This window comes from Ictidomys tridecemlineatus, chromosome 4 (assembly GCF_052094955.1).
Source record: "Ictidomys tridecemlineatus isolate mIctTri1 chromosome 4, mIctTri1.hap1, whole genome shotgun sequence".
NCBI lineage: Eukaryota > Metazoa > Chordata > Mammalia > Rodentia > Sciuridae > Ictidomys > Ictidomys tridecemlineatus.
In genome coordinates this window covers 166,333,834-166,405,922 of record NC_135480.1, presented here as the reverse complement: position 1 = coordinate 166,405,922, position 72,089 = coordinate 166,333,834, and the positions used below count along the sequence as shown (strand labels likewise).

At 33.8% G+C, this 72,089-nt stretch overlaps 1 protein-coding gene and 1 long non-coding RNA gene across 2 annotated transcripts; both read left to right on the top strand.

Annotated features, from left to right (window-relative positions):
- The first annotated feature begins 38,924 nt into the window (after nucleotides 1-38,924).
- Tusc1 (tumor suppressor candidate 1) lies at nucleotides 38,925-40,837 on the top strand. The gene has a single exon (XM_005334192.5). It carries the CDS (start codon nucleotides 39,196-39,198, stop codon nucleotides 39,796-39,798), a length of 603 nt encoding a protein of 200 aa, XP_005334249.1. The 5' UTR covers nucleotides 38,925-39,195; the 3' UTR covers nucleotides 39,799-40,837.
- A 14,400-nt stretch (nucleotides 40,838-55,237) lies between these two features.
- On the top strand, nucleotides 55,238-62,057 carry LOC144376903 (uncharacterized). The gene is made up of 3 exons (XR_013437258.1): nucleotides 55,238-55,331; nucleotides 57,078-57,146; nucleotides 60,138-62,057. It is a non-coding gene; the product is annotated as an uncharacterized LOC144376903 (long non-coding RNA).
- The last annotated feature ends 10,032 nt before the right edge of the window (nucleotides 62,058-72,089 follow it).

Sequence of the window (72,089 nt, the reverse complement as noted above, 5' to 3'; positions counted from 1 at the left end):
CTTGTATAGATGCTCATTTCAGGTTACCTGAAGTTTGAACTTGTATCATCTGCCTTCTGAGAACTAGGCCACTAGAGCTACTCACCCTGGAAAAGGAAAAAGAGAACTTGGAGAACCACATCCCAGCTCTTACCGCTTCTGTCTGAAGGGACATATGTGATATGTAATCACACTTCCCTGCCACAGATCCTCACATGATGTCAAGGAAGAAGAATATAAAATTGTCCTCCAGGGAGAAGTAGCAAATAAAAAATCAGCACCCTCTACAGTGTATTGTGATGGAGATCTTCCTACAAGGCCCTATAGGAACAGGTCCTTCCTTCCTTGTCTTGGACCACTTCCTGTTACTTTCCTTGTTTGTGCTGCTCCTGACACTTGGATTTTTTCATTCTTCCTCTTCCACCATATGTTTTGGTATATACGGCTCTTCCAAAATATATGTTCCCCAAATAGGTACATGGCTCACAATTTTACTTCCTTCAGGTCTTTGCTTCAATGTCATCTTCTCTATGAGAACTTTTCTACCAACCCCAATAGAGAATTCCAACCACACCAATATATTTTATCTTTCTTCCTTGTTTTTTTAAAATTTTTCTATATTCTCTAACATACTATAGATACTATTTATATTACTTATTATTTGTTTCCTTTGCTAGATAATGTTGACTGCCTGAACAGGATGTTTTTATTCCCTTCTGAGCCACCGTTACCTAAAATCCTTTTTGGAATGAGTTAGATGCACAATAATAGTTTCATGAATGAATGAATTCATAAATGAACAGGCTTTCAGCTTTACTGTTCCCTTTGCCACCTTAGCTCTCTCTTGCCATAAACTGTGGCCTGAAGGTCCTTCCCCCTCCCAACCTAGGTTTCTTCTTTGTCACTTGACCTCCCCTCATCTACCAGAGATGTTTTTGAAGCAGAATGACCTAGAGAAAAAATGCAAAAATGAATATTTTGAGATAAGTGGGGTATTTTGTTTGTGTGTTTTGTTTTGTTTTAGTTTTTTGCCATTGTAGTAAGTATGTAGGTGAGATATTTCAATTCTGTGGGTCCAGATAATGGTGTATAATAAAAATGCAAATCACTTATAATCAAAATATCTGAAAACAAGTTCTAGCCACTTACCAGCTGTTATCTTAGCAAGATATTTTGTTTATGTTTACTAGGTACTTTATTTTATCACATCTTTTGTAATATAAGGCCAAGAAATCTTCTCATCTGGTTACTTAGTTCTTGGCCTTAACCTTCAAACTCTCCTGTGTGCACTTGGCTTTGATATCCTGGAGCTGGGATCTATACAGCACATTTTTGCATTGCTCTCTGGCTGTCTATCAGATTCAGCCAACAGCAAACATTAAAGGGAGACCTCAAGCCTGGATGGACTGAGAGAACTGACTTCTTCCTTATTGTTTTCTGTGGACTTCCTGTGGTATTTCCTACATGCCATACTTTTAGGGCTTCTTTACCTGACAGCAGCCTTTGGGTCCCCATTTATATTATTCAACACCTGTAAACCAGCTTTGTTCCATCTTTCCTGGCTGTAGAAGCCAGCACCAGTTGCAGATTACATCTTTGAGGTCTGTTTATCCCAGCCCAACAGGATCCCTCTGTGCTCAGACACCAACACTACTGCTTCAAAGGGCTGACTCAATGGCCCTTCGTCCAATTTTAATAAGTACGACCTATTCCCTTTGTCTCTGAGCCCTAAGGGTTAGTAAGTAGTTCTTGTATGCAGTAGATACCTCTGTGAAGCCTTAGAGTTCTCTTTTTACGCCTTTCAATGGTTAACGCTAGAATTCTCTGTGCTATCCTCTGACATAATGCTTATTGATATAATACCTGTTCTGTTAAAGTCATAGGGTTATTATGAGGATAAGATGAGATCATGTCTAAGAAAAACACTGTGTGCAACTTAGGATTGTCTGAAAACTGAAGTGATTGTAGGCAAAATTTTTTAAGCTAGAATATGAGATTGGAATCAGTTATTCAGTATGAACTTCATTCACATCTAATAGCTTTCCCCAAACCACTTAACTAAATATCACCTTCAAGAGTTAAAAATGTTAGGTCAGAATATACTAAGTCCACTCCCAGGTGCGCCAGAGGAAACAAGCAACCAACCAAACTAACCGGAGCCTGCTGCCGCCACTGCTACCATAGAGTGGATTAGGGGGATGGCACAGGTTATATCCATGACAGGAAGAGTGGGTGAGGTCCAAAGTGAAGGGCACCATGTTTAACAGAACACATTAATCAGTGTCTGGATTTTAAAAAGGTAAAAGTAGGCCTGAAACTAGGTTTTGGCTTGGAGCAATGGGGAGCTGAACTTTGGAATTGTTGGGGGTAGAAGGAGAAATCGGGTTAAGTAACATGGCAGGAAAGACAAAGTCAGAGATGGTGGAATTGTTCTGAGTCAGAAAAAAATCATTACCAAACCACAAGGAAATCTCAGATCTTAGTTTAAATAATGTGTGTTGCTGCTGCAGCCCTTCTGATTGCCACCTTTAGTGAAGTCTACTGTGGGCATGTGCCTGTGCAAATGGTTCTGGGTGTTATGTTTGTTTGTAAATCAAGGAAAAGTAGCTAAAGGTCAGATGCAACCATCCCTAAGAGGTGAGAATGAGAATCCCATGGGAACAGGAGCTCTGGTTCCAAAAGTACCAATTAGAATTTGAGGTCCATGAAATGATAATAGAAACTGCTTCTGCTTCAGGACTGAGGCATGCACAGAAGCTGCCTTCAGGGAGGAGGCATTTAGAGCCAAACATTTCTCTCATGTTGCACAACAGACATCCACAAATGGGAAGTTTACATGGAAGCAGAAAATATGTAGTAGCCATGGCAAAGTTTAATCTCTTCTGCCCTCCCACTCTTGCTTCTAATCACCTCTTTTGGTGATTAAAATCAATAAAAATTCTCCCTCTTAATAATTGTTTGGAAGTGAAAGGTGAATTCTCACATTATTTTTCATCCTCCTCCTACCCCTGGCTCTTGATGACTACCCAGACAAACTTGCTATTTTCTGCAGCATCCCCACTGCCATCCTACAACCCATGCCCAGTGTCCACATGCCATTATGACATGCCACTATGTCTACCCTCTTCCTGCTTCTTTAGGACTTGTGTTTTCTAAGAATGCTGACTGTGGTGTCTTCATTAATTAGCTGAATGCTGACACTTATCATTAGTTCCTGTATGTCCCTCCCCAATCTGCCTCTAATACTTTCTCTCTCTTTCTCTTTCACACACACACACACACACACACACACACACACACACACACACACACACACCAGAAAACATAGGTCTCTCATTAGTTGATTACATATTAGTTTTGTGAATTTTACATTTTCCTTTCCCCCAGAGAAAAGGAAATTCTTCAGTACTGGGAGAAGACCTACCACAACTGTAGATGTTGCCTTGTCTGAATTAAAGTTGCCATCAAAGGGTCAACTGGGGCTCTAGTCTACTGGGAGCTTGACTGGGCTGGAAGATTCACTTCAAAACTCCTTCATGAGTCTGTTGACCGAAAGCATCAATTCCTCACCACCTGGTTTTTCCACTGGGCTTTTGTGACATAAGCAGCTAGATTTCCCCAGAGTAAGGGATGTGAGTGAGTGAGAGAGAACGAGAATGAACCTAGGATGGAAGTGCAGTGTATTTTACAATCTAATCTTGCAAATAAGAAGCAGGGAATTTTTGGAGATTGCTACTACAGAAGGTATCATACTTTAAATAAAATGTTCTGATTAATGAGTTTTTTGGTTAAATGCAGAGTCTTCTAAATTGAGTCTTTTTAAAGTAAACTGTTCGGGACTTCGCAAGAGGCAAAAATCTGTTAGAAAAGAGAAAAATCCATATTCAGTTCTAGATCCTTTCAGGGAAATTCCAGAACATATAAATAGCAACCAGAAACAGAGTCATAAAGTGTTAGGATTATCTTCCATGACCCTAAATCAGACTTGGTGACATGAAATATGAAGTTGGCTTAACATGAAAAATAATTTACATATATATTTTAAACTTATGCTAAGTTCACAATTAGTGTTGTATATGAAAAACAGAGAAGGTAATAACTTCTCTGGTCTGTAGTGAAAATATAGGAAGCATGAAATTGTAGTAGTTGTTACCTGTATTAACAATACCTGAAAGATTATATCCAGAGTAAATATGGGCATGTATGTGAAGTGACTTGTGTCATGTCTCATGGTCATTTGTTAAATATCAGTGAATTATACTTCTGAGAATATTTGGAATATTAGTAGTTATTCTTTTATGGGAGATAGTTCATTAGCATTTCACTTCTTGTGAGAAATATTTCAAATTATGCTATATTTTGTTCTCTGAGGGTACTTAGGAAAAGTATAAGGAAAATTACATTGTACTTGACATCGGGAGATCAAGACCACTGTTCAAAGCCAGTTTTGTCCTTTTCTTTGCCGCTGTGGCCAAGAATAAGTCAAAGCATTCCTCTGTACTTGTTAAGGGGCTCTCAAGTCAATACAGCTTTGTGGGATCTCAGACTCCTTATTTTTCATGACCAAATACCAATTTGTTATTTATTTCAGCTACCATATATTATCTAATATAGTAATTAAGACATGGAGGATATAACTTTAACCACTATAAAATGATCTTTTTATAATGGATAGATGCTAATAAAAAAATAGATGCTAATAAAAAAATGTTGAAAAGTAAATTTATGTTTGGAAGTTAGGATTATAGTTTGAAAGGATTCCTTATTTGTTTTTGCACATATGGCCTAGTCCACCAGTGGCCAGACACACTTGATGAGATCCATGAGGAGTCCTGCTTAGAACCTCAGGACAGATGGAGCTTTGCCCTTCTCTACAGATAGCCTTTGGACAGAGGACATGCACTCCAGTTGCTGCTGTTGTGTAACATCTGCTGAGATCTATAGAGATTCTGCAGCTGCCTACCAGACTGGAAGAGAGAGGGATCTCACTGATAGTAAGCCTGAGCTGCAAGGCAATACCCAGGCTGAGACTGCGAAGACCTATAATATGCTGCCTTCCTTTGGGCTGGTGCTCTTGCTTTCTGCCCAATTTAGGGTAAGTCACTCAGTCACTAGAAGGATGCAAGAAGCTTATGTTATTTTTCTCAGAGGTGCCATATCTTTTTTTTCTTTTCTAATAGCTCTCTTAGTTAAAGGGAAATCAATCTTGTGTTAATACCCCTTGGATTAGCATCAATAATTTAATGTTCTCATCTCAGAACTTTAAAAGAAAAAGTTTGCATCTTAAACACCTGTTCCCTCAATCCTGCCCTAGAGCAATATATATCTTCAACAATTACCATAACGATAAAATAAATTATATATGCTAGGAATGGTCAGAGTTTTGTTATTTCTTTTCTTTGTGAAATGAAAGAAAAGGAGGAAGGGAGTAATTATTTATGTTTCTAAACATAAATATGGATTTATATATTTTTAAATAAAACTTTAAAAAGTTGGAAAAAGTAATTATAATACATTTGCATTTTGCTCATTTGCTTGTTTCTATACTTACAAGGAGGGGTGACTCTAGAAGGTATGTGAAAGAAGCACCTTGCATTTTCCTGTTAGAACTTGGAAATGAGAGCATGTACACAGAGTACTCCTTCTGTCACTTCTTTGACATACACCCAAGGAGCGTCTGCCTTATCAGAATCCAAAATACTTACCATGGAGAGCAATGTGAATTTTTTATCCTTTTTCTCACATAAAGAACATAAAAGCTCTACTGAGGTAAAAGCTCTGTAAATAGTCACAAATGACAAAGCAGTAGGTGGTTGAGGATGCTTCCCCTGGCTTTGGATTTTCCAGGGCTTAGATTGCTGGCCCTTGACCTCCAGGGCTTGTACTAGTAACGTACCAGTTCAGGACTTCAAATGTAGTTGTTCTGTTTACTTTTAATTAAACCATAAGTACCTCATGCCTTTCATAGTACTCTTTTTGCACTTAGTTAACAAGTATTTATGACTGTTTAGAAAATTTCTCCTTATTTGCCCTTATCATTAGCCAAGAATACTAGGAAATCACAAAAACACTCAATAGTGCAATACTTGAATCTGGATTTAAAAGAAGGCAAGAGAAACAGAAAAATTTTGGAATTTCCTGTAATTTGAGACATTTCAGAGTTCTTTGTGAAGCTTAAAAAAAAGATTTCCATTAAATAATAATAAAATTACTATTATTATTAAGTATTGATCTCTGACTTAATAGTATCAAATCATGGATTACTTATGCTCATAGACATTTTATAAAACATCATGAATAATTACCAAACAATTTTGAAGTCACTTTGTGCTATTTTTTAAGTACAGTATTTTAAATGATCCCACTACTATGTAGTATTTCATAATTTTTTTATATTCTATATACTGAGTTAAGTATTTCGCAATAATCTTTGCAAGTGAAGAGGAAATAAAACATAATGAATTCTGAAAGATTTTCCCCTCTCCTTCTCCAAATTTTCTAATTTCACTACCATCCATATTTATATATGAGCAAACTGAGGCTTGGGGTGTTATCCATGGTAACAACTATACAACTAATAAAGGAACTGGTCTTTAACCAAGGGTCAGTCTGTGCCAAAGTGCTGGCTCTAAATTATTCCCACAGAGGAGATGCTGTGTGCTTGGAGAAAGAGGCTTTGCTTTCCGCTAGAAGTTGAACTGACTTTGTATGGTTCATGCACTTCCTAGGCTCTCGTGTTAATACCCCTTGGATAAGCATGAAAAATTTAAAGTTCATTTTCATAATATATATCCCTACACCCCTATTATCTCCTTGCAGCTGGTTAATAAACATTTATTGAAATAATAATGGTGGAATTGTTGTTACATGTAGACACTGCATGAGCAGCTAAAGTCAAAGAAAAGCAAAAGAAAGGAGAGGTTTTAGTAAGACAAAGAAGTAAAGATACAAAAGCAGATTTGAGTTTTGTGGATGCCAGAATAGTACACAACTTGGGGGGCAGTTAATTAAAAAAAATAAAAAGGTACAATCTGAAAATATAAAAAAGGTACAAAATGCATAATGATAGTGAGATAACAAAATTTAAAATTACAGCAACAAAAACTTAGTAAATACCAGATATATCACAAAATTCAGGAAACAAACATACATGTTTTTATTGCCAATCTTCCTTTTTCCCTACATTTTTTGCCTCCATTCTCTTCATGTCTTCAACAATAATCTTATAATGTCATTTTCCATAGAAGGAATAGAGAGAGAATTCAGTCTTTTGGCACCGTGGTTGATCAGAATCTGTTTTTATTATTGACAGTCCAGGTGCATAAACCTAGAGTGTGGCACAGAGACATACTCACTGTTTTTAGAACTGCTGAAAATTTATTCTTTACAAACACAGGAATGCTGATAAATTCTACTTTAATACCCATAAAAGTATGTTTGTTGCCTAATAACACTTTCTGCCTTAAAAAGTATATTTCTGGCAGGAGAGAACTTCCACTTTGAGTAGACAGGAAAGAAACAAATCATTCACTTAAAATTTTACAAACTGAGTGATTGGAAGAATTTTCCATAGAATAGTTTTTGATTGGGGCAGTCAATCTGTGTTTCTCTTCTGCAATAGATTTCCAGTGCTGAGGATAACAGACATTTTCTTTTCTCCTTGGCATCTTTGGCCTGATGCTTTATCTCACAATACCTGTAGGTCCTTGGTGCATTCCTGGAAGCCATTTTTATGAAAAGATAGTAACCAATCATGTAGCTGTCCCTGGACATGACTGCAAATCACCTAACTCTACCCTGCTGGTAACAAACTGAATTTATTGACCTCAACTTCCTTTTAGTTGGATCTTCAAAATGCCTTCAGCCATGCTAATGACAGAGAAAGGAGGGAAGTCAAAGTCAAAAGACAGTGGAATTCAGCTAAAAGATCTTACTTGCTATGGTTTAAATGTGTGCTTCCAAAATTTATGTGTTGTCAATGTGCTAGTACAGAAAGATGGTGCCTTTAAGGGACATGGACCACAAGGGCTCTTCCCTGTTGAATGAGATTCAGATCCTTATAAAAGAGACTACAGACAATATTGGGCTAACTTGCTCCTGGCTCCCTTATGCCTCCTGCCCAGGGAGGACACATTATGGCTCCCTCTTCAGGATGCAGCTCTCACTGGAAAATTAAGGCTGCAGGAACTTTGATTTTAGACTTCCAGCCTTCAGAACAGTGAAAAATATGTTTCTGTTCTTTATGAATTACCTAGTCTGTGGGATTCTGTCATACATAGCAACATAAGATGTTCATATAAGTTCTTCCAAAATATAATTCTGTCTACACAGATTCTGAGGTTTCTCCCAGGTGTAAATCCACCTTTGGGCACTTTTATTTTTAGTGAAGATACTTTTTATTCTCCCCAAATCATAAGTGTATGACTTTATAAATGTTTATGTGAACACACCCATATTATTAATTTTCAGATAAAATCAACATAATCAGTACAAACTCTGGCAGGGTTAATCTTTATTCTGACTTTTTAAAAACATAGATTTCATGTATATTTGTCTTTTAAATTTATATAAATTCATAAAAGATGCACTATTTGAGTTAGATTTTCTTATCCTGAAGTCTTATTTGTGAGGTTCACTAATATTGTTGCATATTGGGCTACCTCTGTTTTCATAGCTGTTTATCCTTTTGTAGTATTGATAATCCAAAATTTACAGACTCATTTTATCTTTGATAGACATTTTGACAATTTCCAATTGAAGTTATTGCTATTGATGTCATTGTGAACATGCTTTTATATGTTTTGGGGTGTAGAATTAAATTTCAATATGTATATATGTAGAGTTATAACTACTGTATTCTATAGTTGTTCGGTTTTAATTTATTACCAGTTTTCCAAAATGTTGTACTATTTTACACATAGTTTTGTAGAAACTTAGTAATATCTTTCTTTTTCATTTTAGACATTCCGTCAATTTATTAAATTTTTGTTGTAAGTGCCGTTTTCATGATGACCAGTGAAGTTTATCATGTTTTCACATGGCTATTGGCCATGAAGATGCCCTGTTTTCTGAGGTATGTGTTAAGTCTTTTGGCCATTTCCATATTTTATTTTCCTATCTTTTTCTTACATTGCTTTATTTTTATGTATTTTTAGGTTGGTAGTATTTTTTTGAAGTATCTGAATGAAATAAATAAAGTTAAATGCATTTGTAAACTAGGGAAATGTTATGACTTTGTTGAAAATAAAAGGCAATACTTAGTTACAGAAACTGGAAAAGTATTTGCATTCAAATATCTTTTGAGAACTAACTTTTAAAATTTTTGTTTGCAGTCATTTAAAAATGTGAAGGTCATGAAAAGTTGCACACAAAAATGTTATATAAGGATCTTACTCTGATTAGAATATTGGGAGTAATATGTTTCCATTTTCTAAGTCCCCAAATACTTTGAAAGGAGTTTGTTGTGAACATGTTGTTCTTAAAAAAATACATGGAAAGATTTGAATTAAAAAATAATTACAGTTTTCTCATTCTGCCCACATTTTTCTTAATTGGCTTAATTTATGTGGTCACATCCAAAATAAATTTCAATGTGATTTTGCCAAAACTAATATGTTCACAAATTCAATAAAATTCCAAAACTAAAACACAGTCCAGGTTTCCTGACAATATTTTCTTCATACATTTTATAGGACTTCCAGGAGTTGCCCATCATATTAAGATAAAATTTTTAGGACAGTGCTAACAAAACAAATATTTCCAGATTGTTAATATTCCTTGTTTTCCTCTTATGCTTCTTTTTCTTTCTAAATGCTTACTTTGCACACTTCAAAATATTCCCTCTATCAATTATCTCACTAGATAGAGTCAAAAGTGAAAATTAATATGCTAAGCATACTTCTCTTAGGGTAGAGTAATCCAAACCAGCCCTTCTCAGAAGCAGGGTCTGGTGAGAACAGTATGGAAGAAGGTTCACTTGTTTATGTCCTAACCTTCCTAAAAGTTTGAAGAGAAAAATTATCAAAATTTTGTTGTAAATGATGAACCATGAACCATATCGTTGTTTGGTTTCAGAAATTTAAAATTCACACACATTTGTCATATCCAAAGATCTCAAAGAATTTCCAGCTGAATATAATGGAACCCATGCTGAGATCATTAATCAAATTAAACCCGTGATTCTGGGAATCACTATTTTTATGAAGGAAGTTGCACAGCTGCTTTTTTAAGTCTTGTAACTTTACACAGAACAGGAATAAAAAGAATCAGAACAAAAGCTACAGAAGATGTAAAGATATGATGATTGCCATTATTTTTTGTCTCACATAGAAGCACTGGGGCAAAAACACCTTTTAGAACTGTAAATTGTTAAAGTTTAGATTCCATATTCCTTCTTTTTAAGCACATCTCTGAGAAGGTCAAAGTATAAGACTTTTGTTAACTGTATGTGTTGGATTGTCCTAGAATTCAAAAATGTGTTTTAAATAGAGAATGAATCATTATGGATGAGCATATTGGATTTGCAAGCATTTGACTGTTTTGGTACTTTATGTCTGAATGTTTTCCAACTCTCTGCACCCGTGGATGCTTCCCACTCATTGAAATGTCTTACAGTTGTATTCATAGTAATGGAAACCAGGCAAGAACGTCTATCTTGCTGAGAGAGTCCCTCTATATATAACATTCATTTGGCTGTCACAACAGAAAAAGGCTGTCTGACAAATGTCTAAATATCACAATGTTCCTCTGGGCTCATTGTCTGTGGTTTGTGTTTTACATTTACATTTAAACATGTTTATTTTATTTATTGCCCATATATAGATTTCTCATTTTAATTTTAAATGATGGGTTACACTATTTTTGCAGTTATGAAAAGTCACATTTTATGTGGTAAAGATAAATTCATTGTCATTAGTGAACTGAAGTTTTATGTATTTAGGAGAGAAAGAATACATTTAAAAAAGTTTTATACTCTTTGACTTGTAACCTTTAGTGAGACTTGATAAAAAATATAACCACTATAAAATACTGTTTCTGTTTTTCAGATCATTATCACAAATAGAGCCATTAAAGGTCTTTCTCTGTTCCAAATATCATTAAATATTGTGCTTTTAATCTGCAAACCTTGCTTGGAATAGATTGGAGCTTAACAAATATGCTAGAATCTTCTAAAGGCTCCAAAGTACATTCAAATTTTTCCCATACACAAACTCAGGGGAAAATGTATAAGATAAGCGGTAATTCTGAATTCATCCTCTCTTTTTGTGCACTTCTTGTTCCTATTTTAAGATCTTTACTTTCCACAAGCCCAGTAACCTGTTCCTATATTAGTTCCTTTCCTTCTTCAAGGAAAACTATAATTGGCAAGTTCTTTGGAATAATGAGACAATGGTCTTGAGGATTCCTTATGTTATTTTGATCTAAATAGAAAATTCTGGGTGATTGTGGTGCTTCATTCAAATAAATAAGCATTGATTTTCTAAAGTCTTTCCTCCCTCCCTCTTCCTTCCCTGCCTTCCATTCTTCCTCCTCTCTTTTTTCCTTCCCAACTCTTCTCCATCCCTCCCTTTTTCCTTTCTAAAATAAGAGAATTCTGCCTTCTTCTGGGGCTAGGAGAATAATGTACACAGAAGAGTTTTAGGGAAGAATGAATTGAAAGCATTGAACATGAAGGAGGTTTTACCTTGATTTTGAGGTGATAGCACAGGCTCTGAACAGTAAGAAATACTCTAAGGAGGCCAGAGTTTGAGTCAAAATACAGTTTTTAAGGTGATCTCACAGCTGGAGTAAAAAAATATATATATATATATTTGGGGCTGGGGATGTGGCTCAAGGTAACCCGCTTGCCTGGCATGCACAGGGCGCTGGGTTCAATCCTCAGCACCACATTAAAAAAAAATAAAGATGTTGTGTCCACCGAAAACTAAAAAATAAATATTAAAAAATTCTCTCTCTTTAATATATATATATATATAATGAATATATTTAATATATATATATAAATGAAACATACACATGCACACACACACACACACACATATATATATATATATATATATATACATACATATATATAAATGAACAATGTAGAGAAGTTCTGGCTAGTAGTACCCAGAAATAATCTACTGTATTCTTTAGAGACTGACAGAATTAAAACAATACTGTAGTTCCAGTTTCAGCCCTAGATATGGCCAAATTCTACTTTTACCTTTAAAGGATGTGGATTATATTTTGGTTCGTCTAGAAATGACACCTATTCTAGGCACAGGAGTGCTTTGAGGCAATTCTATTTTTTTTTTTAATTTTTATTTTGGCGGACACAACATCTTTATTTGTGTGTGGTGCTGAGGATCAAACTCAGGCTACATGCATGCCAGGCGAGCGCACTACCACTTGAACCACATCCCCAGCCCCTTGAGGCAATTCTAAAGAAAAAAAACAAAACAGAACAAAATGCCAGTGCTGATCAGGAATTTAACCAAAGACTCTTAAAAATCTCAAGTGCCTTTCTTTTTGAATAGAAGGGTTTTCCTGGTATGTATTGTACAATTATTTGTTTACTTCTTAGCTTGTTTATTCATCCATACATCAATATAATATTTATTTGTTTGTATCAGAGCTATTAAGATAAATCATCAAATGAAACCTGTAAGGTTCTTGTTCTCATAAACAGGTCTGAATAATAAACAAATAAGGATAGTTATCATACTGAATCCTAACTTTGAATGACAAACTCTTATTATTTTAACAGTTTTGCTCTTTGATTATTCAAGGTCTAAGTTTTGTTAGGGGACAAATTCTAGAATAATTTATTCACAAATATTTAATAACATTCAAATGAACAATACTGGATACATAAAAGTTATAGAGACAGCTCATTAAATGTTATAGTTTTATAAAGGATCAAAGGAAATTAAATTACCCATCCCCTGTTTAATGCAATCAGATGTAATTATTATAAATTTACATCTGCATTTAGTCCCTGAGACAGGAATTCAATATTAAAGAACATAATTTTGACCTCTTAAAACTTTTGCATTTTGAAAAAGACAGACAATATATGGACATTTTAACTTTTTGTTTGTTTATATATACAAAAGCAAGAATTTCAAAATTCTTGCTTTTGTATATACATAAATTAATGGACATATATCAAAATAACTTTTTAAAAAATACCTAGTTACTTGTAAACTGAGATGAATCTTTTCATTAGACTCGTGACAGCATAACAATATTGAATTTTTTTTGGGGGGGAGGTACTAGAGATTGAACTCAAGGGCATTCAATCACTATGCCACATCTCCAACCCTATTTTGTATTTTTACTTAAAGATGGGTTTCACTAAATTACTTAGTACCTCACTTTTGCTGAGGCTGGGTTTGAATATTTGATCTTTCTGTCTCAGCCTCCAGAGCTGCTGGGATTGTAGGCATGTGCAACTTCACCCAGCACAATATTGAATTTTTAATATAGGCTACTTTCCTATCTTATTAAAAGATGGGATTATTTAGGAAAAATAAAGCTATTCAAAATATCAGCCCATGGCATAATTATACACTTCAGGCTTACTTAGATCTTGATTTCTGAATCTGTTTTGCAAGTCTGTTACATAGAATGTTTTTTCTATCCTGTTCATCTAAGTAACTTTCAATATCTAGCTCAAATATCCACAGTAGTTTGAACAATGTGAGTTCTTTGAAAAAGATTGAATACTTAACCTTTCAGCCCCTAGATAGAACTGTGATAATTTCCTAATAACTTTAGAAATATGTCAATTCATCTTTTTATCTCTTTTTCTATGTATATTGCTATGGTTTGAATGTGTGTCTCCCTCAAAAAAAAAAAAATATGTTGGAACTTAAACCCCAAAGTGATGGTATTAGGAGATGGGTTCTTTTCGGAAGTGAGTGAGTCATAAGGGGCTCTTGCCCTCATGAATGGGATTGACACCATATTAAAGAGGACTCGGAAAGCTGCTTGATCTTTTATTTCCCTTCTGCCATGAGGCCACAGATTTGTTCCCTCTGGCAGGTGCAGCAAAAAGGCACCAAGTTGAAAGCAGAGTGATTGCTCACTGGTTACCAACATTATTGAAAACTTGATGGACCTTTAAACTCCAGAACTGTGAGAAGTAAATTTTTGCTATTTAGAAATTACTTAGGGTTAGGTATTTTGTTAGAGCAGTGCAAGTGCACTAAGACAAATGTGATAAAGCCATGCTGATGAGCATGCACAGATTCATGAGTGTTAAAGTTTCTTAGTGAGTTTTCATGGTCAGTTCATCATCAATTAGCAGTAGTGGGTATATGTGTGTGTGTGTGTGTTTGTGGGTGTTTGTGTTTACATCAAGTCTATTTCAAATGACAGTAACATGATTTAGGGGTGTTCTTCATGTACATGTGTGCATATTCACAAGTGCTAATAGATTTAATCTCTTTGTTTTAACTTTTCTTTACTAACAGATGTATTTTGTTAAAACCTTTTATGATACGAAAGTATTACCTGGGTTTTATTTTAGAATCTTTCTTTTTAAAGACAAAATAACCAATGTTCATGTATTGTGATTACTGATATATGCTTATCTATTACCTTCTTTTAAAATGTTTTCTAGTTTTAATTCATTTGTTTATTTCTCACGGTTTCTTATTTATAAATTTGATCAAGTGTATGTCATTCCTTATTTTTCCTCCTTTACAGCTTTGGAATATATGGGATATAACATACAAATTCTGCTTTTATATTTTTACAATACGTATCACGAATAGTACACACTGTTTGCCCACAAGAAACAGGTTTCAAGACTCTAAGTAAATGCCTGAAATTACAGATTATACTGAATCCTGTAGAGACTATATTTTTCATGAATACAAATAAAGTTTAATATCTAAATTAAGCATAGTAAGAGACGAACAATAATAAATAACAAAACAGAATAATTATAACAATGCTATATTAAAAGTTAAACTTATGAACTATTTATTTCTGGAATTTTCCATGTAATATTTTTAAAATATATTTTAGATACTTTTTGTATATTGCAGTTATCTGTAAGTAACAGAAATTATGGAAAGGGACCCTGCAGATAAGGGGAACTATTGCATACATCGGTTAACACAATCTAAATCTACTTTGTCTCTTAATTCCTCCATACAATAAAAATCATTATAATAGTTTCCACTTCAGTTTACCACTTTCCATCTCCTATATTATTGTAATTTGGATCTGGACTGTCCCCAGAGGCCCATGGGTTAAAGGCTTGGTTCCCCATCCTGTGGTACTATTGGGAAATAATGAATAATTAAGTGGTGCAGCACAGTGGGGGGTCACTGAGGGTATACCCACAAAGGGGATATTGTGACCCAGCCCCTTCTTCGTCTTCCTCCTTTGCTCCTGGTCATAGTTTTGTTCTGCTTTGCACTTCTTCCATGTTGTGCTACCTGACCACTGGTCCAAAGCAGGGTCAAACAATCATAGATTGAAACCTCTAAAACCATGAACCAGTATAAATCTTTTCTCTTTTTAAGTCAATTATCTTGTTATAGTAATGAAAAGCTGACTAACACACAAATTAACATTATCTAGTGCTTTTCAGTTTACATTTCTTAGTGTTTGCAGAAGTAGAAGCTCCTGTGAGTATTTATTTCTTCTGCCATGTAGCCAGAATGTCCAAAGTTTCTTTCAAACTAGTTAATCATTTATGAGTTGGCAATATTATTAATTTTCCTGTATATAGGATTTAAAAAATAGGTCCTAAGTAATTCAGGGTAAAGATATTTATTGAGTACACACTATGGTAGTATGTGGCAGTAAAGTGCAAAGCTGGGTAAGATATGAACCATATACTGAAGAAAATTTAAAAAAATATATACGTTGGCCTTTTTTCTACCAGATAAATTGGCAAAAAACATTTCTGCCTTTTCTAATACCCGTCATAGTGCCTTGTTTGTATGACCTGCTCAGCCACTGTTTTTGATTGAGTGGGAGGTAGGTGGAAAAATGGATGACACAGTCATAACTTAATGGGCTTGTTCTTTCTTAGAAGGGAGATATTTATACATGCTCTTTGAGACAGATGGAGATGATAGACTATACCCTAAAGCATCTAAAACTCCAGCCAAGTTTTTATCTCTGAAGGAAGTATTCCAGGATAAGCATAACATCCTGAAACATCTCATTGCAGGTTGCTGGAGAAAGTACTTGAGCCATCTCTTCAAAGTGGCTCTAATGAATTTCCTGCTTCACTGCCTCACTGCCAGTTGCAAACTTTACTAGTGACTTTTCCAGATTGAGCCAGGCCAAGTTTCCTCTGAGGCCTATAGAATTTAGGCTAGTTGGTTAATTAACAAGCATTTAATAAACACCTACTGTGTGTGGAGTACTCTATATGTAGGTCTGTTGTCTAGTATACAAAAGATACTTATACATTAAAGCTTAGCTCCAATTTCCCCGTTTTGCTTCCACTATTGATTCTACATCACGTCAATTTTTTCCTGGAGAGATGATTGTCTGAATCATTTGATTTGGCATCTTAATATACTGCTATTATTTGATCTCCTATTGATGTCTAAGATTAAACCTTACTTCCTCAGCACAAATATAAACACAAAGACTTTTCTGTATCTTATACTTAAAGATTACTTGGTGATTGATTTGCTGTTACTTAATATACATTTCTCAGAATATGTTCCAGAAGATACTAGTCCTTAAGATATTCTGAGGAAAAAGAGAATTATTAGTAATTTATATGACCAAATCTACTTTATAACATGCTATCTCCTTTTTTCTTCTCTTGAAACATAATCAGGATTTGAAGATAATCAGGATTTTGATTATCCTGAGGGAATTTTGAGGCTTCACGTCATGAAGAAAACCTTTATGTTTTTCTAAATTTAACCAATTCTTTGTTTAATGAAGTCAGGATATAACCTTCAGGAATAGATCTAAATTTAGGTATACCAAAGGTGAACATTTAAATTTTACATCATTTTCATTTTTATAAGAACAGAAAAATACCTGGCTATGTTATCTTTTCTTACAACTACATTTACAAATGAAAGCTCTTTTCCTCTACATCTAGTAAACATGATTTAAATCCCTTAACAATCATCATTCTACAGAATAATTTTCAGGGAATGCATTTCTGCATTATATCAATGATCAATGTCATTAATGAAATCAAAGTAGTTGCTCATATGGAAAAATGGTGTCTGGCTCATGGCTGTTGTATCTATAACATTCTGGAAGATTGCCAGCATCTTTGTATAGATAGTGGGTTAAGTTTGCTTATGTAGCCTTGGAAGCTATAATCGGAGACATACAAGAAAAATAGGTGTAACACCTGTCACCCTGATGATAGTTAGGGCCCACTTAGTTGATCAGATTATCTCTGTCAATCTTCTTCCTTAATAGAGAGGGACTGTCATTTGGTCAAACTGTCAAACATTTCCTATGGTACAATCTTGCAATAAACTCAGAAGGCATCTAGCCAGTCAGTGTCCTTGTCACTGGGTAGAAACTACAAGCAAATTCACATTATTTAGTCCCCCAGATACATTCTGTGGAATATCGTGCCTAAAAAGTCTAAAGATGAAAATTACTCCAATGGAAGTTTTGTTTCTATGTTGATAAAATTGCCAGATAAATGGTTATAGAATTCAGGAAAACATTGAATAAACTAAGGACTTGGCCAAATTAGGGAATGATATATAATCAAGCCCCTGCTATGATGATGAATGATTGATGATTGGAAAAGTTTGATTTAATATTACATTTAATGCAAATAGTTCTCTGTTATACTTTTCAAGTGCTATTTTTTAATACACATCCTTTTTTTCTTCATATTTTAGAATAATTTTAGATGTTAAAATATTGCAACATTAAGGCTGAGTGCTTGGGTACTTTTCATGAAATTTCCCTTAACAAAAATATTTTACATAAATATAATTATATAAAACAAGAAACTAATAGTGAGATAATGTTGTAACTAATGTTGTACCTTTTATTGAAATTTTTTGAATATTTGCATTTGCATCTTTTTTTCAGACCCAGGATCCAACTCCGGGCCACACCTTACTTTTAGTAGTAAGGTATTTTCATTATCTTACAACCTGGGATGGATTTCTCAGCTCTTCTTTGTCTTGCATGACCATGACACATTCAAAGAATGCTCCTTATTTAGCTTGCAAAGTGTCCTAAATTTGAGGATATTTTCTCCTATTAGATTAAGGTTATTCATGTGTTAAAAAAAAATGTTCAGAAATGAGTCCATGCCCTTTGAAAGTGTCATCAGCAGGTACATGATGGCGATAACGTCTTATTACTATGATACTGGTGATTTTTCTAGATGTCCTCATTCTAAAACTATTTTGTGGGCAGTTCCTTTAAATCAACTTTTGTGACTCTCTGTTTTCACATTTTTCTTCACTTCCTAACGTTTTAGCAATCTAAAATATTCTGGACTTGTCTTGTATCTGCCCATAAATTTCCCGGCCCTGGAATCATCCATTTGTTCCAGGAACCTGTTTGTTTTTATTCAGAATTGCAACTATGATCTAAGGATGAGGTGTCTTCATCGGTGCTTAGATCTTATGACTGTTAAGCCATCTCAGTGAATAGAACTGGAAAGTACTTGTTGTATAGTTGCATACATACCCATGTCTAAATCTATTTTTTGTCTATTCATATATTTATTTTTTAAAAAAAACCATGAGGTTCAATGAAAATGTGTAATTCCAGTCCAACATCCCAGAGTTCATTCCAGCCTTCCATTGGCTTGTTTGTAACTCCTTTTGCTGACAAAAGAAACTTGTGTCTCATGATCTATGATTTATTTCTTTAAGGTACATTCATATAAGATAGCTTCAGAATTGCTAATGCATATGGCAGTGAAACTAACATTTACTGACTGTAGTGTACCACTGTGTATAATTCTATTCTTTGTTTCCTTCTTTTTTTTTCTTCTTTCTTTTTTTTTTTCCTGTATCTTTCCAGTATTTGGGAAATTACTCTTTTGGGAAGTTGTTTAATCTACTTCTTTTTTCCTGATGCCTTAATTAAGGCTATGTTACTCATTTGTTATTGTTTATGTTGCAATTTGCTAGTTTGGGTTTGATTATTTACTGTTCTGTGTGTGAAATCTTGCTGAAATTCTAGTATTCAACTCTCTATATAAAAGATATACCCAGGAAAGTATCTCTCCCTCCTTTATTTCTTCCAACCCACTTCCTTTTCCTCATTCTTTCTACTCCATTCTTATCTTCTCTCTATGTTACTCATTTCTTTCATTTATGAATTTTTCTATTTGAACTTTTTTTTGCACAAATGAGCATATATATTCATATTTTCTTCTTTGGAGGCAAACATACTGTAAGTATTCCATTTCACTGCTTTCTACACTTGGAAATACATCCTGAAAATTAATACATATCAATATTTTCTATATTCATTTTTATAGCTTCATGGAATATAAATTCTAAATGTCTATATGTATACAAACTGACTATTTTTATTTATTTATTGTAATGACAACTACATTCAGATCCAAGTAAAACACCATGTGACTTGCTGGCTGGGTTTTATCTCCTTCCTGGCTTCAAGAATTGGGTGAATATACTTGTCTTTGGCTTAGATTTATGCAAATGTTCTGGCAGGTGCTTATCATCCCTTTCCTGTTACTTCTTGCTTGAGTTGGCTTCTACTTCATCTTCTGATCTCATGTTTGAGTCTGAATCATGAGTTTCTGATTCTTCCATTCTGTCTTGCTCTGGGCACTTTTGATCAGATTTAGTACCACCTTGGCAGCCACATGATATCCAGTCTGTGTAGCACTTTCATGGTAGTCTACCTTTGTTGTGCTGGTGTTACTTTTACACTAGACCTATTCTTCCTGGGTCTCTTCTGGCTGATTTTAACTCAGACGCTATTTTTGTCTCTAACTGTTCTGTAGCACTCCCATATGCTCGCTAAACAAGATGACTAGAATATTGTCCAGTTTGAAGAGTAAAATTGGACTTTAAAATTTAGTATACTTAAAAGAATATTTGACTATAATTTTGCAAAGTTTTACTCTGATTATTCATTTAGGACACTGTCAAAGGAGTTCCCTCATGAAATTTATCTATTTATAGTAAATGTTTTACTTCATGCAAACCTGCTGAAATGGAAAATTATTTTGAAAATAAATGAAACATAGACTATTTTTTAAAGATTATGCATGGCCGGATTCAGCAGATGTTGGTAAGTTAGAAATCTCTGATATTTTAAAGAGAAGAAAGAAAATATTATTGTTTAATATAGAAAATCCTTAGTTTTCTATATCCTACCTCATTTTTCCAATGCAGTAATTAAGACTCTGAAAAGTTATACCAGGAAACTTGTTTATCTAAAACAGACAAACAAAGAAAAAACTTTCCAGTTATCCAAATAAGCCTGAACACCACAATTCAAAATTCATGAATGATATTTTTACTTTTAATTCTTTTTTTCAAAAAATATTATGGGTACTCTTCATTTTATTTTTCTGTTAATTCACACGACAGTATGGACATCAAAATTTGAGCTATATGTAAAGCCGAGGACAGCCATTAGAAGAAATAAGTGGAAAAAATACCCAGCAAATATTTGTGATACAACAAGCAATTTCTTTATCCGCATACTGTTTGAGCTTTCTTATTACATTCTCATCTTTAACAGAAATTAATCTGACTCTTTTGGAACAATAGAACATCTCCTAGATGAGCCCATGAGGTAGATGTACCAAGGGTATCTGTTTTTTTTTTTTTATCAATGCAAAACTATTAAAGCCATAAATAGGAATTAATAGCATTCAACAGTCATTGCAGAGGAACTTCTCTAGCAAACAGTGTACAGGATAAAGGACAATTTTCCATTAAGTTTGGCATTTGAAGGTGGGAAGTAATCTGAAATTTAAAGCATGGAAATGTAGGTTCTAAAGATGAAACTAGTACAGGAGTGGTCAGGACTAAAGAATTCATTTTTTTTTCAGCTCAGGTTTAATTTTGTTTGTACTATAAATGCATACACACATATTTGCTACTCTAAAAATATACTGTATATATTTACTTGCCACAGATGTCCAATGAGTCACTGCACAATATGTTTGGGATAGGTGAAAATTATTTGAACATCTAATGGAATTGCAAGTAAAATAAATATAGTATTTTAAAATAAACTACAGAGGTTAAACATACTGAGACATTTTAAGGTTAGCTTTGCCCAGTTGATAGACAGGGTATTTTATTTATGATCATCTGATTCTTTTCCTCTGTATTTCTCATCTGAAATGTTGGGTTGTTCTAACAAGTATTTTCTGAGACACGCCATCTCCTTTCCAGTGTCAACTATCAAATGGCTGAAATTCATCCATTACTAGTAGACGATTCTTTAGATGATAACTTGGACATCATAAATTTGCTGTCAAAAGTGAGGTTCTGAATTGGGAGGAAAAGAATGTCAATTGTGGACTTCAGTTATAAGGAAAATGTGAGCATTTATCCAACTCAAAAGCATTCAACTCAGAGCAGAAATCTATGTGCAACATCCTTGATGGATGGATAATCAGCTTGTATTTTAGCACTTTTATCCTCTTACAAGGCAATTTATTCTACAATTTAATTGCTGAACTTTCTGAGCTATGAGAAAATTTGTTAATTTTTGTTAGTATGTCTCTTTCTGATTTCATATGCTAATCTTATATTTGCCCTCTAGAACCACTACACCAAATCCATCACATTTTTTCTTTTAGCATAGACTGGAGCTATTTTTTAAATATCCAACCCTTAACCACTCCTCTTATAATGTTATTGTAAGACTTCTTCCTTTTCCAAGGTCTTATGGCTATAGGAATACAAAGTAGCTTTACAGCCTGTTTAACATCTTTAACAACTCCCATTTAGAAAATTGGTCCTGCCCATGCTTTTTGTCCAAGAAATCCTCTATATTCTGCATTTTGAAGACTCTCCTGTTGCACATACTGACTCTTTACTACTATCCAATTCCTAAATACTTTGTTTTTAAATTTGATGTACTTTCCAACGCCACCTTCCCCAGAGCATAGGTTCACTTTATCTCACAAAGCCCAGCTTTGACAAATCCTATACAAAATCCAGCCCCCAAGAAGGACAGCTTTGGCCAGAATCCTAATCGCAGGAATGGTGACTAAGTAGAGCCTAACTTAGTGATGAGTTTTTATGACTCCATAAGGCATGCCTAAGTAAATCGATTAGGTTGAATTTTCTTTGGCTCAGAACATAAAGTATCCAATATCCAAATTTGCCTCAGAAGAAAATATGAATCAAGAAAAGCAACAATATTTCCTGTTAGCCGTTATCATCACTATCCTCTGCAAAAACAGTACAATTTTGAGACCTAGGATTCTAAAGCCTAGGAATCCAACTAAAATTTCAAAACCTCAAATTGGAACATAATCCTTCATTTGCTTCCATTTTATTGGGGGCTAAGAAAATTTTCAAATTTGATATCTCAATGAATTCATTAATGTAATGGAAGGAATAGAATGACAATTACAGTACAGTTTGATCAACACTTTGAAAAGCATAAGTGTTCCATGCTATAAAATAAGTAAAAAAAAGAGGTCCAACCAGGGGCAGTGCGGACTTTATCTAAAGAGAATGTGAAATATGAGCCAAGCTGTGAATCAGGGATGGGAGTTAGCTAGCCAAAGGTGAAAGGAAAGATGAGCAATAAGTGAACCTTGTTGCAGAGCTAAGAAAGGCACTGCTGTTGCCCAGGAGCAGTTTGGATTGTGAAATATGTATCAGGAACCTGATGAGAGAGATGCCTGGAAAGGGTGTTGCACCACACAACACAAACACCAGACAGATAGCACAAAATGGCTGCCTTGCACTCTAAGGGAAGGGAAAATCACTCAAATCATAAGGCAGAGGAGAGGACTTCTAACTTAGGAGAGTAATATGAGGAGTAGACTTGAAAGTTATAAAACTAATGATGGGGAGACCAATGAATGTCTGTGACATAAGGGACTGACAGAGTAATCTCAGTAAGAAACAGAACTTTAAAAAGCGGGAGAAACAGAGGGTAAGTTCCTTAAAGGCAAGGCTTCTGTCTCTTGGTCATTGCTTAGCCCAAAGTGCCTAGAAGTATGCCTAGCACACAGGTAGCACTTTATACACATTTGAAGAAAAAAAAAAAAAAGAAAGGAAGGAACGTGGGGAGGGAGGTAAACAGACTGGAAGAAAATAACATTGAAAATTTATTAAAGGAATCCATTGATAGATCTAATAGATTTTTTCATTAGAGAACCAATACACAGTTCTGTTTTGGATACTTGGTTGATCAGTGGTTCTTTTCACTAAGAGAAATAGTACAGAAAAATTAATAGGCTACTATGAGAAGTTTATGTCCAGCTTGAACAGAGTGACTATTAGGAGACAGATGTTATGTTAAGTACTAGAAATATAAAGGTAAACACAGCATGGCCCTTGCTCTCACAGAACTTATATAGTCTTGTGCAGCCCACGTAAATAAGTATGCACATGAAATAAATATAGATTGTTAAATGGGGACACCAGTACAGTGCTCAAATGAAAATTAGTGGAGGAAGTAGTCAACTATTGCTCATTGGTAGTCATGAAAAACGTCTGAGTTTTCAAAACTGAAACTAAGACCTAACATTTGAAGAAGCCATATGAAACTAGTAGAAGAATGGTCAAGGTATAAAAGACAGCTTCCAAGATCAAGAATATGAGCACAGACCAATAGGTCTAGATTATAATACAAGTATGTTCAGGCAAAAAAAAAAAAAATTAAAGTGGGAGTTGGGAAATCAGAGTTTTCAGGGAATAATATATATGCAAAAAGCAGATGGCATCTGGAGGGATGGGCATTAGTACTCAAGAGACAGAGCAGACATGTTACAATTCCAGATGATTGCAACTTTCCAGATGTAACCAAGGGAATGAAGAAGAGACATTGTAAAAGTTATCAAATCAAAGAGGGAAAACTGTATTAAAGTCTTTTCAATGAATTGTCCTTACAGTCTTAGAATCAATCGAAAAGAATGGGAAACAAAACTGTGTTCTATGATTAGAACATTATTGCTAATTTCTAAGTGGGCAAAACAAATGTCTTATTTAAGAGATGGAAGATTTGTTTTTACATACACAAGGAATTGTGAGAAATTGTTGCACTTCACCTGTTTACCTTTAATGACAAATGTTCTGTATTATACCAGAAACCAATAATCCAGTTTATAAATTTATTAAAAGCATAGACTTTTATGCTTTTATATCCTAAACTTGTCTGGTTGTAAAAATCAAGCATGATACTTGTTAAAAATGGGCACTCTTGGGTCTTATCTGAGATCTAATGAATCACAATCTCCAGGAGAAGTGTTTAGAAAATTTTCATTTTTAATAAGTCTCCTAAATAATTGTGAAGATCAGAGAAGACTGGGGAATGCTGGTGTAATAGAAACAAAACACGCCATGGGTCAGGACACATGGATTCCAGGCCCCATTCTCTGCTAACCAGCTTTAGGCTTTTAATCCAATTACTTAATCTTCCTTGAGTCTGTTTGATCTTCTTACAAAATGCTTTTTGAGGCCTTTCCATACAATGGTTTCCTCTCACTTGGGATTTCTGTGGATGGTCTGTGTAGGAATTTTCCATATACTCTGCACAGTTAAAATCTGTGATTTCAGGCAACATAAAAAACAAGCAGCAAGTTACAAAAGAAATTTGCTGAAAATTCCTTAAAATTGTAAGACATCACTATTGTTTTATTCTGATATTTTCAAGTGATGGCCTCTTTATCATACTTTTTAATTTACAAGATTTTTAAATCACCATCTTTTGAATCTCTTTAAAAATTTCAAATAAAACAATCAAAAGAAAAAAGAATGCAAAAAAATGAGCATTTTCTACCCAAAATGTTTTTATTAAAATAATTATTCCTATAGTCAATGGAAACTACAAGCAGAAAAATAAATAATTTTTAACAATACAATTTTTATTAAAATGTTTTGTGTTTAAGATCATGAAACCATGTTTGCCTCTAGTTATAGCTTTGTGTAACTATTAGAATATCTTTGTAACTATAGATTGCAATGTATTAGTAGATAATAACTGAAAATATTTTCTTGATTAAATAGGACATATAAATAAAGACATCATATATAAAAGGCTAAATATTATCTTGTGAAAATGTTGTTTAAATTACATTATCTATATATGTTTCTGTATATATTGTGCGATTTTATATATAATGAATTTCTTAGTGCTCAGACTATATAATATGTACTTCTGCTGCCATACTGTAAATAATATTAATTAGTTTGGGATGTTAAATGAGACCAGTAGGTACCTGCATGAAACATGAGAAAGAAAGAGTTTACCTGAGGCTTGTGAAACACAAGCACTCAGTGAGCTCTGATTAGACCATACATTAGTAGGCATTCTATGTAGTTTGCATTCTTCTTCCAGATACCCAGAGATTGGAAGATCTGCTAGCATTGATGCCTGAGACCAAAATCTAAACAAAACACATGCATCATTGTGACAATGCTCAAGTAACCCTTCCTGTGCTCAAAGTCATACTCAGGGCTATCTATGTTTACTACCTACATCACAGCCTTATTTGAAATGTCCTTTCCCCTGCATTCTGTGAACATCTTGTGGACAGACTATGAGTTTGTGTTCAAGACGAAGTCAGTTTGAAGAAGTAAAAAAGGAATGGATAATATGAGCATTTTTGTATTTAAAGAAAAACTAAATGAATTTAGTTGAAAAGAGTTGGCTTCTTTGGCATGTCTTTTCCGTGAATGGGACACACAGAGCCATATGTCAGAGCCAGAACATAGGACAAAAATGCAAGTTGATGGCTCACTAGTGACAGCATGAGTTTGAAGTTCTAAAAACTAGATGTTAACTAGATGTTCATTGAAAAGCTGAACTGCAACTTGCCAAGGTCAGAGAGTGACATTTTCATAAATTAATGCTATCAGAGGCAGCTGGTATTTTCACAATTGTCTTATTTGAAACCAGCAGAAATTCCATGAGAGGTCATGCTGATTATGCTGGGAGCAACTCTCAAGATTTTCAATACAAGTAAGAATTTTATTTGAATAAACAGTGATAAAACTCTGCATTTTCTTATATATGCTACCAGAAAATATGAATGTATGTTTAATATCTCTTCACTTGCTCCAAAATAATGTTTTTCTTTTGGGGTACTTAAGCTTATGTGTAATTTGTTTCTGTAGTTGTTAATCTAGAAATAACAAAACTCTTAAAGTAGAAATCTCAATTTGATAGGATTTCATTTGAAACTAGGCAACAGAATAAGAACTGAACAAAAACAACAACAACAACAAAAAAGAGAGTGAGGAAGTGATAGAGGCTAAAGGAAAGAGAAGAAATAATGTTCCACTGGCTTTGAATAATTTCTGAGGAGTTCATGCCTAGGTGAGCTGTAAATATAGAATTTGATTGGAAATTATTAAATATTTATTTGGTTTTTATCATTCACCATTAGGACTTACATAATCCCTAATAAAAATTATGGTTTCAGATGTTCATTAAAATATTTCATTTTGTTTAAAAATGGAGGGAGATGGGAATGGGAAGAAGGCAACTCCCAGGACACAGGAGGCAGATAGTTGGGAAACAAGAACAGGGAATTTTAATTTGCTGTAATCCTGTCTTAATCTGGTAGAATTCTTATCATCTCACTTTATTTACTTTCTTCTCCCTTGAATCTCTGCAAAAAGGGGTTTTAAAGGAAATGTTCAGTCTGTGCTGATTACAGAGCTTCACCAACAATAAGGATCTAGGCCAGGAATCCACAGCCTTATTAGTTGAAAATCAGTGGCCCATCCCCATGAAATCCAAAACAATACTAGGAACAAGAACCTGGGATTGGATTTAGGGACAAAAATTCAAATCCAGCATGAGCAGGGACCAGAACCTTCTGATCAGGCAGAGTAAATGTTGTCTGGGGGTATCTGTCAGCCCCAGCTCACCCAGAGCCAGGCAGAGGTAGCTTTAGTGGTTGCTGGGAGGACCCTCAGTCCTGCTGGAGACATGGACATGCCTTCCACTTTCTTGGGCAGTAGCACTCCCTGTACGTGAAAATAGAAAAGAGCACACTGAAATGATAATCACTGAGCTGTCACAAAATAAATTAAATTTAAAAATAAGCAAACAAACCAGCAGCACATTCCTTATAAAAGGAATGTGAAACACATTTGCACTTGCAAATATGCCCATTGAGTCCCTTATTCCTGTTAGCATATAGAATGTTTGTCCCCAGTCTTCATTCTACAGACTTCAATTATTTTATTTTTCTCAGTATGAATAGTCTTTTCCCCTAAGTCATATTCTGATAGATAGCTCTGTTCTGACACCTCTTCGTCTCATCCCCAGACAGATGCCTCTTGCTTGTGAGGTGACTGAGAAAAAATAATTTTTTTCAAGTCAAAGCTGTTAAAGTAGACAGTGTTCCTTCTCTTGGATTCTCCCCTGAAACCTCTAAATCTCTAAGCAACAATAGGCTCAGTTGACAGTCCTAATCTGAGACATTTAAGAGGATTTTAGAAAAGATTTGGCTTTTGTTTGTTGTTGGTTGATATCTGGAATAAGGAAAGAGTATTTATTTCTAGCCTTTCAAACAAAAGGTTTCAGAGCTTGCTTTGAGAATAGGGCTGGTGATTGGGATGCTTCCATCTCATCCCTCTCATTGGAACATCACTGATGTTACACTACAGAGCTTGCCAAATTGTGTTATCTCTCTCAGGAACAAGTAAATAAAGGAAATCCAATGACCAATAATCTATCCTGTACTTGTTATAACTAATTCAAATTACCTTGAGCAAACAAATGTATTTCTAGTATTCCCACATGCCATATAAGATAAACATATATGGGACTGATAATTTTTAAATGCACATGTAAATATCATTATATATTTCATCCATTGAAAAACAGTAACCAATCCTAGAACTTAAACAAAAGTCTCCTGTGAATCATGGGCTAGTTCACCAGATTATGAATTGGGGGGAGTATTTTCAATGATTTCTTTCAAAGTTGGTTGGAATTCACATTCCTTGCAAAGGAGAGTATTGTTTCTTTCCTCTGGTTGTAGCTGACATATTGGGAGATAACATTCAAGTACCATAGTTCAGGAATATGCAAGCTGAAGGACCCTGATCAGATGTCAACTCTTTGTTTTCTGGATTGCTCCTGGATGAAACTAAATTTAAAATTCCATGTAATAGTACAGGTAGTAGGGGGTACTTAAAACACTGTATGAAGAAGGTCTAAACTTAATAGGAAGAAAGTGAAAGATTAGTTTTATTCGCATAGGTACTGGAGAGAGGACTTGTGCCACATATTTGCCATCCCTGGTACACCCATTGCCTGTTCATTTTATCATTCAGCCTTTTATCCATCTACTTTAACATGGTTAGTTACACTTTAAAAATATGATCTTCTGAATATATCTTGGGGAATCATAATCTATATGTCTAGCCAAAATGTACTTAGAGAAAAATTTAAACCTAATATGTAGCTGCAGCCTCTGATTCCTTTTTCCCCCTGTCTGGCTCCCATTTCAGATATCCTTTTTCTATTCCATTATTCTCTTTTGAGGAATATGCTTATCTACCGTTACTTACTCTGCTGCTTCTACACAATGCATGCGAAAACCTTTCTCCTAATGTATAAATTATCATTGGTGAACTTTTTCATATGGTTTTTCTTTAACTGTAGGGTGGGCACTAGGCCATTGCATCTGCCCAGTGTCCTCAGATAAACTTAATTAACTTCACCTTCTACATTAGACAGTGTTGATCTCCAAAAATGGCACCCTCAAGCCTGATGCTTTGACATACTGAGAGGCCTTGGAACCTACCTTGGAACCTACCTTTTATTTAATTTGACTTTGTCAGGTTATTCAAGTGAACTTTTAGAGGACTAAGGAGAAATTTTCCATTGCCCTTAAGACATTTTTGTCTATTTCTCAATTCTCAGGGTTGTTTGTTTTTAAAATGTATTCTAGCTGCTTCCTGTCTGCCTGTTTGCCAAAGTTTCTCCTCAGTAACTTCTCAGTTTTCATCCTGGGGAGAATCCAGTGATACAGAATGATACAGGATATGATCAAAATATAGACATAGGTTTTATTTGTTTTGCTAAAGGTTGCTATTTTTGGTAATAGAAAAACATTGTATAGAATCAGTTCTCCAAACTCAAATGTTTTTAAAAATGCTTAGTCAAGTCTACACTGTGTTCTGCAAAGCCTTGTCATTTCAGCCTAATCTAGATTTTACTAATTAGGTGGATTATTGTTGCCTCTTGCTCAATCTCTTTCTAAATCTGGATAGTTCCTACAAATGTGATTAAACTAAGCCAATGTTTATGAATATTTGATTTCAAAAGTCCTCTTGTTTTCCTGTTTGGAAAAAAATTAAGCTTAGAAAAGATTAATTCAGTAATAACTGCATTTTTTAGCAATCAAGGATTTGAGTCCATTAATAGGTGTAAAAAAAAAAAAAGCCATTGGCTACCCTAGGATTTATTCATTCATTAAACAAATATGTGTTGAGCACTTACATTGTCTTCAATAGTATAAAGGGATAAATAAATCAAATACAGTCTTTGTTTCATGTAACGTAACAGACTAGCAGAATAAATAAAATATCTTCTAATGGAATTTACAAATTAATGTAAAATAAACAAAATATGATTATAAATAATTTTTAACATTCTAAAATAGAGATGGCAAAGATTGAGACTACTAAAGAAATTACTGCATAAACCAAGTGACAAGTGGTAGTATAGTTTGAATCAATGTGATATCAGAGGAGATGCTGAGAAAAATCAAGATTTTAGGGGGAGGGGGTCTTGGGGACAGAACTCAGGGACACTCTACCACTCTACATTCCCAAACTCTTTTTATTTTTTTTATTTTGAGACAGGGTATTGCTAAGTTGCCTAGACTGACTTTGTAGTTTTAATCCTCCTGACTCTGTCCTCAAGTTGCTGGGATTACAGGTGTGTGCTGCCATGGTTGGCTAAATCAGAATATTTTTTAAAGAAATTAATGACTTAAGATGGCTTATATACTAGGGGTGGGAATTATAAAGAAGGAGGAATCAAATAAAACTGGCTTAAACAAACAGCTGTGTGGAAGGATTAGTTGTTGAAATGGAAAAGTCTAGGAGAAAAATGGCTTAGGAGGAGGCAGTACATTAAAATTTGAATATTGAAAATTTTGTTTGAAGCAAATTTGATACAGTTTAAAAGGTATGTTGAATGAGAATTGGTATATGAAACTGGAACTCAAGAGCAGAATTTTGGGATTGAGATACAAATATGGAAATCACTAGTGTAGAAAAAAGATTCAAGATGATTGGGTTGAATTAAATATTTAAAAACACAGGTGGAGATTCAGGAATCCAGCATAATCTGAGAGTTTGCAGTTTTATAGTTTACGATTATAATACATTTTTTCCAGTTGCTAAAATGTGCTGACACTTTATATATTCTAAATATTTTTATATGAAATGGAGAGCTATGAATGTAAAAGGAGCTCATCTCTATTACATGGATGAAATTCAACAACTCAGAACAAGGAGGAGGTGAGGAAGAGAGATTGGTTGATAATATTCTGAGTTTGACTCCAAAGACCATGCTATTTATACTATCTTTCAAAAAATTTGCTGCTGTATGAGCTCAATGCCCATATTTATTTTACTCACATTTTTATACCTAAGCTCTGATCAGTACCTGGTTCATAGTTGAATTTCTATGAACACAGCTGAAATGAATCAATGTGTAGCCTTCACTAAAATCAGTAATTTATCAGTTTAATATGTAGCAAGACTTTGTTTCATCTTGTCTTCAAATGCCAAAACACATGGATTACATGTGTCTATTTTGTCTAAGAGGGGCTAAACCAAACCCAGAACAATAGCAGAGACTTATATTCTTAGCTTATAATTCCTCAAAGTATGATGAAAGTGGTCTGGAATCTCTTGATATTTGTAGGATAGAGACACTAGTGCCTGGATAAATCTAAAGTTCAAGGTTAGACAAAGTTCAAGTGATAACAGTGCAAAATGAAAAGACTTTAGAAAGAGTGAACTACACTTTCTGAGCTTAGACTGAAGTGAAAAGCAAAGAATGTAACTTTTGCTTTAGTCTTCTGCAAAGGACCATGCCCAAAGGATTATCTGTGCAAGGCGAGGCAAAATGACAGAAAGGCTGTGCAGCATTCAACACCAAAGCAAGAGTAGAGGAGAGAGTCATTAGAGGTGAAGAAAATGGAATGTCCTATGCCTGAGGACTTGTGTGGGACATCCAAAGAACCACTAAGATGCCTTTTGTGAGTAAAGCCTTGCATGTGGGCATCCAATGTGTGGGATGGCAGCATCAGATACCTGTGATTTTTTTCTTCTTTTCTTTTGATTTTTAACTTTACCGAATTCTTGTCTCTGAAGGAGCTAGAAATAATAGTTAGCAAAGAATGAGGAAGTGTACCATTGAAGAAAGTAGACATTAATTTTACTCTTGTTTTTCATTGAAGGCTGGGTGATTCCCATCTAAGGTATGGGAAGAGTTACTGCCCTTATGAGAGAAGGCATGCAGTAGATGAAAATTTAAGATTGTGTATTTAATAATAGTAGCCTTTTAATATCCGAAAATAAGAATTACTTATTAATGCCCAGAATTAAAGAATAGTTCTTCTTGACTGGAAGATAGAGCTTACACCATAGGTTTGAGGATCAGATATAAGACAAAAACTAAATTACTTGTTTTTAAGCTTCAGAATTCATCTCATAGATATTTTAATTCTAACTGAAAATTCTTGAAAATTTCTATTATTGACTTAAATACTATGTATGTAAATTAAGAACTCAGATTCAGACAGATTCACTAACATAGGTTACGTATATTGAATAAGAAGTAGCCCTACATGTACAAGGTTGCTGATAGAACTATTTGTTGGCTTGAAATTATACATATAGAAAATGCTAGAAATACCCAAAAAGATCATTTGCTGTTTCTTTTTCATTATCAATATCAACATGGTTTCTGAAAGTTGAGACCTATAATTAGAGTGAGAAGTGGAATACATGAATTTTCCCAGTGCTGTCCAAAAAGGTCTTTCTGTGATAATAGCAATGTGCTAAATCTGCTCTGTTCAAGACCGTATAGCTCCCCCTTGTTTTTTTTTCCCCTTTCCCCTCACTTCCTCATGTATGTAATTTTGTATAACCATGAGAGTCTCCTTGCATTTCCATGCAATTTCCCTTCTCTCTCCCTTTCCCTCCCACCTCTCCTCCCTGTTTAATGTTAATCTTCTTCTTATGCTCTTCCTCCCAACTCTGTTCTTAGTTACTCTCCTTATATCAAAGAAAACATTTGGCATTTGTTTTTTAGGGATTGGCTGGCTTCACTTAGCATAATCTGCTCTAATGCCATCCATTTCCCTGCAAATTCTATGAAAAAAAAAGGGGGGGAGAAATAAATTACAGTAGATGGGGTAGAGAGAGAAGATGGGAGGGGAGGGGAAGGGAGGGGAGGGGGGATAGTAGAAGATAGGATAGGCAGAGAATACAACAGACACTAGTATAGCAATATGTAAAACAGAGCGTATAGCTACTAGGCTACATGTGACTACTTCAAATTGGGGAAGGTGTAACTGAGGAACTTATTTTTAAATTTTAATTTAATTTTAATTAATTTAAGCTTAACTTTAAATAACCACATATGGCCAATGAACAACATGGGTTCCAATTCCTTAAGAAATGATGAAATAACAATATTGTAAAACTAACAAAGACATTTCCCATCTTAAAATGTCTATTTGGGGCTATTTTTGTGGCCAAGTTTTTTTTGTGGATGCCTTTTGCTTTCAGTTACATAATTTTCTGTTAATCTATAATATACTTTCCTTCTTTTATTAGTCCAGCTAGTGTTTTTATACTGTTTGAAGGAAGGAGGTATATCCCCCCATGTAGAAAGGAGCCTAATGAAGATAGATAAGTCATGCTGCTTTTGTTTATGTCACAATTTTCCCTGTAGCTAGAATTAAATGATGCTGTCAAAGGGCAATGCTAGTGTTTGATGGCTTTTAATATTTTTTGTCCATATCAAAAGACTAAATAAATGCAATCAATATTTTCAATTCCTAACTCGCCAGTAATTATTCCAATAAAGAGATATTCATGCTACCAAGCATCAATACATGTTCTTCATAGACCTAATAAATCTGCTTCAAGAAAATAAACCATGTTCAGCTAGGGCTTTAGAGAGAATATTAGCAAACACGAAGCTCAGAATGTGATTAAGCAAACTCTTCAGCACATGGGGCTTACAAAATATGGATTTTAGAACCCAAACACTTAATGAGAACTATCAAGAAATAAGAATCATATCCCCAAAGGGGCAGCATATTTTATTTGGGGTGTCTCCTTAGTCAAATAACTCAAATGAGGATTTTAACTAGCATTGGCTATTCACAAGAACTCATTCTGTAAATGTCTGTCTTGTAAAATAAAATAGACTACAAAACAATAATAATAATACTCAGAAGTTTTTGTGTATTCCTTGTTGACTGCCTCTGTTTTTTAAGATATAAAAAATCTCCACAATAACCCCCTGAGGTTGATACTGGTTTTATTTCCATGTGACAAATGAAAACACCATGGTTTCAGGAGGCTGTCCGAGGCCACATATCTGGGGTGCAAAGGTGTGGTATTTGTCAAAATCAGATATGTACAATCTCCACACCCATACTTCTTATTAATTACTTCTTTAAAAATAATCATCAATACTACATATTAAGACTAGTAGTCATTAACAAAACTTGTTATTAAGAAGGTAATGAATGCCAACCTCCTTCTTTATCAGTATGAATAATGCCAGCAGCCTATAAACCTTTCTAGGTAAATTTCATTAGTTCAGCCTATTGGATAGATAAATTTTGATCATTAAATAGAAGTTTTATCTGGGACAATCTTCCTTTAAAATTATACAAGAAAATGAAGGTTAAATGTTTGCTATATCCCATTCAAAAACCATTTGTATCATAAATGCATATACACTACTAACTGGTTCCTCACATCCAGGAGTTCACATCCTATTTGCAGACCCATTCACAAAAGAAATGTTAATGACACAGGGAAGAACTTCAGTATGAGGTTATCCAATTACTGGTATATACATTACTTTATCCATGTTTATTTCTTCAAATTTCTTATGGTATGATTGATGAATATAAATTGCGTATAGTTAAAATACATAGCATGATGTTTTGGTCTGTGTATTGCGAAATGATACCACAATCAAGACAACAAACATTTCCACCTTATCAATGTTTAAAACAAGTAAAGAACACTTTGAATTGAGGACACTTAGATATATGAAATGATGGAATATAAATTTCACTTTGATGGATTCTTTTCAATCCAGGTAAGTGAAAAAAAAAAGAAAAAAAGAAAAAGAATGTAGTGTAGTAGTCAGCTCAGGCTATTATAACAACATACCATAAACTGAGTGACTCAAACAATAGGAATTTTTTCTCACAGTCATAAAGGTTGAGAAGTCTAAGATCAAGGTACTCATTCAGTTCCCTGGTGAAGGCCTACTTGCTTGCTTACAGATAGCCATCTTTTCCTCATGTACTCACATGGCAAAAGCAAAGAGAGGAAGCAAACACTCTGGCATCCTTTCTGATGAGGGTACTAACCTAATAAATACATTCAAAAGCTTTTATTTAAAGATTAGAAATACTAAAACATTGGTATAACATGTAGGGAAAAAATATTCCCACTCAAATTTGCTGATATGAATCTTCTCAAAATTACCTACAAAAATATTTTGAGGCATTATATTAAAAAGCACAATTATTATAAATTTGTCTATACATCTTTTTTTTCTTTTACCTAAGATACAGAAAACAACTTTTAAAAATGAAATTTAGGGGCTGTGGTTGTGGCTCATAGGTAGAGCGGTCGCCTAACACATTTGAGGCACTGGGTTGGATCCTCAGCACCACATAAAAATAAACAACAAAAGAAGATATTGTGCCCAACTATAACAAATATATATATATATATATATATATATAATTATATATATAATTATATATAACACATATAATTATATATATTAAAAAATTGAAATTGCTGAATAGAGAGAATGGACATTAGGTTTATGGATATGAAAAAATGTTCAACATCCCTAGCAATTAGAGGAATGCAAATCAAAACTACACTGAGATTTCATCTTACTCCAGTCAGAATGGCAATTATCAAGAATACAAGTAACAATAAATGTTGGTGAGTATGTGGGGAAAATGTACACTCATACACATTGCTGATGGGACTGCAAATAAGTGTAACCGTTCTGGAAAGCAGTATGGAGAGTCCTTAGAAAACTTGGAATGGAACTACAATTTAACCCAGTTATCCTTCTCCTTGGCGTCCACCCAAAGTTCTTAAAATCAACATACTATAGTGACATGACCACATCAATATTTATAGCTCAATTCACAAGCTATGGAACCAATCTAGGTGCTCGTTAACAAATGAATGGATAAATAAAATGTGAAATATATACACAATGGAATATTTTAACTATACAGAATGAAATTATGGCATTTGCTAGCAAATGGATGGAACTGGAAGAAACTAGCATGCTAAGTGAAATAGGCCAATCCTCAAAATATGCACAGGCCTAATGTACTCTCTGATATGTGGATACTAACACACAATAGGGCATGGAGAGGGAAAAATAGATGTTCATTGGATGACAGAAAAGAGTGAGAATGGGAATAGGAAAGACAGTAGAATGAATCAGACATAACTTTCCTATGGTTATATATGAATACATGGCCAGTGTAACTCTATATCATGTACAACCACAAGAATGGGAAGTTATATTCTATATATTTATAACATGTCAAATACATTCTACTATTATGTATAACTAAAAAGAACAAATTTTTAAAATGTCCTCTTACTAGAAGGAAGAAGAAAACAAATAGTTGAAATTGCAGTTGTTACTTCAAAAAGATAGCAAAACCAAGTACCATAAAATGACTTACTACATTTTTATGCTTTTATTCTAAATCATTTGTAAGAAGCTCAAAGACTAATTTTTGAATAACCAATTATTTTTTTAAGAAACAATTGGTTTCATAAAGTACAAGTATTCTACTGGATTTTATATCTTTTTATTGGGGTAAAACTGTCAATTTTATTATAGGAGAATCTTAACCTCTTACTGTTGAGGAAGAGCAGCTAAAGGGACTGGAATGAATATGATGAAAAAAAAGAGTTGACTGAACCCAGGGTCTGACACATACTAGGTAAGCACTCTACCACCACTTACCTATACACACAACCTTTTTTTCTTTTAAGAAAAGCCCTTCCTAAGTTATCCAGACTGGTCTTGAACTTGTGATTCTCCTAATTTAGCATTCTCATAGCTGGTGTTACAGGCCTCTGTCAACGCACCTGGGGATACATGTACTTTTGAGATTTCTCTGTACCAAACAATTTGTTATTGTTTAGAAGTTCTTATTCATCAAAGAAAGCACAATGTCTAATCTTTTTTCTAATTAGAACCACATATATTTATTTTCTTCTTTTAAGGTCCATTATAGCCCTACATTTTCTTTTAAATTTTATCAGTTCTATAATTTATCTTAAATTTTTCATTTATTTCTATATATTTGTTATATTCCTTGTCCAAATGATATTTTCATATATAGACCACTCACTAAAGTGGGAAGCAGCCTTTTGTATGTCAATATTTAGAAATAAATGTAATGCTCATCTCCAGATATATAACATTGGCAAATTAGTGTAATTAAATATAAATTTAAATACAAGTCAATAATTTTGGCAGTGATCATTTTAGTCACTCTGTTGCCCCAAATTCTATTTTGATTTAGAAATTACATTGTCTCTACTTCCTGTTTAGATTGATTAGTGCAATCTCCACTAACCATAGGTGAACACTCATTGATATCCAAGAATACTTTCATTACTATTATTTATATATTTTTGATGGATTAATGTTTTTCTTTTATCCTTTCCTTCATTCTCTTCATCCCTCCCTCTCTTCCCCTTTTTCTTCCTTCCTTCTTTTCATAAAGTAAATATAGTTGTATATACCATCCTCCTGCCTCACAGTCATAGTAAAAATGGATTCTGCCTTTTATGAAAATACATATAAAATTAGATAGTTGCCATTAACATATATCAAATAGATTGGCAATTTTATTGGATCTTCTGTTGCTTGATCAGTTATGTCTGCTTATCATTGCATTTTATATCACTGGATTCATTTGTTAGGACAAGAGTATATTTAGGATTTGAGGGTTGTGTATAGAGGATATGCCAGCAGGCCTTTCCATTCAACACAGGCCAATGTTCTGTAAAAAATACATTAGCTAATGATGCATCACAAAAGCTACAAGAAATTTAGAAGATATTCTGCAAGGAATACGGCCTAATTTTATTGGAAGCAGTAAAAATGAGATACTACTAGATTTACAAATGTGGGAGTATGGTGAGGAGTGGTACCTACAAAAAGTAAAACAAAACACCCAGGGGATGAATGGCTCTAATGCCAGTTTTTCTTTGTAGTTTATGAGGCACATCTTTCTTACTATTCCACAGGCCCTCAAAATCTGAAATCTTTAAACCTGAGAGTTCATGATCTTTCCTTAATACAAATGTTTTCTCCTACATTTTCTATATACACCAAAAGAACATATTCTTGGTTCCACAGGCCATGGAGAAGGCAATTACTGTCTGCAACAAGGTTTACAATGTCTGCTTTTAATGGAAACTAAGAATGGCATGATCTCCCATAAAACTACACTTACATTTTTTGAAATTCTGAGATTACATCTTCCTTTCTTATTTCATGAAATGATTGTAACAGTTTGAAGTATTTTAGGATCTTACTTGATAAAACAAAAATTTTGAATAACTGTATTTTCTCCTAGTCACAATTTTATTTGTACCATTCATACAAAAATGCAGATCTGTGAACCAGGGTTCTCATGTGTTCTTTTTTTTTTTGAATATATATTTAGTTGTTGATGGACCTTTATTTTATTTATTTGTATGTGGTGCTGAGAATGGAACCCAGTGCGTCATGCATGCTAGGCAAACGCATTACCACTGAGCCACAACCCCAGCTCCTCTTGTGTATTCCTATTCATTTACTTGTTCCAGTGGTTTGGAGATTTTATTAAACCTAAGAATTACCTAGGACCTTGTTAAAATGTAATTCTTTTCCCCATCTCCCCAAAGATATTCTGGCACCAGTACCTAATTCTTACTTTACAATACTAGAGATACATTGTGGGTGAACATTACTAAAAACAAGGAAACTTATTCACTTGTTATGCACTTCTCCCCAGAAATTTTGAAACTTGTCAAATATTCAGTTTCTTCAATGAAAGGGGCACAACTTAAGTTTCATAGGTTTAAGGGACTGGCTTGAGCAAATAAACCAATGATCACCTTAACTCCCTAAAGTTGAAAACAATTTACAAAGTGGATTTTCTGGTTGTTCAGAACTTGTAATTGTCTGTATGATCTGGAGTGCTACCTCTTCTTGCTCCAGAGTCTCAAGACAAGTGCTCAGGCCCATTCCGTTGAATGTTCTATTAAGCACAGGGATGGGTTTAACCGCTAAGTTTTAAATGAAATAATGACAGCTTTTCAGTTTGCCTCATAGTTCTGTCCCATTACTTATTACTAGAAGTAGTAGTTTTGATTTTGAGACTGCCATATAAAAAGCAAAGTAACCAATGGTGGTTGAGCTGGAGAGCAGGACTGGACGAGGCCGGCTGGTTCCTGCAGTGCCCAGGCCTGCACGGAAGCGCCCTGCAGAGGATACTCGCTTTTCCCCGCCCGGCCAGAGGGATGAGCAGAAAGAGCTCCCCCGGGGCATTGTGTGTGAGCTGGGCCCAGAGATAGCAGGCCCAGGGGGGTAGCTCCGCCGCGGGAAACAGGACACGCCTCAACCCGGGCAAATTCCCGGCCTCTTCTGGCTACAAGCCAGCAGTCGCCGCTCGCCACCTCTCTACTCTGCTGTCGCTGGACCGCCCCGCCGGGTCCCGAACTCGTCCGCGCCCTGGCGCGCGGCCCCCGGGCCCTTGGCGCTGGCGGCGCGGTTAGGACCGGACGGATGTGGCGCATGCGTGGTGGCGCCACCCGGCGCGGGAGCTGTGGCTGCGGGGACACAGATGGGCCCGGCCGCCGGGGCCGGGTTCCGCAGCGCGGCGGAGGTGACGGGAGTTGGCGAGGCCGTGCGGGTGGCGCCCGACAGCAGCTGGAGGAGCGTTTCGCGGACCTGGCAGCGAGCCACCTGGAGGCCATCCGCGCGCGGGACGAGCGGGACCGGCAGAACGCGAGGCTGCGCGAGGAGAACGCCCGGCTGCGGCTCGAGAACCGGCGGCTGAAGCGCGAGAACCGCAGCCTCTTCCGTCAGGCTTTGCGGCTCCAGGGGGAGGGCGGCGACCGGATGGCCGCAGAGGCGGCCCTGGGTCCCCCGGAGGCTGGCACGAACCGGAGGGAGAGAGGTGGTCGCCGTGAGGATGAACCAGGCAGCCCCAGGGCCTTGAGGGCCCGGCTGGAGAAGCTGGAGGCCATGTACCGCAGGGCCCTGCTGCAGCTGCACCTTGAACAGCAAGGGCCGCGCCCGCGTGTGGACAAGGAGGAGCCGCCTGTGCAGGAGCCTGACTCTGGCCTCTGTGCCCAGGACCCGGCGCCCCCAGGGCCCTGGCTGTAGCCTCTGGCCTCAGCCGGGAGAGGCGGGGCGTCCCTAGCGCCCCTCCTTCCGCGCTCACTGCTTCCCCACCCTACACTGCTGGACCACTGAGCTCAGTGCCTCCAGCCCACCACCTGACACTTCCGGTGGCGCCCTGCCTCTGCCCGCGGGGTCCTGCCAGTGTCTGGGCTCTGGAGCCCCCATGTGTGTGGGCACCTGCTTCTGGGCCCTGCTGGTTCCACCGGAAGAGGCCCTGCAACAGAAGCGCGGGTTTTGAAACAGCAAGAACTGGTTCCTGGAAGCTCTTCCTAATTCATGAACCTTTCTAAGTGTATTTTTTGTTTCTCAATAATAATTCTTTGAGGGCTGAATAATGCATCTTGAGTTGGTCGAATTTGATGTTCTTTCTTTAATCCACTAAAGCCGCCAGTTATTATTTCTTGTGTGGCCAATACTTTTGAGTGTGTGTTTTTATAAATAGCTATTCAATGGATATCCCACGAAGTACTACCTTTTTATAAAGAAGAAGATGATATTTATGACTTAGAAATTCTTGTCTGCCCCTGAGTTAGTCCGCATACATTTAATATATACTGATTTGTTTTACCCCAGAGAATTTTTAAATATATTCCTATAGGTAATCCTTTGAACTGGTAAATAAAAGTAGTCCATTAAAAATAATCTAAAAGCTTCCCATGACTATTATTTGAAGTGTGTTAAAATTTTATATGTGTCTTTAAGAGATGTATAGCTTCCCTATTTTAATATCTAGATTTGGTTATCCTTTGTAAGGTTTTTTTTTTTTTTTTTTTTTTGTTTTTTTTACTTTATGTAACTGATCTTTTAAAATAATGTAAAGATTAGTTCATCTAAGCATTTTTCATTATTATTGCATTAATATTAGAGGTTAACCAATGTGTAGCTAATTTGTATCATTTTAACTGTTTAACAGCTTTTAAGAAATTGTAAGTTACTTGTACATCAAAAACACCCAAGTGGAATCATTTTGGTTTTCATCATGGTTTTTGTAGTGGTCAGGAAAAAGAGATTAATAACAAAACGTTCTAAGATCACTTTTTTTGCATTTTGTTCATGAATAACACTTTGGCCTACTAAGTAGTGAAGAGGATAACTTTGTACCTGATAAAAACTATAGAGGCAAAAAGTGTGACCTCTTTTTTCACCCATCATAAAGGTCATGGTCAGTACTTCTATAATAACAGACAGGCTAACAAGACAAAAAAAGCATGGCAAATTTATCCAATCTAAATTTTTAGGTAAAACAAGAGCCTTTGAAAATTAAAATTAAAAACTCAGTGAAACCTGTGTTTATGACTAGATGGGAGGAATGGACATCCCTGTAGAATTTTGATTTCATGAAAAGTATATGACCTATTGGTTATAGCCTGGAAAGACCTGTATGGTATCTTGGCTTCTCTATATGGCATTCTTTCCTTGGGCTTAAGGACAAAACCCCTTCTAGAGTTAAGGGTCTTTTGAACTACTATCAGACAAAACAGATCAGAGAATTTCTTTATGGCCTGCTCCTGAGCAGAAAAGGATGAGAGAGTTTGAAAATATATCTACATTTTGTAATTGAGGTAAAGCTGTTCTATGTTCTATGTTTCTATGAGCTGCCTTGGGAAAAGCAAGTTCTACTTTGAGCAGCAAACAGGGAAAGAAACATAGGAAAAAAGTCAGAGACCACTTCTTCCAGGGCCCTCTGGTTCACAAATTACTAAGCATGACAAAGCATCATACTTTGGAGTATTGTTTTCTGAGCCTCATGGATTTAAGAGTATTTAAGTAACGGAAAGCATCAGGGAAAATCAAATGATGAGTAGAGCTGGTTACTACATATGGCATAGAATATGTGCTACACATGGCATAGCCCAAAAGTTCAGAGTATTTATTGTAATGCAAATAATTATTACAAACCAATGTGCAATGGAAACTCATTTTTGTTATTCTTCTACTTCGAAGTATTGAAAACACTTTCCATTTTGCTTATAGATGATTGATACTCAGTTTTGAATATTTAAATTGTCCCTATGGCCAAAATATAGAAGCAACTTGGCAAGAAAAGGTAAGTATATGAAAATTAATCCTATGCCCCTTTCCTTCATATTCTAACTGGGAAACAAAGTAAAATATTTTTAGAAGACAGTTTATTTACCCTACTGCTATTTAATTGTAAATTAGGGTTAAATTTGTTAATTTCTTTAAGCTTTAGTTTTCTCATTAGTAAAAGTTCTATAGCATCTACCTCAAAATGTAAAAATTTTATTGAGATAAGCAAAATGCCTGCTTCAATTTAAGTGTTCAATTAGTGAGACTTGTAGTTTAAAGCACGAAAATTGAAAATGCATATTTTGCTTAACATTTTGTATTGCATTCTCAGTTTTGCTTGTATATGATTTTATGAGTATTATCAGACATGTAAATTTTGACTATGTTGACATTTTTCCTTCCTCATAAGCAAATAGGAGAGATAAAACCTTATAAAATAAGGGGGTAATTTAGTATAATGTTCAAAAATATTTGCCACTTGTTACAAAATTGTGAATATTCAACAACGAAACAAAGTAGTTGGTTGTATAGTTCTTAAATACTTTGTCTAAAAATTGTTTACAACATAAGTCTGATTGAATATTAAATTTGTTAAATTTACTGGTGAAAAAAATTTTGTAAATTATTGAAGAAGATTACTCACACAGATTATTTTTTAGCTTAATTCCTTAACGGCATTAAAAATTCTGAGGGGAAATGCCATAGAAGATGCATCAAGGCTAATATATATTTCAATTTTGATGATGTTTTCCAGGGTAACCAATAAAGTCACATGAAAAATGTTTTGTTATATTAAAGTATGTTATTAGAAAGTTTGGTCTAGGATCAGTTTGATCTAAAACTAAAACTGTAGTTTGCCATTTTCATAATTTCAGATCAGTTTTTCAGTAAGACAGTTTACAATTTTTAGAAATAAAACCCAAAAATATGTGTCTTAGCAAGCAAATTCAGTGAGAAGAATTGGCATTTTACATTTTTATAGCAGCTACTCACAAAAAGTATTTTATCTTTTCCTTTATAAAAGTTAGGATATGAATCAAAGGAATAAAAATAAGTACTTACATAGCTCATAGAAGAAATGGCTCTTGCTAAACTTCTTAAATATTATAAATATTTCAAAAATATTTTAAAACATTTGGTCTTCTTTAAATACTCTCACATAATATTGCCAATTCATAAATATTCCAGAATGAAACTAATACCCAACTATTTAATAAATTGAATTAATAATATATACTAAGAAATGTTAGCAGAATGATCTTGATTCCAATGTCAAAGACTATTTTCTATTTTGCTAAATGGAATAAATTTTACTGAGAATTTGTTACAAAATCTTCAGAAAACGTTCATGAATGACAAATTATTTATACTTCTATTTAGTGATAAATTAACTACAAATTCTATTTTTCCTACTATAATTTTATTTTCACCTACCTGTCTTGTCTTCTATATACACATAGATGTATACACATCTATTTATACAACAAAAATGTTTAATATCAAGGAAAACATTTTAATTATATATATAACTGACTATTAAAATTAACCATTGCTAAAATTTCAAATTTTAAGGCCTAAGTTATGTTTACTATGTCTCAATGATCAGAATTAAACTATATCTCAATGATCAGAATTAAAGTATATGTGTTTAATCATTACAGATATTATTTATTATGAAATTCATATTCAGAATCTACCTATTTCCCAGCATATAGTTTGTATAGTTTGGATACCAAGGTTTAGACTCTGGAAGATTGGTCTCCACTGTGGTGGCATTAATAGGTGGTGGAACCTTTAAGAAGTGGAGCCTAATAGAAGGTGATTGGGTCATCAGAGTCATATCTTCCAAAGGGCATATATTAACCAGTGACTTTATAATTGTTCCTAATTTTTTTATTTGCACTAAGTTCCTGGAATATCAAATAGAAAGATACTGAAATTAAAAAATTAAAGATGCGCACATGCCCATGCATGCACATAAATGTATATACACATAGATAGGTGAATTTTCAATGTAGTATCCATTTCCTTTGATGTAAGGGACATTGTATATTTTAAAAACTTTTAAAAAGTAATTTATGTATACGAACAGGTATTTTTGTTTGAATATGTATAACTTTTAAAATAGAAATGTAATGTGTTTGCTTTATAGATTGAAAAATATTGGCATTTTCATTCCCATATGTACTACCCATATGAATATAAACTCTAAGACATTGCTTAAAATAAATAAGGAAATATAGTACTAAATTTTGAGAGGGCATTCCTATAATTATAAACCATCTCCGAAAATTGTATGTCATTAAAATATGGTTTTAATAGCCTCTACTTAGTAAACATTATTCTATTTCATATGTAAATCTAAAAGTATAACTTGAGGGGGAAATGATTTCTGTTCATCTTATTTTTTATATGGACTAAAATTCTGCAATTTTAGAGCTGAAAGAGACCTTAGAGGGTTTTACCTGTGTCCTTCAGAAATTTTTGTTAACAAGTTAACTTTCAAGGGATCTACATTTTACATGGTACTCTACTAATGGTCAGATTTCATCTTATCCAAATTTAGCATGCAGTTTTCTGTCTTTATTCAAGCTTTCTCTAGAATACAGTGCTGCTGGGAAGTTGCGCTGTGACAGTTTTCAAGAATTTTTAATGAGAGTTAATTTGAATGCTCAAGTTCTAAAATATTAATGATGTTCAAGAGAACTCTTTAGCTCTAAAATTTAGACTTTTGTCTTCTGAATTGAAGAATTAATGTTCTACCTTAAATATAATTCAAATTTTACTAAATATAATGATATAAAGAAGACTTTGATGTATACATTTGCTCTTTTACATATGTAAATGCCTATTGAGGCTTGAATTTCTCAGTGTGACTAAAAGTCTTAAGTATGCTGAATAATTAAATAGTATAGCTTATATTTATTTCTCATATTTTTCTCAGTATCATTTTGTTAAACATAATTTCTCTAATCATAACTGATTTCTGGTGTTTTTTTTCATTGTGTTCCCAGATTAAATGTGTGTTTCAAAAGTTTCAAGAGCATTATTGGATGATAGAAGAATACTATTATAATCCTATTATAGTTATAATTAAAAATATTATATTAAATAAATTGTAATTATCTTGTTAATATTGATAATCCTATTTTCTATTGATGTTTATTCTGTTTCTTCACATTTTAATCTATGTTCTTCAAGACAACATGGAAATAAAAGGCAAATGCTTATAGAAAGATGAGGACAGAAACAAGTAGTTGAAGAAAGTTGGTTCAGAATAGAATGGAGATGAGAATATAGGTCAACATAATGCCTACTCTTCATATAATCCTCACATCTCAGAAAGTGAGAGCTTTAGCCACTAATCCTGTTCATGAGGTCTTCCCATTTGTGAACCAGTTACCTCTCAAATGCCTCACCTCCCAATTCCAGCATATTGGGATTAGGATTTCAACATATAAACTTTGAGAGGAACATAAACATCCAGTCCATTACATAGAATGTGGGCAGATATTTGGGCAGGAACTGGGTTTGCTGGCATAGGAATCATTTAGATCTCTCTCTCTTTTTTTTTTTTACACCAAAATATATTTAGTGAAATGCTATATTAATCTCCCCATTAAGATACTAACATATATGCAATATCTTTGCACTATTTTCTTTGTATGACTCAGCTAAGAAAACATTTGAATCTACCTCTGTCAACTGTCCATGTAAAACCTATATCCCCATATCTTTAACCCTGTATCAACAGATTTCAAAAAGATGGTAAACTAAAGGAAGAGTGCACTTCCCAGCAGTTACTTAGCACCAAACTTAAAAAAGTAGAAATGCTATTCCTTAGCAATGTAGGTAACTAAGGGAACTCACTGAAATTGAAAACTAGACAGTAAAAGAAACCGTACAGACACAGACACTCAGAAACTTTGAGCATAAAATAAGATATAATATGTTAGAAATGGCACCTGCTTGGCTAGGAGCAGCAATAGCAGAAGCACAGGCAAGAGGCAAAAGTATGGCAGAAAAAGGAAAAAAAGAGTCCTTGAGGAACCTGTGGACTAGAGAAGGAGACTGATCTTTATGGACGCAGAGGCAGTGGGGGAGGTTGTTGAGTGAAAAAGCAACCAAAATTGCTTGGCCTGTGGGCAGATAGTTGGGCAGGAACTGGGTTTGCTGGCATAGGAATCATTTATCAATGCTGTGAGGCTACCATCAGAGACAGGAGTTTGGGAACTCATAAAGGAAGTTGCCAGCAGACCCATCAGTACCTTAGTATGAGCCCCAGAGTCTTCCTGGACCACAGTGACTGAGATAGGTGTAAAGAAAACTGTGCTGAGAGCATACAGCCACATCCCTTGGTTCCTGGTGCTCCAGACATCCCACAGAGATCAACATCTCCTTGTCAACAGGGGCGTGTATTAAATATCAAAAAAAAAAAAAAAAAAACAAAGACAGAGTTTCAAGGGTCAACTAAGACCAAACCTCAGCTGCTGCAGCTTTCAATTTGGAAGTCTGCACCAACCACACTACAAGAATATACAGTTTGTCAGCATTTACCAGTCTATCCCAGCCTATACTAGGAGATGGGAAGCTGAGAGTTTCTACAATCAGAATTGGCTCTTAGACACAATGACTGGCAGCTAGGTGAGGAACACATAAATTTAACAATCCTTAGTCCTTAACCCAAGGGTTATATACCGTAGAAATAAATACAAAAAATGAGAATTTATTCTTGTCACCAGTTTTGACCCACTCAGCATAAATGAGTTTGTTTTTTGTTTGTTTTCCTTAAGTGTTTCTACCTCCTCATATGTATCCCTATTTTTTATGTTTTTCTTTAATCTTTAAAAAATTCTTTAAAATCATTTTATCATATTTTCTTATTTTTTAACTCTAAAAAAATTCTGTAAGATTGTGTGTATGTGTGTGTGTGTGTGTGTGTGTGTGTGTGTGTGTCCCACTGTGCAGATAGGCTCAAATATATGTGTTACTATAATTTTACTTTCATTTTAGTTACTTTCTTCTTCATTTGTTTATTGTTTAGCTTTGCTTTGAGTAGATGGTACATAATTATATGTAGATTCGTGTTATTTTGATCTTACATTTGTTTGTACCTTGTTTTTTGTCCCTCTTATTGCTGCTTCTTCACTTTTAACATCCACTAATACTCAAAATTTCCTGTTCCCTCTTCTCCTGCTTTTTTAAAAATTACATTTCTTATATTTGTATTCTTCCTCCTATAGCTATCATCACTACCTTTCATCTGTTCACTTTTCAAATATTTCAGATGTTCTCTTGCCTTCCTACCCCTCTATATTCCCTTCACTTAAGAAATGATACTTCTATTAAAATAATTATATTGCATATGTAATTTCTATCCCATCCCATTCATGTTTTTGTGATTATTAATACAGTGGATGATGTAAAAGATACCTGATCTTTATGCCTAATCTACTTCATGAATTTTATTATTAGTGCTTATGTTAAGTACTGACTCCATTATTCCTACATAGGTGACAATTAGTGTAACAGATATCAAGTTAGAAAACAGAGGCTGTACATCTGTTGCCAATATTATTGTTATTCCTGGCTTCCACCTTCCTCTAAGAATGGATGGAAAGTGACTGGAACACTTTAAGTTGCCAAATAGGTGTCTTGATGAAAAAATATACAAAACTCAGGCAAACAACAGCAAATCTCATCCAATGCATTACTTGGCCCTACCTTAGCCTTAATAATACTTCAACACATTTAACTGGGAGACAGCAACCTATGATCAACAATCAGGCCCCATGGAGTAGTAACAAGAGAGGGACCTCAGTTTGCACTCCTAGATGTATTTCACTCCTGGAATATGGAGGAGAAAGAGAGATGTCCTGGACATCTGAACTTCCTGAAAAGTTCCAGGACAAAAAAGGTAATTATACACAAAAGGACAAATGTATAAAAGAGGAAGGGAAATTCGTATCAATTTATGTGCAAGTCCAAGACCTCTGAATACATGATGATATAGGCAAGCAAATCTCCCCCCAAAATTGACAATACCCCAACAAAGGATTTCACAGCTATGGAATTAGATGAAATTCCAGAGAAAGACTATAAAAAACTGATTCTTAAAATGTTTGATGAACTCAAAGAAGATCTAAGGGATGAATTAAGAGAGGAAATACAGGAGATAAAAAACCATTTCAATAAAGAAATGGAAATAATGAAAAAAAAAACAAATCAGAACTCCTGCAAATGAAAGACAAAAGGAATCAAAAATTCACTTGAAAGTGTAGAAAAATTAACTTGAAAATGTGTAGAAAAAAAAAAAAGAATGTCAGGCCGTAAAGACAGAACTTTAGGTCTCGGACACAAGGTATATGAACTTGAATACCCAACTATGGAGTAAAGGAAAAAAAAGTAAAAGATCATGATCAGAATTCTGGGATAGCATCAAGAGGACAAACTTAAGAGTCATTGGAATATAGGATAATATGGAGATACAAATTAAAGGCATTAAGAGCAACTTATATAGAACAGTAACAGAATTCCTGCCCCCCCATATTAGAAATGAGAAAGACAACAAAATACAGAAGGCTTATAAGACACTAAATAGAAAATATCAGAATAGAACCTCTCCATGGTGCATCGTAATCAAAATTCCTAACATAGAAAATAGGAAAGAATATTAAAAACTGTTAGAGAAAAACATCAGGTTACATTTACAGGCAAACCAGTAAAGTTTACTTCTGACTTCTCATCTTAGACCCTAAAATCAAGGAGGAATTAGAATGAAATATTGCAATATCTAAAAGAAATAATTGTCAGCCAAAATAGCAATATCCAGCAAAGTTATCTTTCAAAATAGATGAAAAATAAACATGTTCTCTGACAAAACTAAACTACTAGAGTTTTTGATCACTAAGCTATCACTACAAAGAATATTCAAAGATATATTTCTATTCAAATAAGTGCCAAATCTACCAAACTGATGAAGACCACTAAAAGTGCAACCACTTAAATGAAAATCAAGTCAGAATTAAACAAATCAAAATGGCATGGCATAACACACACATATGTATAATGACATTGAATTTAAATGCTCTCAACTTTCCAATTAAGAAATTGATTGGCAGACTAGACTTGAAAAAACAAATCCAACTATGTACTCTTTGCAAGAAACTCATCTCATAGGCAAAAACACACACTTGCTGAAAATAGAAGGATGGAAAAAATATTTCATACAAATGGAGTTTTCAAAACAAGCAAGAGTAACTATTCTCATGTCAGACAAAGTAGATTTTAAGCAAAGCTTAATCAGAAGAGACAAAAATGCCATTATTTATTAATATAGGGAACAATCCAACAAGAAGACTTAATAATATGTAATACATTAGCCCCAAATGTTAATGAATTTAAAAATTCTTCCTAACATTAAATCCAAGATAGATCCCAATATAATAATACTGAGTGATTTCAACACACCCTTATCATCAATAGACAGGTCATCCAAACATAAAATCAATAAAGATATTCCCAACCTAAATGATACTACAAATCAAGCAGACCTAATATACATCTACAAAATATTTCATACCAAAACACCTAAACTCACCTTCTCAGCAGCTCAGAAAAGTATTCTAAAGTAGATGATATTTTAGATCACAATATAAGTCTTAGCAAATACAAAGAACATGAAATAATCCCATGCATCCTATCAGATCATAATGAGATGAAGATAGAAATCAGTAGCAAGAAACATAATAAGAACCATATATACACATGAATATTGAAAAATACTCATTTTAAGTGAAGAATGGACCATAGAAGAAATGAGAGAAAAAAATAAATTCTTAGAAACAAATGAAAACAGAGATACAACATATCAAAATCTCTGTGACCATATGAAAGCAGTTCTAAGAGGAAAATTAATAGCATTGAGTACCTACATTAAACAATAGATTCCAAATAAATAAGCTAGGTTGCATTTCAAGACCTAAGAAAAGGAAAAACAAACTAATTCCAAAATCAGTAGGAAACTGGAATCAATTAAAATCACAGCCACAAATAATGAAATTGAGAATAAAAAAATAGAGGTGTTTCTTTTAGTAGATAAATATGATTGATAAACCCTTTGTCAAACTATCCAAAAGAAAGAGAGGACCCAAATAAACAGAAAGGATAAAGAAGATATCACCATGAACACTTCTGAAATCCACAGGATCATTAGAAACTATTTTGAAAAATTATACTTCATAACTAGAAAGTCTAGAAGGTATTGACAATATTCTATACACATGGTACCTGCCCAAATTGAACTGAACTGGGCAGGTACCATGTGTATAGAATATTATATATATATATATATATATATATATATATAAACAGACCAATACCAAGTAATGAAACAGCAATTAAAAGTCTACCAACAAAGAAAAGCCCAGGACCATGTGAATTCTCAGCTGAGTTCTACCACACCTTTCAAGAATTAGCATCAGTCTTTCTCAAATTATTCTATGAAATCAAAAGGGAGAGAACACTCCAAAATACATTGTATGAAGCCAGTATAACTCTAATACCAAAACCAGACAAAAACACACCAAGGAAAGAAAACTACAGACCATCATCACTGGTGAACATAGATGCAAAAAATTCTTAACAAAATATCTGCAAACCATATTCAAAAGCACATTAAGAGAAAATACATTATGATCAAGTGGGTTTGATCCCAGGTTTGTGAGATTGGTTCAACATACCAACATCAAATGTAATTCACCACTTAAAAAGAACTATACAAGAATCATAAGATCATTTCAATAGATGCAGAAAAAGCCTTTGATAAAATTCAGCACTCTTTCATGTTAAAAAACACTGGAGAAACTAGGGATAGAACAGAGTTGCCTCAACATTAAAAAGGTTAAATAAGACAAACCAAAAGCTAACATCATACTGAACAGAGAAAAACTGAAAACATTTCCTCTAAAATCAGGAAAAAGAAAATGATGTCTACTTTCACCACTTCTGTTCAATACAGTTCCCCAAACTCTAGCCAGAGCAATTAGGCAAGAGAAGAAAATTAAAGGAACAGAAACAAGAAAAGAAGAAGTCAAACTGTCTCTCGTTGCTGATGACGTGATCTTATATCTAGAGGCCATCAAATTCTACCAGAAGAATTCTAGAGCTGACAAATGAATTCAGCAAAGTAACAGGTTACAAGATCACCCTTCATAAAACCAATTACTTTCCTGTACTCCAACAGTGATTCTGTTGAAAAAGAAATCAGGAAAACATCTCATTCACAATAACCTCAAAAAAAAAAAATCCTTGGGAGTTATTCTAACCAGAGATGTGAAAGATCTCTAAATGAAATTTATACAACACTAAGAAAAAAATTGAAGAAGGCCTTAGAGGATGTAAAGACCTCCCATGATCTTGAATAGGTAAAATTAATTTTGTCAAAACAGCCATACTACCAAAAGCCATTTACAGATTCATTGAATCAAACTACTAATGACATTCTTCATAGAACTAGAAAAACCAGTAATTAAATTCATCTTGAAGAATAAGAGAACCAGAGTAGCCAAAGCAATTCTGAGCATGAAAAGCAATACAGGAGGCATCTCAATGTCTGATTTAAAATCATACTACAGATCTACAGTAAAAACAAACAAACAGCATGAAGAGCAATACAGGAGGCATCTCAATGTCTGATTTAAAATCATACTACAGATCTACAGTAAAAACAAACAAACAAACTAACTAACAAACAGCATGGCATTTGCATCAAAATAGACATAAAGACCAATGGAATAAAAAACACAGAGAAAACCCCTCATATTTACACTCATCTGATACTTGACAAAGATACCAAAAATATATCTCAGAGAAAAGATAGTCTTTTCAACAAATGATGCTGGGAAAACTGGATATACATATACAGAAGAATAAAATTTGATCCCTATCTCTTATTCCGCGCAAAAGTCAAATCAAAGCAAATGAAACACTTAGAAATTAGACCAGAAACTGCAACTGCTATAAGAAAATATAAAGCCAACACTCTATATATTGGTGCAGGCACCAACTTCCTTAACAAGACCCTTAAGGCTCAAGAAATAAAACCAAGAATCAAAAAATGGAGGAGCATCAAATTAAACTTCTGCACATCAAAGGGGATGTGTCTACAGAATGAGAGAAAATCTTTGCCAGATGTTTCTCTGACAGGGGATTAATATCCACAATATGTAAAGAACTCAAAAAGTTTAACGCTGTCCCGCAAGAAAAAAAAAAAAAACAAATAGCCCAACATATAAATGGGTAAAAGAATCTAATCAGACATTTTTCAAAAGAATAAATATAAATGGCCAACAAATATATGAAAAAAATATTCAACATCATTAGCAATTAGGAAAGAAAATGCACATTTAAACTGCACTGAAATTTCATCTCACACTAGTCAGAACTACAATTATCAAGAATATGAATAATAATAAATGCTGAAGAGGATGTGGGGGAAAAAGGTCCACTCATACATAGATGAATGAATTAAGAAATGTGGCCTATATACACATTGAAATTTTATTCAGCGTAAAGATTAAAATTATGGCATTTCCTGGTACATAGATGGAAACAGAGAACATCATGAAATAAACCAGACTCAGAAGTCAAGGGTCAAATGTTTTCTCTTATATATGGAACCTACAGCAAAATAAGGAAAAAAATTATGTGTAGCGGGATTTGATATTATGAAGATATAGGGAATTTCAGTGGAGTAGAAGAATGAGATTTGAGAATGAGGGAGGAGGAACTGGAAAGGGGAGGAAATGTAGAAAGATTTGAACAGACTCATGCTGTGTGCATACATAAGTATAACCCAGGGTATTTAACCTTTTTGTATATGTAATAAGCACGAATCAAAAACAAATAAACACCCCTTTCTCAGCTCCACTGAATCACACAGGCCCATTGTGTACCTGGCCTATTCTAAAGGAATGAGAGGAAGGCTGTCCTATGCCCTGAAGACCTGTCCCAAAGTGGACTCTCAGTTGCTAGGAGTTCAATGGCTTCTGGTCTAGGGGTGGGAGGCTTCTCTCCTTTCAAGTCACCAATCTTCTTTGGCTATTTCTCTTCTCTAGCCAATGCAGCCTTTTATGCTGTGTCTAAGACATACAGTTACCTGACCCCCAATTTCTGGAAAGAAACTGTTCACCAAATCTCCCTATCAGGAATTCAGAGACCATCTTGTGAAAATTCACACTAGAGAATCTGTGCAGTGGACCCAGGCTCCAGCTATGGCTACAACATGGGGGTTTTTATGCAAGAAAAATAAAGTGAATGAAACCTGTTATAAAACAAACAAAAATTAAAGGAATGAAAGGAAGATCAATGGAGTACAGGAAGGAGAATGGGAGTAGGAGGAGGGGAAAGAAAGTTAGGAGGGAGGACAACAGGGACTAAAATGAAGTATATCAAATTCCATATATGTTTGACTTTGTCAAATTGAATCCAATTATGTATAACGATAATGTTTCAATACCTGGATCATAAAATAATTTGCTTGTTAGTATCTAGAATCATCATTCTTGCAGTTGTACAAGGCAAAGAAGAGGGAATATTTACTTACCATCAAATACAAGCAGAAGCAGAGCTATTATGTGGATATTAATCAGGACCTTCCCAGGTGCCTGCCTCATTCTTTTCATTGAATTGTATTAACTTTTGCTCTTTATGGCAATGCTGCACTACAAATTTTTATACATATTTTTTATTTTGTATTTCTATGAATACATGTCTGTGATAAATTCATATAAAGGTGTTTTTAGATGAAAAAGGATCTGCAGTTTTTTGTTTATTGTTATTTTTTTGTTTGTTTGTTTTTGTACCATACACTAAACCCAGGGGCACTTAACCATTGAGCCGCATCCCTAGGCCTTGTTATGTTTTATTTTGAGATAGGGTCTTGCTAAGTTGCTTAAGGCCTTGCTAAATTGCTGAGCTGGCTTTGAACTTGTTATCCTCCTGCCTCAGCCTCCCAGAGATGCTGGAATTACATGCATATGTCAAGTCACCATGACCAGTGCATATGCAGTGTTAATTGCAAAAGACAATAGCAAATTACTCTCTTCAGAATTCATACTGATAATATGTCAACAAAAAAGCTTTGCCACTGCCTGTTTTTTATATTTTTGCCAGGTAATATAGTACCAAATATTTGTCTTTAGCTATATCACTGATGAAAAATGTGGTTAACATTGTATGTTTTAAATTGCATGTCTCCCATAACAACAGAGATTAAGCTAAAACCACCATTTATACTGCTTTAGAAGTTGACATTCACATAGATTATACTTTAGAGACATTTATATTTCCTTTCATGTGAACCTTTGGGAGTGCTGAAGGGTGACTGTGCAAATAGTATTTTTTTCCTAAAATCTCCTAATTTCATGCTGCTTTTAATCTACAAATTTTCATGTGATCAATTTTTCAGTCTTCTATGATTTGTAGATTTTATATAAATATGTAAAATCTTGAAAAATCTGATTCATTTGAAATTACTTTGAGTTCAGTTTTGGTATAGGGACCCAACTTTATCAAAACACTCAAAATTAATTAAAAAATTAATCAAATTTTGTTGATTAATTCATTTTTCCTAACAAAATTATAAAATTGCCTTTTTTCTTCATTTCTGGCCCTCTCTTCTCTGAATCTTTCAGTCTATTTATGTAGCTGTACCATATTGATTAAACATTATGACTTTATAAAATATTTCCTTTTAGCAATGGTAAAACCCTTCAGTACATTTTATAACATTTTTCCTAATTTCGCATATTTTAGACAAATTATCACAATTATAGTTCTGAAATAAAATATCCTGTTGTCCTTTTTATTTGAATTGAATTAAATTCAAAGTTTAATTTAGAGAGAATTGATATTGATAATGAATCTATCTATCAATGAGCGTGATCTCTTCATTTGTTCAAGCCATTTTCCTTTTCTGTCTCCCACAAGTATGTGAAATTTTCTTTACATGGATATTGGGTATTTTAATTGGTGTCATTATTTAGTGTACTGATTTTTAAGTTGCTAATACAAATGCTATTCTTTGTGCTGTTCCAAATTCTGAATGATTTAAAATATGAACATAGAAAGAAAATATTTTAATTTTTAAATTAAAATTGCTTAATTCTCTTGTTTTGTAAACTAAATTTTGAAAATTTTATCTTCTTAACTTTTTAGGTCTATGATCACATCTCTTTTTTATTGTTTTATTGAATTTATTTATTTATTTATTTTTATTATTGGTTGTTCAAAACATTACAAAGCTCTTGACATATTATATTTCATACATTTGATTCAAGTGGGTTATGAACTTGATCATAATGAAAGTTTTTCTTTTTTCTCCATTTGTAGACTTTTTTCCTGTTGTTCATATTATTGTTGTTTAATTTCACGAAGAAATGCTTCCAGAAAACAAACAAACATTAAATAATAGTGATGAAATAGTAAGTAATTTGTTTCTGATTTTAACTGAAAAGCTTCTTGTTTTTTTCTATGAAGTCTGTTGTGAATGATCTTCAGTTTCCTAGTTTTGTGGTTTTTCTTTTGGCTATTAAAATTATTCCATAAAAAAGGTTTTGTTTTTTACTCTTTGTGTGGCTGTTATTAAATTTTGTAATTTTTACATGTGTTACTTTTGGGGACAGATGGATAGATGATATTGAAGAGAACAGAACTTTGAAAATTTTGCTAATTTTCATGATGAAAATGTCTTTTTGTAGACAAAGGTTTATATTCCTTGACTGGGGAGAGGTTTTCTTTGTACTTTTCAGAACACAGAGGGCAATATATAGTCACCTTGTGATCACAAAAATGACAGAACAGAAAGATAGAAGAAAAGTTATTTCTTAAAGATATCAATGAAGATTTAGTTGTCATGCCTGCAATGTGTCTTACTTTTGGCTTCCAGTATTGTAACAAAGCACATTTTCTTATACTTTAAGTTAGTTCAAGTTAGGGAATTTCCTTAATAACAATGAAAATGGAATATTATACAATGATAACAATGACTTTACAATGACACACAAAAGATGGAGTTCTCACAAACACAAAATTGATCAAAAGAAGCCAAAGCATACACACAAAACAGTCTATGATTCAATTTATATCAGATAACAAAGACTTAAAACTCAGCTATATTATAAAAAGTCAGGATAGTGAATTTCTTTGAATAGTCAGACACACTGACAGAAAAGAAGCACAAGAATGCTTTCTGAAGCAAAATCAGAACTATATAATAAATGGAAAACTGAAACATGTTCTATTGCAACATTTTAGCAATCATACAGTATCTTTTGTGCTGTGTGGATGACTGCAGGAGTAGAATAGGAAGGCAGAACCATACCCACATCTGTATGCAAACTTAGTTTGTAGAAGAATTTTCTTTTGAAGTTTAGTGGAAAAAAAAGATGAACTTTTCAATAGAACTACAGTAAAAAGTGATTATACAAATGGGAAAATTATAAAATTATTTTTGCCTGACACCTTATATCACATATATACTGTTTTTACATTTGATTAAAAACTTAAGTTTAAAAGATAACTTTTATAAAATATTAAGAAACAGTTTTGGAATATCCATTTATGACTTATGATGGTAAAACCTTCATTAAACAACATTCTTCAAATTAAAAAGCTCTTGATTTGACTAAAGAAACTATTTTCTCAAAAGTTAGCACAGTTGAATAGTCTATAATAAGTGAAGAAGATAAAAAGAAAATATAAAATGAACAAAATATTAATCAATATCTCAATATATTGGGAACTCCCGTAAATCAATAAGAAAAGCACACCAGACCCAAAAGAGGCAAAAGACTTAAAGAATCCTCTGTATTAGAGAAAAACAGAATAGCCAACAAACATGAAGGCATTTTCAAATTAATAGTAATAAACTTAGGCTTCCCATCTATTTTATTTCATAATTTAAGTAATCAGCATTTGTTTAACTACTGAAGAAAAATAAATAAACAAATAAATAAATAAATAAATATAGAAATGATTCTGAACTTCTTCTTTAATGGTTCTTATATTTAAACAGTCATTAAATCCTATAATTTTTTCCTTGAAAATGCCTTGTATAAAAAATTTGTCCTTTTTCTTCATTCATCCTTGAATCTAGACTTTTTTTAGGAGCTTTGGGTTTCTCTGCCTGTATAATGAACATTAAGAAAGTCAAATTTGTTTGATTTCAGAGGATAAACTAGAATATCCTACAGACCAATAATCTTTGAAGCAGAATATACAGATATAATGAAAAACAGGTAAAAAACTATTGATCTTTTTTTACATTTTTGTTTATATTATCTTTTAAAAATTATTCTTTTGTATGAGTTCTAATGTGTTCTTACTATAGTAAATAATGTGTAAATTGTGGTGTGTGTTTAACAACATTTTATAGATCCTTGTAGAGACTGAAGATAGGGAGTTAAAAAGCTTAGTTGTAGGGTTTGCCTTTTATGAGTCTTAGACCTTATAGAATACCAAGGTAAGAAAATTATTGATAAGGCGTAATTTATTTATGTTCTTTGGCTTTTAGTACAAAAAGTATTAGTTATTAAAATTATTTTAGATTTTTAAATTTGTTTAATCTTACTGTTTCTTGAGGATGAGCACTAATTTCTCGGAATCTTTTTGGTATAAGTCTCTTTGCTTGGCCTTTTTTATATTTCAAGTGGGAACCCAGGACATGTTGGTACCTATCAAACATAAGAGGATGCACCAAATTAACCTGCAAATCCAAAAGGTTATATTATTGAATCTGTGTGCTTCATAACATTTTCTGAGAAGAATAAAAGCACTTTTATGCTTTTAATAAGGCAAATCGGTAATACTAATAATTCTAAGACTTGAAAATATCTGACTGTGAAGTTGATTATGTACTCAAGCAGAAAGCTATAATCAAAAAGGTTTCTGAAACTACTCTCTTTCACAATGGCTTTTTTCATATTATTGTTGTAGAAGTTTAATTTCTTCAAAAATACAAAATAATTGGACATACTAACTCCCTTTAACTAAAAAAATAAGTTTTCATATTTTTAATAAACCAACCAATATATTTCTTGATAAAACACATTTGTATGAATTATGCTCCTGAAACTGAGGTTCATGACCAAAAAACATGAGCCAAATGAAAATAAAATGTCCAATACATGATAACTAGAAATCAAAACTTTGTTTCCCATATTCATTATCTATCCCTTACATTCTACTCTATATTATCGCATTATTGGTCTTTCTTGTTTCCTTGGACCTGGGGCCAGGTTGGTCTTTGGTTGGATTTGCTATCAGAAGGAACAGGAGTTGTAAGTCTGGATTTGCCCTTCATTAGTTTATCATTCTATCCAAGGTCACAGCTCTCCTCAGAGTCCTCTGTTTTTAGATTCTAATGAATGCTCCAGCCCCATACCATTTCTAGACAAGAAGTTGTGAACATCCTCTTCCTATCTTCAGGGCAATACTTTGTCTCTTTTAGTATCCCAAACCCTACTCAATTCTTCATAAATAAATTCTTATTTAATTATTTTAAATTGATCATTTTAGGTGACCAATCTGTTTCCTATGGGAAACTTGATTGATTCAGCATACATACAGTGACTACTGATGCTAATTATTTATTTTATGCTTTAAATTTTATTATATTTCATTTAATACATGTTGAAAATTCCATTGAACTAAAGGACATATCTCAAAATTTGATCTTGTTCAATTCATCTATTTGATATTTTCTTTAACTAATTCTGAATTTAAATGTACAAAGTTAGGTTTATAAAAATTGGCAAGAATCTGAGACATTAATTCTCAAGTTTTTTTAAAAAATCATATATAAAAGATTTAATACCATTCAATAGATACTTATTATTTTTAATAACTCATTCATAAAATGCCTGACCACTGTTAATATAATCTCTGAAACCATTTAATCACTTAAAATATTTAATATCCAATGCAGAGATTCAGAAATATAATATGAAATACAAGACCAAGGGGATGATGATATTAACTCCATAAACTAGGAAGAACAGAATTTTCGTGAAGGCGTTCCTGCACCCGCTGTCTGACAGGGTCACAGCGTGGGGGATGCTATGGCAAGGCCTCACCATCTGGAAACTAGACCCATTAGGAATGTTAAGTGTTTTGTTTATGATACTCATGATAAGGATAACAGGGCATATGTCAATCAATAATAAAAGTACACATTGCCTGAGATTGTAAGAAACTTCCCAGAATGAGACTAAGGATCCAATTGAGACAGGCCATGAGGTGCATTTCAGTTTCTCTCAGGATACAAACAATAGTGTTATTCTTCAAGCCTGAGCAACAAGAAATATTTATCTCATGGTTAACAATTTACACTAGCCCCACCCCCAACCCCATCCTAAAGCCACAACCTGTACAATAGCCTAGCTATAGAAAAACAATTGCTGTCCCAACAGTACCAGGACTACCGTATGTAGCTTATGGTATCCCCTCAAGGAAAAGAGGCTAATAAAAATACATTCCCCAACCAATAGACCCTCCTTTACTTACACAGAAACTTATGATGAAAATGGAAAACACATAGTTAATATAAATGACAAATGAGTTGAGGTGTAAAGCCTGCCCTTTAGTTAAAGATTATAGAGACATAAGAATTGGTGTGCTTTGACCAAGGATCAAGGAAGTTCTTTAAGAAAGCAGTTGAATAGGTCATATAAAAAAAGGAAATTACCTTGGAAATTAAAAATAAAATAATGTAAAATTAACATAGATATATTTTAGAGGCACTTCAGAATAGTAGGCTTTTAAATAATAGACTTTCATTACTTTAAGTGTGTTTTACTGGGATTTTAGTTTAGAAGTAAGAAAGCTTATCAATAATCATAAGTATGCTTTAAAGTTAAAGGTTAATGAAATAATTATAGGTATGCTTTAAAGTTAGAAGTAAAAAATAGGTCAGGAGTCATGTAGTCTAGTTGCGTCGCCTAGCACCTAGTGATTGAGGTTAAAACATAAAAGTTTAATCATGACTGTCTAAGGTTATTTTGAACAATGTATTCAATATCTTAGATAATCAATGTATGTCAGAAAAGATTGTAATTCTTGAAAATTATGTAAATCAAAGAAGTTTCGGGCTTTGAAGCTATCCATTAACTCCCTGAAAAAGCACATGTACAAAAGGTATAAAAATAAAAGTCCCTCCAGGGGTAGAGAGATGTCTTCTGGAGGTTGCTGGTAACTTGCAACCTGTCATCCGGACTCTTCTTCTTTTGCAGACGCCACTCCTCCTTCAGGACCCCCTGGACCCTCACTCCCCCCTGCCTGGGCTGGACCTCGGTAGTAGACCTCATGAGATGGTTATTCAAGTCTGAGAGAACATGAATGATGGCTATCAATAGGGTACATGTGAGGAATAAAGAGATTATAATATGATGAAAGGGAAAGGTGTATAGGATTTTATATAAGCTGGATAAGATAGACTGGCATCAAATAGTAGAAGTTCTTAAATTCCAAAATGAGAAATTAATATTTTATTGGAGAAAAATCAAATTGCTTTCTCCATGTGATTGATGTAGAATTATACAGCATATGTGCAGGCCACAATCAGATAGTTTTAATAGTACAGAGGCAGTAGATAATTACAGGAACGGAAAAAGAAAATGGAGGTAGGAATGCTAGGAAAGAAATTAGAACAATGATTACAAGATAATAAGGTCTGATTTCATTTAAAACTGTGAAGAAGGATGTTTCTTAATTCATTTTCTCTAAAAGCAGAGCCTGAAGCAAGATAGAAGATAATGATGGCATAATTATTGGAGAAACATGCCCATTTATAAGAGATAAAGGACAAGAAGAGAATTAGAGAAATGCACATATTCAACGACCAAACAAAGGCTAAATAAAAAGGTTGAAAAGAGTAGGCTAAAACAATGTAAGGTGAAATCTGGTAGATTGTAATTCTTGAAGATCTAGAGAAGATAGCTTTGACAAAAGAAGGAACTGTTTAAAGCAATGAAGAATTTAAGCAAAACATTGTAGAGTCTAAATAAACAATAGCCCAATTCTTCATCAATCACTAAATCCATGACCTTATGACCTTATAATGGTACTCTGCAGCTCTACCAGTGAAAAGGGGGAATATATTTCTGTGCTTTTTTTTTTTTTTTTTTTTGCTACTTCCATTGGTCAGTGGAATGTGGCAGAAATCTTAATATACTGGATTGCATCTAGGACTCAAAAACCATGCACACTTCCACTATTTTTGGAGTCCTTCTGTGAAGAAGCCTAGGTAGCTGCCATGCTGAATGAAAGGAATATAAACTGATCACTGCTCCTGTCCCAGCCAATTGTCAACCAACTATCCTCTCCTCAACAGTCCAGCCTCCAGACAAGTGTCAACTGATCACACAGAGACAAACAAGACCTGTTGAAGTCATCTCAGTTGGTTACTGCTTATCAGGAGCACCCTCTGACAATTACATTTATGTGGAATAAGTAATCCTTAAAGTGAGTGTTATGCTCTGGGAGAGGCTGTTATGCAGTGATAGATAATTGATACAGGGAGAAGTCTCGGCAGCAGCAGGTTTAGTGAAGAGATATTAAGGGGCACGGTGTTAGATTTTTTATAAATTATTAAGGCATTACCAGGGATTGGGCAGTGAATATTTTTAAATACAAATCTCTGGAGAAAAGAACATTGTTGGAAGGTTGTTGAAGTTATTTTTATTGTACATGCAAGTGGATTTTGATTTTCTATAAATGTATTTACCTCTGCTTAGGAAGATGAGAACAATCCAATGGTGAGTGAGAATTAACAAGCCAATGGAAAAACAGTCTGAGGATGGAACAGATTAGAATCTTAGGGAAGGGATACAGAGAAAAGAGGCAAGGTATAGGGGAGGAAATGAGGTTGAAGGAAGGCAGTTGAGTGAGCTCATATATTTTAAATAAAGCAGAGAAATAATATGTTGAAGTAGCATAAATTAAATTGTATGTTGTTCAAATATTTTGAATAGCTGATTTGGTGTTCTAAAAGTAAAGTTTCAAACTGACGAAAATTATTTAAAGTGTAGTCAACTAGGGAATAATTAAAAGGGTGGCTGAGTGATACTGAAAGCCTGGTTGAATCTGAGCATCCAGAAACAATACCAAGAGACATGAGTAAAAGCAATGCAAAATACAATTCCGAAAGATAACTTAAAGTTGCATCAGAGTGTTTTATTTCTAAACTTGGCTCTAACTAGTCTTGTTGGTTATGAAGTTATGTGATTTTTATTTTTTACTGACTATATATCTTGAATTTATTATTTTAGTATAAGTAGCATTAATACAGATGATGCATTACAGAGCTGAAAATTTCACAATATGTGAAATTTTGCGCTTGTGCATGTGGCAGGTAGAAGATAGAAACAAAGTAGAAACTTGCAATCAGGTTTTGTGTCAGATGGAGAAATGTGAGATCTCAATAAGGTAATATGAGAAAACAATTTCCTCTCTTTCCACATCAGGCTTCTAACATCAATATTGTGAGGTTTATGAGAAAGAACTTCTGGGTTTTTGCATAAAGATGGCAAAGCATGTCTACAGGATGCTGATTAGAGAGATGTTGGCAAAGGCAAAGATAGGTGAAGGTATGTTTATAGGTAAAGGCAAGACTAGATTTTTATGGCAGTCTCTTAGGAAGTCCTCTCTTTTCAGAAAGATAAATTGTATTTAATGTCTTTACTTACAGCATAAACATCAAATCATAGTGTTGTTAAGAAAATCAAATGGGTAAGTGTACATGAAAGTGCCTTGAATATCTAAAACCCCAGACAAATAGAGAGGATTTGCTAAAGTTAAAGGCAACAATATTTAAGATAAGTTTTATTGAAATTGATTTTTTTAAATGATACAAGGAATAATCCTCATCATATTGCTTAGAAATAACTAGTTCTGTCTCAAAATGATCAAAGCAATTAATCTAAAATGTTTGTCAAAGGAGATTAAAATAATTCCTGTGTTATGTGGTATAAAATTCATGGATATATTATCTTCATTGTATATATTCAACATTCACCAAAGAAAACTAAATTAAATTACTTCTAACTCTACCAGCCCTGCATATCTTACTGTTTCTATTACCCAATGTTTATATAAACTTTTTTTTCTTATCACTTTTTGTGCCACTTGAAAGTAAGTCCTTTTATGATGAGGATTATTTGCTCTGTTGGTCTACGTGGATATTGATGAAGCAGACAGCCAGGTGACATAAATTTGAGCATTGATATGGTCTTTCTGTTGCTTTATGCAGGGAAAGAAACAGCAAAGTTTACCCTAATAGTTTGTATTCCAGCATTATAGAGATTAGGTCTAAATCGACACACATATGATAAAAGATAGGGAATTTTTCTTCAAAATCTATATTTTGTTAACAAAACCAGCAATCTTTAACATGTGGAATACATGTTGGTTACCTGCTGTGCTGGATCCTATGTTAAGTGCTAGTTAATATCCCAAATATAATCTGTCACTATCTTGGAAAACGTACACAGATTAAAAGAAGATGCTATGGCTTGAGTGTATATACCACTCCCAAATTCCTATGTTATAACTTAAACTCCAAGGTGATGATATAAAAATGTAGGGCTGTTTGGAGGTAATTAGACCTGGGGGCTATCCTCATAGATAATATTAGGCCTTTGAAAAGATATTTCAGAGAGCTGCCTAGTCTTTCTGCCCCGCTCCACCCCCACCACACACATACACTTCTACTACTACAATAAGGCACAGTAGTCATACCTTCTTCTTTCTCTGTCATATGAGGTTTCAGTGAGAAAACATCATCTATGAAACAAGACCTCACCAGACACCAAATGTGCTAGCACCTTGATCTTGGACTTCTCAGCTCTAGTCATGTGCAAAGCAAGCATCTATTATTTACAAATTATCTAGACTGTGGTATATTATTATGGCAGCAGGAATGGACTAAGACAAAAGATAAATAAGAAATATCCTTTTTAAAACTCAGCATAATTTATTGCTTTTGGATTTAAATATTATTTCAAATTCTAGTTTGAATTTTTTAGGTGAATAAATAGAAATGAGAAGATTACACTGAAAGAAGTAATAGAAAAGTAGTATAGGCATGTGTTCAGTGTTTCTGAGCCTTCCTAGTTCACATGCACAAAACCCTTTTTTGCTCCATTTCATTCTCTTCATCTTTATAATTTCTCACCAACTCATTAATTTTAGAGACAAAGTTAAAAGTAAAACCCCTAAAACTCAACTCTAAGTGGAAACACATTATTTTTCTCTTCTTCCAAAAACATATTTTGAAGAGAAAGAGATTAAGTTTTCCTAGAGATGAATCTAATTGTTTGGCAATAATTTCTGGTCCTTCAAAAATAGGACTAATTATCATCATGAAGGCAGAGAGGCTTAGGTGGCAATTTGTAATTTTTAGCAGCTTTTTACTTGCAGCATTTAAAGTTGTTGCAGCGGGAGGTAAAGTACAAAATCATGTTTATGCGAATAGAAATATCTAAACTGCTGTATTACGGAATCACTGAAGTAGAGTTCAGAGGAAATGATGTATCCATTCTCTGTTTACATTATTTAAATTTCCCATGTATTTTATAAGATGGAAATTTGAGTCTCACTTCCTCTAACATCTTCTTAAATGTGCTTATGTCTTACATTGGTGTTCACTAATACTAAACTGATCTGTATGTTGGACACTAGATAAATGTGGCACTTGAATATCTGAAATATAGATAATGTGGATTGAGATCTGATCTAAGGATAAAAAGAGGATCTAAAACTTATAGAAAAAAGTAAAATATCACAATTGTTCTGATATTAATTATATGCTAAAATGATAACATTTTAGATATATTAGAGAAAATACAGAATTAAAACTTTTTTTTTTACTGTTTTAGTATTGCAACAAGAATATTTGAAAGCACACATGTGACTTGCCCTAGTATTTATATGGAACAGTGCTGAATAATAAGCCCAAGTTACAGTGAGATTATTTATATCTCCTTTAGAGCATCATTATATTTTTTTATTAATGCACCTTTAAATCCAGTGATTTTTAAAAACTACATCACACAGCTTAGATATGTACTGAATTTGTCATCTACTAAAAACTCATGAGCTCCATTTTAGGATAACTGCTGAATTACTTTAATTTATATCTTAAAAATTTATATATTCCAGTTATGAATAGTTTTTAAAGTTTACCCTAAACATAATTATATAATTATATTCAGCAATAATATATTTATAATATAAATATATTACTTATATAATATAATTATATTCAGCAATTGAAATAAAGTCAAATTAAAATTAAAAAAATAAAAGAATAGATATCATTAAGAGATAAAATGTTTACTGTGATTGATTAGTCATTTAGCTCAAACTTTCTTATGAGGGGAAATATGACATAATTTACTCTTATGGTAGAGTAAAAACAAAATGTTTTATCACTCATTATTAGAAACTACATTTTCAAATAAAGTTGCTTCTAAAAATTTATGTATGGTGAAAAGTAAAGTCCAGAGAATCCTTGTAAGTTACCAAAAATCAGAATTCCTTAAGAATCTAGAGCTGGTACATCCAATTATCTCAGTGAAGTCCCTGTGTGGTCTTAGTTGCAGATATTTGTCTTGGATCTGAAATGATGATGTAAACAGCACCAGCAAGATCTCTCTTCATCAAATTCCATAAGCTATTTCAAAAATCAGTAATGAAGATTTTCAACAATATTAAGAGTGATCAAAGAAATGAAATATGAGTATTGGGTTAATCCAAATCTTAACTTGAATTCAATTAAAGAATTACACAATACAAGTGAGGAATAGTACTATTAGCACTATTAAAGTACATTAAAATGATAAATTATATATGCATGGTCATAGTCAAGTCCAAAAGATATGTAAAATGATAGTGAGCAGAGGAAATTAAGAAAAATGTGGTTAGAAATGATGTAGGAATAGTAGCTAAGAGCCAGATCTGCCCTGTATAATCTGAAAATTTTAAAAAAATTATATGTTTTTCTAAATGTGATGACAACCCCTTTATTTTGAACCTAGTTTCATTTTACATTCCTAAACATCAATCTGGCTGATGTGGGACAAGTCAAGGTGGTACCTTTTAGATATATGTATGGAGATTTATCATAAATATTTGGATATAAGGTTATGAAGGTGAAAGAACTGAGCAGGGCTGGACATAAAGATTCATGCATATTCCTATTAATGGTGGAAGAAATCTTCTGGTGAGGAAATATAAGTAGGGAGAAAGAAAAGGTGCCCTGGTCTCCTATGTTTTGGCCCTGAACCCCTACACACAGAGAGATACTGAGTCAGAAGAGACAGAACAAAAACCAGAAGTGTGATTCTTCATGGATGTCAAGAGCCTGTGGCAAGAATGGGGAATACCAAGTGAGCCAATTACAGTGAAGGGGTTGAGACAGAAGAGAAGTGTCTATGAAAATTGCCATCACTGAGGCCACTAGTGTCTTTGACAAGAAGGGTTTCAGGAGTTCAAGTGAAAAGAAAGATCGTGATATAAGAAAGTTGATCCTGGATGACAGATTTGTGGACTACTCTTTCAAGCCTGTTCTGATCAAATAAGCTGCAACAACAAATAAGATATAGTAATGGTAAGTATACAGGATCAATAGAAACTTGCTTTATTTTGTTTTGCTTTGGTTTTAAATAGTGGGAATGATAACACAGACAGGGAAAGATTGATGATCCTGTAGGAAGGAAAGATGAATAGAAAGGAAAGAGAGAAAAGAGAATGGAATCCTGAACAGATTTGGAAAGACTGGCCTTAGGAGGGAAAAGGAACACTTCATTCTCATCTAAGAAAGTGTGTTAGGCAGCATTTCATTGCTGTGATCAAAATACCTGACATGAACAATTAGAGGAGGAAAAGATTATTTTAAGCTCACAGTTTCAAAGATTTAGTGCTTGGTCAACTGACTCCATTATTCTGGGTCTCAGGTGAGACAGAATGTCAGGGCTGAAGGGTGTGGTGGAGGAAAGATGCTCTGCTACTGGCAGCTGGGAAACAGCAAGAAAAGGAACTAGACTTCAGGGGATTCTGGTGCTCCCTTCCAGGGAATGCCCTTGGTGACCCATGACCTCCATTCAAACTGGGTTGGACTGATCAGGTTACAGCTTTCATAATATAATTATTTCACCTCTGAACATTTCTGCATGAACACAAGAGCTTTTGGGGGACACTTCCTGTCCAAACTGTAACAGAAAAGGAGCAGATAATATGAGAAGAGACACAGGTGAGTTGGCAGATTTATTGTAGGGACTAAAGGTTTTCCTTTCTTTTTCTATTTTCTTCACAAAGTGTGAAGCAAGGACATCAGCTGAGAGGGGAAAAAGAGTTTGTCACAGAGAAAGAAGAAAGCAGTTGACTCTAATAAAGAGCAAAGGTCTGAGCCTGTTTTTGAAGTTGGATACTTCATATTACTTCTGAGAAAACTGCAGCTGTGTATCTAATTTAAAATGTTTGGAGAATTATTTACAAAGTAGATGTTTAGAAGTTCTGTGTCACTTCTTACTGTGGCATAGGCTTGGGTAAAGGCTGGAGTGTATATTAGGTACTTTACTCTTACTTTCCTATTTTTTAAGTCTTTAATATTTGCAGCAAATCTGGAGGCTAGCCAAGAGATGGCCCATATAAAGCTAACCTGAGGTTTAAAATAAATGAGGTTAACATCTATGCTTCCCTCAAAGAAATTTATGTAGAAATTGAAATGAGAATCTATTTCTATTCATAGATGTAAGAGCCATAAACTCATGTCACAACTAAAGTATACTAGATTAGTAGCATCTATTTTGTTTTCATGGAGCTACAGTAAATCTGAATTCAAAGACAAATATGAAATTGACACTTGAATTGTGGTGACTATATTTTATTGCAATTTGTTTGTAGGAATAGTCCCATCTTGATATGATATTTTTAGCCTGAAGTATAATCAATGTACGAGAGAGTGCTCATCTTTTGCAAGTTGAGCTTAAGGTAGTATTGGAGTTCTTGTCTTGAGGATACTGATGAAATCTTTAAAAATCAGAGTGTTTTGGAACAATCCCATTGTAACTTATTTTATTTTAATGTTGAGGGTTTTCTTAAAAATATTTCTTTTTTAAATGTATGATATGTCCACTTAGTTGAGGAAACTAATCCCTTAAAATCGCTGGGGACTACATGTAATGAGAAAAATCTTGGTCTCAAATTTTGGGCAACACTGAATTCCAATTCTGCCATCTCAGCTTCCCTGTTTTGTGATTTGAGAGGTCACTTTTCTTAAACTAAGTTTTCTCCTGTGATAAATGGGAGAAATAACAGCAACTCCAGAGTTGTTGTCATAAACTGAGGTACAGAATAATAAGCACATCTGCAGAGTATTAACACTCCTGTGTATCACCAGCAATGGCATAAGCATATGTGGAAGGAAAGAAAATTTTGCATAGAATAAGGGTAGTGGTTCTTAGGTATTTAATTTTCTCACCTCTCCTTTTGGACTTTATATTTTTTATTTTAACTTTTAATTTGTTCTAATTATCTGTACATGATAGTAGAATGCATTTTGATACATTGCACACAAATGGAGCACAACTTCTCATTGCACTGGCTGTACATTTTGCAGAGACAAGAGTCACATCAGTAGTGTAATCATGCATGTATATAGTTTAGCTATTATGAATTGAACTTCTATAAACATTGACGTGGCTGTGTCACTGTAATGTGCTGATTTTAAGTCCTTTGTGTCTAAATCAAGGAGTGGGATAGCTGGTCAAATGGTAGTTTCTTTCCAAGTTTTCTGAGGAATCTCCATACTGCTTTCCAGATTGGTTGCACCAATTTGCCACCCCACCAGCCATGTATGAATGTAACTTTTCTCCCACATCCTCACCAACACTTGCTATTGCTTCTATTCTTGATAATTGCCATTCTGAGTGGAGTGAGATGAAAAAGGAACTGAACAGAGACATCACAGAAAAAGAAATACCTTCAATCAACAAACTTACAAAAAAATGTTGATCATCTCTAACAATTAGAGAAATGAAAATCAAAACTACTCTAACATTTCATCTCACTCCAGCCAGAATGACTTTTTATTTTTGATTATTAAGATGAAAGTTGTAATTATTAAAATGTTAGACTATAGCACTTAACTCTAATAAAGAGCAATGAGCTGAGTCTTTTTTGAGGTTGGATACTTCATTTTTCTTCCAAGAAAAAATATGAAATATATATATTATATATATATATATGTGTGTGTGTGTGTGTGTATATATATATATATATATATACTCTAATATATATGTATATATGATGCAATATGTGAACCATAACAACAAAACTGACAGCTGTGAACTCATCACTCAATTTAAGAACTAGAATATAAGAAACACTGCTTCATGAAGTATTTGTTTATTTAGCCCATCCTACTTTGTGATCAGAATAAATTGTTAATTTGAAGTTTGGATTTATCATTCCCCCTTTTAAAAATATAATTTTATCATACATAAAAGTGTCTCTAAAATGCATAAGAAGTATATCATACATTTACATAGTCTCTGTTAAAACATACATGTGTGGCACAGGTTTTATTTATGTTCTCCAAAATAATCCACTATAGATAAAACAAAATCTCATTCTGTTATCTATTTCTGAGGATTGAGCATTATTCAGTTTGCTGTGCATGATGTATCTTGTAACATTCTAAATGATTAGTTCAAGCTTCTAAAAAAAAGTGAAATTGCAGGGTCTTGGATTTCAATTTATAGATTGTGCTATTTTGTACCTCAAACTGGTCATACCAATTACATTTGATTACATGCTGTATAAGATTTTTTGGTTATTCATAAATTGACTATCATTTAAAAATATATGAGTATTTGCTTTATTGCAGCTCTCCCTATTCTCTTTCTCTTATCAATCTACCCATTTTTGATGTATTTAAATTAAGTTGAGAATATCAGCATTTTTGACACCAAACACTTCATCATATCATTATATCATTAATGATAGTTCAATGTTTGTTTAGATAAACATTTTCAGGTAAAATTTGCATATAGTAAACAAATGCACAAAGCATGTTGTACAATTTGATTACTTTCAGGTATGTATACACCTTTTATGTGGCTCAAATGGCTATCAATTCATGGAACATTAGCATAATCCAAAGAGTTCTCTCAGGCCTCCTCTAATCACTTTGTGTATTTCTGTAGGATGCAGTCATTGTTCTGATTTTTTTTTTTTACACCAGAGATTTATACTCATATATATGGAATCTTTTGTTGAGGCTTTTGGGTTTCTTTTTTCATAGAAGTTTCAGAATAAACTTTTCCAGTTACCTCCAAAAATAACTTTATCAGAATTTTGATTATTATATTAAATCTACATAAATTTGGATATCTTAAGTTCAAGAGAATGATATATCTCTCTAATAATTTAAGTCATCATTAATACATTTTGATAAAATTTTATATATTTCTATATAACATTTACAAGTTTTTATTAGAAATTTCTTAACTGTCTTATTTCTGATAACTATTTTAAATGCTAGATGATGGTGATGATGTGATAACATTTATTATATTTTGTTTCCTCCTTGTACATAGAATTTTTTTTTATTATGGCATATCAGCCATATATTCAGATTCAATGTTAAACTTTTATTTATTTTTTCCACAGATGCTTTTGTTTTTATGTAGTCATTATAGTATTTAATGATAATAATGTTTTTATATTGCTTACAATTATAATAATTTTATTTCTTTTCCTTCTTTAGCATACCAAGACTTTCAGAAGTGTGTTAAATAGAAACAATTATCATATATATCTTTATCATATTCTTCACAAAGATTTAAAACTTATTTTACTTTTTCTTCTTTTTTTTTTCTTTTTTCTTTTTCTTTTTTTTTTTTTTTATACCAAGGATTGAACTCAAGGGCACTCAACCACTGAGCCACATTCCCAGCCCTATTTTGTAGTTTATTTAGTGAAAGGGTCTCACTGAGTTGCTTAGCACCTCACTTTTGCTAAGGCTGGCTTTGAACTGGTAATTCTCCTCCTCAACTTCCTCAGCTGCTGGGTTACAAGCTTGCCCCACCAATCCCAGCTTGTTTTAATTTTTCTAAATAATTTTTTTCTCCTATATTTTGTAAGAAATATTATCAAGAATTGGTGTTTTCTAATTTTCTATAAAGAATGAAACTACAGTGTTAATTTGCTAATAAGTTTAATAACACATAGATATTAAACCACCCCTACATTGCTGCATTAACATGGATCCATTGTGGTTGTCTGTCTTTTCCAAATTTTGTTTGAAATTTTGATTGCAGATAAAATTTGGAATCTATGTTCAAGAGTGAACTTCAGATTAGTTTTCAATTAGTTAAACAGACCTGATCATCTTATATTAAAATCTGCTTTTTCTTTCTCACACTCCTTTCACACCTCACTTAATCTGTTACCCTTATTTTAACCTGGTTATATTTTTCAGAGTTTCAAAGTAAGTTAAATAGTCCTTCAATTTCATCAGCTGGGCTAAGTTGAATTTGATTTATGTTCTCTTAATGTAGTTTGACCTTTGTCCCAGATAGAATGATATCTTGTGAGTTATGAAGAAACCTATAATATACACAGTTTTCTTACCTGGGAAATCCTTTGGTAGTCTCAAAATAGGACTAGTTTGACTCAGATTTTCTTAAATCCAAAAAACACTACAGTGCTCTTTTTTTTCTTTTTCTAATTTACAGTGGGGTAGGATGTTTACATATTCATCTTTACTCATTATTTATTCAATACATTCTGGTGTTTCTAACCATGCCTCTCCTCCATTACAAGTTATTAGGTTTGCTAGGAAAATGCTTTTATCCTCTTTTCTTTCCCTCAAATCTAGCACATTACCTTCAGTTGTGCTCTGTTAGGATGTTAGGAAGCATTTCTCTTTTTATTCCTGGCCAAAGCTAGTAGAAAAGACATGTCTGTATGTACTTAATGAGTTATTTGGGACTTTCTTCCCCTATATTCTTTTCTTTCTTTAGTGATAATTGAGGAATAGCAAAATAGAAGTAGGATGAGTGTATTTGTGCATGTATAATCACAAACTAATAAGTTTTAAAATTTTTTATTAACCTATATAATTTTACAGTAGGTTTAATTATGAAATAGGAGGTTATGCATTTTTTTCTGATGAAAAA

Bases quoted from the DNA above. Each gene is read 5' to 3' on its own strand.
- Tusc1 (XM_005334192.5), top strand. From the start codon at position 39,196: ATGTGGCGCATGCGTGGTGGCGCCACCCGGCGCGGGAGCTGTGGCTGC.